The sequence below is a fragment of the Loxodonta africana genome, chromosome 3, assembly GCF_030014295.1.
Source record: "Loxodonta africana isolate mLoxAfr1 chromosome 3, mLoxAfr1.hap2, whole genome shotgun sequence".
In the NCBI taxonomy this organism is placed as follows: Eukaryota; Metazoa; Chordata; class Mammalia; order Proboscidea; family Elephantidae; genus Loxodonta; species Loxodonta africana.
In genome coordinates this window covers 62487006-62542196 of record NC_087344.1, presented here as the reverse complement: position 1 = coordinate 62542196, position 55191 = coordinate 62487006, and the positions used below count along the sequence as shown (strand labels likewise).

Genomic DNA, 55191 nt, shown 5'->3' with positions numbered 1-55191 from the left:
TTTATATCTCAAAAGAGATTGACTCACCCTACACCCTACACTCATCTTGCCTCATTAACATAACAAAGGGAACCCATTCCCCAGTGGGATTATAACCACAGGCATAGAGGTTAGGATTTACAACACATATTCTGGGGGGACACAATTTAATCTATAACAGGGTTAGTCTGTGTTTCTGTGTATACATGTGTGTGCAAGGGCATGTACATACATTTAAGTGTGCTCCTGCAATGGAAAGTGCACATGAAGTTGACACTGTGTACACATGTGCAGTGATATACTTGTGTGCACAAATGTGTGTGCAGTGTGTAGATACATTGGGGTATACATGCATGCCTGGATGAGTGTGTGTGTCTGAACAGTCAGAGGTGTGGACCTCCTCCTATGCATGTGTGTGTCCGTGTGCACATGCCCACATGCACACAGGTCTCAGCATGCAGGGAGCTGGGAGGTGCAGGCTGGTGGTCTCCAGGCTCCAGGAGAGAATCTGACAGACGAGCTTTGCCACAGCCCCCGGCCCCAGGAGCCTGTTTTCCAGCCTGTGGAAACTGTGAGCCCGTGAACTCATATTAATAGCTGCTGTCTCCTCACTTATTGCAGGGAGAGGTAGTCATGGCCCCAGAGGGGGCGGGGGTGGAGGTGGGGGCTCAGCATTCGGGGCTGCCCCCTCTCACCCACGCAGGACCTGGAGAGGGAGGGGGAGAGATGTGCCCCACCCCCATTCTAGGCTAACTCCAGCAGGAAGGCAGGGCTCTTGGCCTCCACTCAGGGAGCCCCCACTGCCCAGGTTGCCCTCCTGGGCCTCTGCAGCTGGATGGAATCAGGCATGGGGGTTGGAATACTGCTTGAGGTAGAGGTGCTGGGAGGCTTGGCTGCCATCCCCTGCCCCCCATGCACATTCACACACACACGTGCACTCACACACACGTGCACGCACACTCACATGCACAGACATGTGCACACACAGGCACTGGGTCCTGAGCAGCCCTGGACTGAACACTAAAGAGGTCTGAGGATGAAAGAGACATACGAGGCTTCAGGCTGAGTGAGAGACACAGTCTAGCCTTCGGGAACCCTCAATCTGAGGCAAAAGACATGAACGACCCTGCCCTCAGAGCCCCTCAGCCTGAGAGAGGAGACAAAGCCCAGCTCTCATGAGTTCCCAGTCTGAGAGGGGAGACGTCATCTTCTATTCAGGAGCCACTAGTTCTGAGGAAAGAGAAACAGATTTCCTTTCAGGGGCCTTCGGTTTGAGGAACGAAACATGTCCCTTTCCTCGGGGACCCTCAGTTGCGGGGGGACACACAGCCGTGCCATCAGAGGCCACCATTCTGAGGAGGGAGGCAAGACTTCTCTATAAATGTTCAGAGTGCATGCCCTGGTGGCACAACTTTTAAGTGGTCAGCTGCTAACCAAAAGGTTAGCAGTTCCAACCCACCCAGCAGCTCCATGGGAGAAAGGTCTGCTTCTGTAAAAATTACAGCCAAGAACACCAGCAGAGCAGTTCTACTCTGTCACATGGGGTCGCTATGAGTCAGAAACTGGCTCATCAGCACCTAATAATGACATTGTTGTTAAGAAGCCCCTGAGGGTACAGTTAAGCATTAAGCTACTAACTGAAAGATTGATGATTTGAACCCACCCAGATGTGCCTCAGAAGAGAGGCTTGGAGATCAGCTTCCAAAAGGTCACAGACTTAAAAATCCATGGAGTGCAGTTCTATTTCATACACATGGGGTTGCCAGCTTGTTTTTTGTTTATTATAATTAAAGGGTCCCTGGGTGTCACAAATGGTTCGTGCTAGACTACTAACCTAAAGGTTGGCGGTTTGAACCCATCCAGTGGCACCATGAAAGAAGGGCCTGGTGATCTACTTCCAAAAGTTTATAGCCACTGAAAACCCTACAGAGCGCAGCTCTACTTTGAAACACATGGGGTTGTCATGAGTTGGAATTGACAGCAACTGTGGTTTGTTTTATTATTAAAGGGAACTGACATATTGGCATGCTTTAAATGGGCATATACTATGTGAAAGCACTTTGACATATGTCATCACATCTGGATCCACAACTACAACTATTACTCCCGTTTAACATGAGGAACCTGAGTCTCAAAGAAATGCAGCGTCCTGCCAAGTTCCCAGGGTAACCAGGGCCATGCTCTGTGGGACTCCAAGGCTTGGTGCAGCCTCCACAGCAGGATGGAGTGTCAGAAGCTTTGCTTTCTTGTTCTGTCAGCTCCAAACTGGCTACTGTGGGCGAGAGATGGTCACCCTCATCCCAGGAAGGGTCCAGCACCCTGATTTCTGTTCCCAGGGGTAGTGGGACACTTGTCAGGCCGTGCTCAGGTATGAGCCCCTCAGAGTGCATGCCTCTAACATGTCAGGAATTGGCATCCTGGAGGGGTCACCCGCCAGCCACACTCCATCCCGGGCCTCCAGCCCCGGCTCTGGCCTAACCCTTCCCTTCCAGCCTCTCCCCTACCAGGCCGCATTCCACCCCTCCACAGACACATATGGAAACAAATTTATCACAAAATCATCTTTTATTGAGGGCTAGGTTGGGACAGGAATGGGGAATGCACTGGGGGCCGTGCCCCGGTGTTGGCTTGCACCCGCCTCCTCTAGGGCACCGCAGGGTGAGGCCTGGCCCCCAGGCCATGGCTATGCCAGGCTGCAGTGGAGTTGAGAGTCCTGGCTGCCTGGCCGGGCTGCAGTTTCCTCAAATGGCCACCAGAGGGCAGCCGGCCCCAGAGCAGAGGAATTCTCGGTTGCTCAGGTAATGGTTTCTTAAAAAAATAAAAAACCAGAGGCTGGTGTGTTCCCCTGCAAACCCGAGGGGGCGGGCCCGGGGAGAAGGCTCTGGTTTCTATGATCTCTTCGGTAAAAAATAAGCAAAAATAATAACAAAATACGTGGTTTCTCTTTCTCCCTTTCCCCCGTTTAGGAACTGAGGTCAGAAAATGGGGGTGTGGGAACTGGGGGTACCCTGGTATAGCCTGGCTTTCAAAGTGTGGACTCTTTTTTCCCCTTCCCACCCATAAATAAATCAATAAATAAGTCGTAAATAAATACTTTCTGTGCACATATATATACATCTTTCTCTTATCTAGACAACAAAGTGACTAACCTCTCTGACTCTCAAGCTCAGAATCTCAAAAGTAAAGTGACATGGTCAAGGTCAAGATGGGGGGGAGGATCAGGAACTTGGAATGGCACTGTAAAACACCCAGAATTCTGGATCTCCAAGCCAGCTGAGCTTTGGGGCTTCTGAGTGGAACCCTGACCACCCGAACGTTCCAGAACCATGGCACCTGCTGGGCCCCACAGGGATCCGAACAGAATCTGGAAACACCCAATGTCCTAGAACTCCAGAACCAGCTGGGTCTTGGGGGTGTGGAGTTGGGGGTTTGGAACAAAGCCCTGGAGGACCTAACATTCTGGAATCCTGTAGCAATCAGGGCTGAAGGGTCACCAGGATGCAACTACACATCACTGGGGGAGCGAGATCGGAAGGGCATCTTGGAAGAGGAACAGCAGCAGCAGATGGCCCACAGCACCTTCTGCACGTCCTGGTTGCGGAAGGCGTAGATGATGGGGTTGATCATGGAGTTGTAGGTGGCGGGGAGCAAGGTGAGATAGGTGTAGAGGGGCGGTGAGTGGGCATCACCCAGCAGGCAGTAGACAGTGAAGGGCAGCCAGCAGGCAGCAAAGGCACCAAGCACCACGGCCAGTGTGGCGATGCCCTTGCGAGTGGCCACATAGTGGGAAGCAGGCAGCAGGTGCCGCTGGAGGGCAATCTGCTGGGCGTGGCGGCAGACAATGCGGCAGATCTGGGCATAGAGCTGCAGCATGACCCCAAACACCATGAAGAAGGCTACAGCCAAGACCACCAGATGGTTCTTGGAGAGTGGACGTACCACGCCACACGTGGCTGGGGCACCCAGGCAGTTCCAGGCCAGCACGGGTAGTAGCCCCAGGCCCACTGCGCCCCCCCACACTAGGGCCAACATCACATAGGTCCGCGTCACCGTCGTCTCCGAGTAGTAGGTGAGGGCATTGTAAAGAGATAGGTAGCGGTCGACAGTGATGGCCAGTAGGCTGCCAATGCTGGCAGTGAAGGCCATTGCCAGCATGCCAACCAGCACCAGGCTCATCTCCACCGAGCCGATGCAGAAGACAGCTGCAAAGTGTAGGACAAGGCCCAGGCCTGCCAAGAGGTCTGCCACAGCCAGGCTGCCCACCAGCAGGAACATCGGGGCACGGAAAGCGGGAGTGCCCACAATGATGGCCACCACCAGCGCATTCTCGCAGGACACCAGGGTTCCCGAGATGCACAGTACCACATCCCAGGCCTTGGGTGATGGCAGAGGTGTGCCTGGGTTTGTGGGCCCCTCCGCTGAGCCCACGCTGCTCACACTCACATTGCCTGGGCCAGCTGAGAGCCAGGCCAGGGGGCTGCCTGCACCCCACATCATGGCACCTGCAGGAGAAAGGCCCTGTGAGAGGAAGGTGGGGTTGGGGGCTGGGTGCAGGGGCCTGGAGGGAATGTGGTGCCCCTCAGGATACCTGGTGGGAGTTTCTCCTCAGCATGGCAGGGTTCTCATCCCATTCATGCCCTTGGCTTCCTCCAGGACATCTTTGTCTTCTCCAATGCCCCCAGGCCTCTAAGCAGGGGTCTTGTTTCCTGAGGGGGTCCCTGTCTTGGGTCTCTTCACCCTCCCTTCTTACTTCCTGGGTCCTGCAGGCCTCTTTTGCCAGCTCTCTCTCCCACGTGTGTGAACAGAGAACCAGATGAGGCCACCTGGATCGGATAGGGGCCCACAGGTCCCGGAAAGGACCACAAATTGGGGGGGGGAGGGGAACACATCTTGAATGTGAGGGCAGCTCTGCTCCCTCCCCACCGGGGAGGATGACGCTCCGTTTCTGAGGCTCGCCAGACCCCTCACGACTGTCAGTACTGCCAGCTCCAGGCTCCGCCCCCAGGGAATGAGAGAGAAGCTCCAGCCAGCCCCAACCCCAGACTCCTGGAGTAGCTACACCTGGGAAGTCAGCCTCCCTCCCCCTTCCAGCCGGGACTTCAGTCCCCGGTCAGACCCTCTTCCTGCCTGAACCACTAGGCCCCCGGAACAGACACCCCCTGCTGGAAGCCACTTTCCCAGGTCAGATCCCTCCTTCTGCCCCGACACCTGGATCTTGGGCCTGACTCCGCCACCTGTCTGGGTGCCTGGATCCCTAAATCAGACACCGCCTCCTTCTCAGACGTCTGGGTCCCTGCTCCAGACGTCTCCTGCCGGCCCAACCTCAGATGACCATCCGTCCTTCCAAGGTCTCGGGTCCCTGCAGGAATGCTCACCCCCGGCCGGGTCACCCGACTGACATCTCTCAGCATCCGGACACTTGGGCTCCCTCCTGCTCACCCAGAACCTGGTCGCCAGCTCCAACCTCCGACCCTGGCCTGGCCCTGGGAGCCCCCCGCCTCCCAGAGCCCCAGCATCCTGCGTGCCCTCTCGGACGCCCGCATCCGCGGCAGGGCCCGCTACTCACGGCTCGGGACCGCCGGGAAGCTCCACTTGGGTGCGGACTGCGCGGGGTGTGAGCGGACCCCGAGAAGCCCCCGCGGCCGCGGGAGAAGTCGCGTGAGTCACCCCGCCCCGCCCCGCCCCCGACACCGGCTCGGTGACGCCAGCCGCCCGGCCGGCCAATGGGCGCGGCGCGCTGGGACGCAACGAGCGTCGCGCTGCATAGTAATAAGGCCTCGCACCGCCCGCTCCCCCATTCATAAAAAGCCGTCGTGGCCGCGGCCCCGCCCCCTCCCAAGTTGGCCCGCGCTGTCCTTGACTCGACGCCCTCTGTGGGCCGGGGGTCCGGGGGCGACGGTGGGAGGGCCTTGGAGAAGTCTCAGAGAGACTGCGGGGGATGTGTACGGGGAGCGGGGAGAGGACCCAGGCAGGCTATGGGGTGATGGGACACTTGGGTAACAGAGACTGGTCGATGGAACCAGGTGACCGGGACCGAGTGACAGGGCTGAATGGGGAGGTGAGGATGACGGGGCTGCCAAAAAGGTGGGGCCCTGAGGTGACAGTGACAGGATCACGAGGGAGCAGGGAGGTGGGCGGCAGTGACAGTATGAACGTGGTGACAGGATCTTCGGGGATGGCGGCGGTGGGACGCTGACGGTGAAAAGGGAGGCCCTCAGGGCAACCATAGAGGTGTCAGTGTGGTGGGGTTCATGAATCCCAAGGTGGCAGTGGAAGGGGACGATGGATTGTTTAGGTGAGGAGACTCCAGATCACCACAACCCTGTCAGAAGTGCTGAGGTCCTGAGGTGACAAAGCTAAGTGATGAGGGTGGTGGGATCCTGGAGCAGGGATAACAGGTGACTGTGGTAAGTGGGCCCCAGGGCAAGAAGGACAAGGTCAGGGGTCCAGACTGACAGTGACCAAGTATACAAGTTATAAGTCCTCGTGATTCTGGGGTTAGGATAAGGAGCTGATGACGTCACTCATGTCAGCCCGATAGCGCCCTCACAGCACGGGAAGGGTGGGATGGGCAAGATTTCAAAACCTGAATTATTTATTCAAAGATCTGGAAAGCCATTGGGGGATGGGGGGTGCACTTCCCCGAAGCACTGAGAGATGGGGAGCCGGGAAGAACTTGGAAACAGCAGACTTGGCTGCTCAGTCCTCAGGGCAGGCCCCTCTTAGCCTCCCATTTTAGGATTGGGAGGGGGAGAGAAAGTACTTCCTCTTCCTCAACCCTGCCTGTCCTTAATCCTAGGGCAACACCCCTGCAGACTTCTCCATATGTGACAGATGTGGGCAGGCCTGGGGGAAGAGGGGCTGGCTGCTCCTTCTCCCTCTGTCTCCAGCTCTGATCCTCTTTGGAGTCATCCAGGCCTGTGGGATGAGGGTGGGGAGTAAGGATTGGGTTAGGACTTAAGAAACCAGAGGGGCCCAAACCCCAGGAGTAAGAGGAACAGGGTGAGTGGCTGGGGGCGAGGGAGGGAAGGGGATACTTCACATGCACCTGGAGCAGGTACCCAGGTGTCCAAGCAGGAGGTGTCCGGCTTAGGGATTCAGGCATCCAGTGCAGGGGACTCTGCCACTGAAGGCCCAGACTGTGGATGAGGGTATTCCTGGTCCTGGGCCTTTGCACTGGCTGTTTCCTCTGCCTAGAACCCCTTCACTCCATTCAGATCCAAGGCCGTTGACTGAGGTCATCACTGCCACCCAGCTCTCTCCTCCCCCATAGGCCTGCTCTCTAGAGGAACGGGAAGTCCCTCCTTTCTGGTCCTTCTCATACCCTCTGCCCCTACAGTGTTGCTTTCTCCCCCACTGTTGACACCCTCTCCAATTCTTGCCGCCTACCAAGTGCCTCAACATAAAGAAAACCAAAATCTTCACAACTGGACCAATAAGCAGCATCATGATAAACGGAGAAAATATTGAAGTTGTCAAGGACTTCATGTTACTTGGCTCTACAGTCAAAAAAATCAAAAGACACACTGCATCGGGCAAACCTGCTGCAAGAGACCTCTTTAAAGTGTTAAAAAGCACAGATGTCACCTTGACGACTAAGGTGTGCCTGACCCAAGCCATAGTGTTTTCAGTCGCCTCAAACACGTGTGAAAACTGGGCAGTAAATAATGAAGACTGAAGAAGAATTGACACCTTTGAATTATAGTGTGGGTGAAGAGTATTGAATATACCATGGACTGCCAAAAGAACGGACAAATTTGTCTTGGAAGAAATACATCCAGAATGTTCCTTGGAAGCAAGGATGGCAAGACTTTGTCTCACATACTTTAGACATGTTGTCAGGAGGGACCAGTCCCTGGGGTAGGGCATCATGCTTGGTAAAGTAGAGGGTCAGCGAAAAAGAGGAAGATCCTCCATGAGATGAATTGCCACAGTGGCCACAACGATGGGCTCAAGCATAACAACGATTGTGAGGATGGCGCAGGACCAGTTAGTGGTTTGTTCTGTTGTGCATGGGGTCTCTATGAGTTGGAATCAATTCAACAGTACCTAATAAGAACAACCAGGTGCCAGACCAGTGTCCAGTGCTTACAACAACCCTGCAAAGGTAAGGGCAGTGTCCCTACTTCATCGCCAAGGGTCTTGATGCAACTCACACAATAAATGGAACAGCTGGATCCAGGTCTGCCCGTAGCCACATTCAGTGTACCTTCCATCCTAGCCCAGATGTCACCATCTCCTTGAAGGGGCTGGGGGTGAAGTTTGACAGCAGCTGACAATACCTGCAGTTTCAGAAGTGGCCACCAGATGGCTGCGAGCACACACTTCGGGTGAACCTTCTTTCCTTACCTCCTCCCTTCACTAGCCTGGGCAATACCTTGGGCCCAAGCTCTAAACGGAGGGTGTGTGTGTGTGTTTCTGTGTGTGTGTGTGTGTGTGTGTAACACAGATCATCTCCACACCTAAGCCCCTTGTCCAAGCCCTAAGAGTTAGTGCATGCATTCTTAGCACATTCATTCAACCAATATTCATTAAGGGTTCCTCTGGGCCTGGGTTTGGGTGGGGGCTAGGGACAGAGAATTCCTGTCCTTCACAATGCCATCCATCATTTGTTATGGTCCACACAGTGGAATGCCCTCACATAGTCAATAAAACACAGGTAAACATCTTTCTGGTATTCTCCACTTTCAACCAGTATCCATCTGACATCAGCAATGACACCCCTTGTTCCACATCCTCTTTTTAATCTGGCTTGAATTTCTGGCATTTTCCTATTAATGTACTGCTGCAGCCGCTTTTGAATGATCTTCAGCAAAATTTTACTTTCGTGCGATATTAATGATATTTTTCGATAATCTCCACATTTGGCTGGATCACCTTTCCTTGGAATAGGCACAAATATGGACCTCTTCCAGTTGGTTGGCCAGGTAGCTGTCCTCCAAATTTCCCAGCATAGATGAGTGAACACTCCCAGCACTGCATCTGCTTGTTGAAACATCTCAGTTGGTATTCCGTCAATTCCTGGAACCTTGTTCCTCACCAATGCCTTCAGTGCACCTTGAACCTCTTCCTTCAGCATCATCAGTTCCTGATCATATGCCACTGCCTGAAATGTTTGAATGACAACCAACTGCTTTTGGTGTATATTTCTTCCATCTTCTTCTCATGGTTCATGTGTCATTTAATATCTTCCCCATAGAATCTTTCCATACTGCAACTCAAGGCTTGAATTTTTTTCTTCAGTTCTTTCAGCTTGAGAAATGCCAAGTGTGTTTTTTCCTTTTGGCCCTCCAACTCCAGAACACTTAATTGTGCACATGAGGAACCTGTGCACAGATCAAGAGGCAGTCATTCAAACAGAACAAGCGAATACTGTGTGGTTTAAAGTCGGGAAAGTTGTGCATCAGGGCTGTACTCTTTCGCCATGCTTGTTCAATCTTTATGCTGAGCAGATAATCTGAAAACCTGGTCTATATGAAGAAGAACGTGGCGTGAGGATTGGAGGAAGACTCATATACAACCTGCGTTATGCAGATGACACAGCCTTGTTTGCTGAAGGTGGAGAGGACTCGAAGCACTTACTGATGAAGATCAAAGACCACAGCCCTCAGTATGGATTACACGTCAACATAAAGAAAACAAAAATCCTCACAACGAGCAACATCATGATAAATGGAGAAAAGACTGAAGTTGTCAGGGATTTCTTTTTACTTGGACCCATGGTCGGTGCCCATGGAAGCAGTGGTCAACAAATCAGAAGATTCATTGCATTGGGAAATCTGCTGCAAAAGACCTCTTTAAAGTGTTAAAAAGTAAAGATGTCAGTGTAAGGACTAAGGTGTGCCTGACCCAATCCATAGTGTTATCAATTGCCTCATGCATGAGAAAACTGAACAGTGTTTAAGGAAGACTGAAGGAGAATTGACACCTTTGAATTATCATGTTGGTGAAGGATATTGAATATACCATGAACTGCCAAAAGAATGAACAAATCTGTCTTGGAAGAAGTACAAACAGAATGCTCCCTAGAAGCAAGGATGGCAAGACTTTGTCTCACATGCTTTGGACATATTAGCAGGAGGGACCAGTTCCTGGAGAAGGACATCATGGTTGGCAAAGCAGAGGGTCAGTGAAAAAGAGGAAGACCCCCAATGAGATGGATTGACACAGTGGCTGCAACAGTGGGCTCAAGCATAACAACGATTGTGAAGATGGCACAGGACTGGTCAGTGTTTCATTCTGTTGTGCATAGGGTCGCTATCAGTTGGAACCGACTCGACAGTACCTAACAACAACAACAGGGGCAGAGACAATCTAGCCATATTCTTGCATTTTCAATATTTAATAAATATTCATTGAGCACCTACTATGTGCCAGGCATGATTCTAGGCACAGGGGATAGATACAGCAATGAACAAACTACCCTGCCTTCTTTATGGAGTTTCCATCCTAATAGGGAGAGATAGACAATCTACAGATAGATACTTCATATGTTATTCAGTAGGGAGTCCCTGAGGGTCTTACAGGCCACTGGAGTGGACAAACGTGCACAACAGTCACGACACAGGACAGTATGATTACTTAATAAACAGCTAATTTTTTTTTTTAGCCCTTACCATGTGGTGGTGGTGGTGTTAGGTGCTGTCGAGTGGGTTCCAACCCATAGCGACCTTATGCACAACAGAACAAAACATTGCCTGGTCCTGCATGATCCTCATAATTGTTGTTATACTTGAGCCTGTTGTTGCAGCCATTGTGTCAATCCATCTCCTGAGGGTCTTCCTCTTTTTCTCTGACCCTCTATTTTACCAACCGTGATGTCCTTCTCCAGAGACTGGTCCCTTCTGATAACATGTCCAAAGTATGTGAGACATAGTCTTGCCATCCTTGCTTCTAAGGAGCATTCTGGTTGTACTTTTTGCAAGACAAATCTGTTCGCTCTCTTGGCAGTTCATGGTATAGTCAGTATTCTTTACCAACGCCACAATTCAAAGGCATCAAGTCTTCACTCTTCCTTATCCGTCTTCCAGTTTTTGCATGCATCTGAGGCAATTGAAAACACCATGGCTTGGGTCAGGCGCACCTTAGTCTTCAAGGTGACATCTTTGCATTTCAACACTTTAAAGAGGTCTTTTGCAGCAGATTTGCCCAATGCAATACCTCTTTTGATTTCTTGACTACTACTCCCATGAGTGTTGATTGTGGATTCAAGTAAAATGAAATCCTTCATAACTTCAATCTTTTCTCCATTTATCATGATGTTGCTTATTGGTCCAGTTGTGAGGATTTTTGTTTTCTTTATGTTGAGGTGTAATCCATACTGAACACTATGGTCTTTGATCTTCATCAGTAAGTGCTTCGAGTCCTCTGCACCTTCAGCAAACAAGGCTGTGTCATCTGCATAACGCAGGTTGTTAATGAGTCTTCCTCAAATCTTGATACCCCATTCTTCTTCATAGAGTCTAGCTTCTTGGATTATTTGCTCAGCATAGAGATTGAATAGATATGGTGAAAGAATACAACCCTGAAGCACACCTTTCCTGACTTTAAACCATATGGTATCCCCTTGTTCTGTTTGAACAACTGCCTCTCAATCTATGCACAGGTTCCCCACGAGCACAATTAAGTGTTCTGGAATCCCCATTCTTCCCAATGTTATCCATAATTTGTTAGGATCCACATAGTTGAATGTCTTTGCATAGTCAATAAAACACAGGTAAACATCTTCCTGGTATTCTCTGCTTTCAGCCAGGGCCCATCTGACATCAGCAATGATATCCCTGGTTCCATGTCCTCCTCTGAATCTGGCTTGAATTTCTGGCAGCTGCCTGTCGATATACTGCTGCAGCAGCTTTTGAATGATCTTCTGTAAAATTTTACTTTCGTGTGATATTAATGATACTGTTCGATAATTTTCACATTCAGTTGGATCACCTTTCTTGGGAATAGGCATAAATATGTATCTCTTCCTGTCGGTTGGCCAGGTAGCTGTCTTCCAAATTTCTTGGCATAGACAAGCGAGCACTTCCAGTGTTGCATCCATTTGTGGAAACATCTCAGTTGATAGTCCGTCAATTCCTGGAGCCTTGTTTTTCACCAGTGCCTTCAGTGCAGCTTAGACTTCTTCCTTCCGTACCATCAGTTTCTGATCAATCCCACCTCCTGAAATGGTTGAATAATGGCAGAGCGACTCTGTGTATTCCTTCCATTTTCTTTTGATGCTTCCTGCATCATTCAATATTTTCCCCCATAGAATCCTTCAGTATTGCAACTCGAGACTTGAAGTTTTGTTCAGTTCCTTCAGCTTGAGAAATGCCAAGTGTGTTCTTCCCTTTTGGTTTTCTATCTCCAGCTTTTTGCACATGTCATTATAATACTTTACCATGAACAGAGTGTTAATTAGTGAGGAAGATAAACATAGCTCCTGCCTTCATGGAGCTGACAGCCTAGTGGGGGAGACAGACAAGAGATGAGAGACAAATGAATAATTAATTACACATTTGATACCTGCTCTGAAGAGGAAAGCAGGTATTGTGATGTAGAATAACAAAAAGACCTCTTTTAGGTAGTGTCTTAGGATGGGTTCTCTAGAGAAGTAAAGCATATAAATATGTACTGAGAGAAATTTATATCAAGGAAATGGCTCACCTGGTTGTAGAGGTTAGAAAGTCCCAAGTCCATGCATCAGGCTGGAGGCTTCTCCTGATTCATGTAGCTGCAAGGGCTGGTGAACCCAAGATTGGCAGGTCAGACATCAGGCTTCTGGCTAACAGGCTGTGGAGGCTGACAAATCCCAAGGTTGGCAGGTAAGCTGCTAGCTCAAGCCCCAAGAACCAGAGGTCGGATGAACAGGAGACAGCTGCAGGATCCAGAGTGAGCAAAAGCCAGCAGGCTTTGCCAGAAAGTCCACCTATATTGGATGCTGGCCACACCACCACGGAAATTCTCTTTCAACTGATTGGCTGCTCGTAACAGATCTCATCATGGAGGTGATCACATTATATCAGCTCTCATTATGGAGGTGATTACATCATTACACAGCTGCCAAACTACATCACAACTGCCAGACTACTGAGAATCATGCCCCAGCCAAGTTGACACACAACCTTATAACCATCACAGGTAGGGAGGTCATGGAACCAGTCACTTGAAGAGAGGAGAGAAGAGCTTCAAGGAGGAGCACAGCAAGTGAGAAGATCCTGAGGAGAGAATGAGTGGGGTGTCTTTGAGGAATAGAGATGTGGCTAGTGTGTCTGCAATTTAATGAGCACAGGGGAGAGGTAGGAGCTGTGCTCAGAGAGGTGGGCAAGGTGAAGATCATGTAGGGGCTTGTAGGTCATGGAAATAAGTGATGGGAGCCATTGCAGATTTGATCTGAGGAATGCCTGGGTGGTACAAATGGTGGTTCAAATCCATCCTGAGGCACCTTGGAAGAAAGGCCTGGCAATCTACTTCTGAACGATCAACCACTGAAAACCCGATGGAGCACAGTTCTACTCTGACACGCCATGAGTTGGAATTGACTCTAAAGCAACTGGAATTTTTTTTTTTATGTGATCTGACTTAATTTTTCAAATGATCACTCTGACTGCTGAGTGCAGAACAGGCTGGACAGAGATAGGGGGGCAGAAGCAGGTGCCCCAGCAGGAGGGCACTGCGGTCGCCCAGGTAAGAGATGATGAGGCTGAGGCTGGGAAGTGGAGAAGCAGATGGATTCAGATCTACCATGCTGGGACAAATGCTCAGACAAGTGCTGCAGCAGCTCAGCCTCACTGAGACAGCCACAGAAGGCTTCCTGCAGGAGGTGGCCCTTTAGTGGTGTCTTGAAGAATTAGCTAGGGGGTGCAGGAGGAACCCAGCAGAGACAGATAGGATAAATGCAAAGAGGTATGAAAGAGAGAGACAGAGTAGAGGCTAGTCTATATTTTTAGAGGGTAGGAAAATGTTTGCGAGAGCCTGAGACGGGCTAGAGAGACTTCTAGAGCCAGAAATCAAAGGGTTATAGAGGCCAAGCCACTGCTGAAAAGTTGTTAACTGGATGGGACATGGTCATATCCTTATTTTCAGGAGAGTCCTGCACTGTGAGGGCATGGTGAGGGGACTGGAGGCTGGGACTTGGAGGCAAAGAGGCCAGGAGAGGGAGGGTAAAGGATCAGGACACTCAGGTGACATGTAGAACAGAAGCTGAAGGATTTTAACCTGGGGACTGAGACAGAGAGAGAGAGTGAGAATGAGGCCATGGTTGACCTGAATGATTGGGGGCTGATGGGGCCTCTTGTGTGGGAAAGAGGGGCCGGGCAGTTTCAGAAGCCTGAGGGACACTCAGGTGGAGGTGCCCAGGAAGCAGACAGACCCACAGGAGGCCTAGCAGAGTGCAGAGTGGCCTCTGGCCTCAGTCAGTGCTGAGCTCATATCCTGGCCCACCACATTGTAACTGTGTGCCTAGACAGGTGATTTTAGCTTTCAACCCTGCAAGTTGGGGACAACAAAACTCATGCCTGGAGGGTGCTTGTGGACATCAGATGAGATGCAGCAAGTAAAAGAATGTACCTGTTGCATAGTAAGGGGTCAATAATTGTTAACTATTATTTTTTATTATTAGTTGCAGTTGTGGCGGCGGGGAGCTAGCTGGACTGAAGACAGAGATGTGGCTTTCGTGTGGAAATTAATGACAGAGAAATGGCCAATATAGCTCCAGGACAGTGTAGAATAGGACTCAGGACTGTTCTGGGCCACCAGCGATGTAGAGGGTGGTAGGAAGAGGGAGGTGGAAAGGGAGGAGTGAGGAGGAGGGAAAGGAGGGGGGAGGAGGAAGAGGAGGAAGGGTAGGAGGAGCAGAAAGAAGAGATGTCAGAGGAGGAGGAAGAGGAGAGAAGAGGAGAAAGAAGAGGAGAGGGAGGAGGCAGCGCACTCTAAGGGACATAAGAAGTGAGAGCAGCCCAGAAGAGGCATCAGGCCTGGGGACCCTTGGAAAGAAGGCCCAATTGACCCAGCAATAGTGTGACCTGTGACTTGACCAGAGGGTGTGGTGGGTGGACAGGGGACAGAGGGAGAGCTGAGGGGCAGAAGGGAGGGGACGCAAGGGGTGAAGCAAGGCAGAGCTGGACCTGAGCAGCCAAGCCAGAGAGGCTAACTGAGGCCCGCGTCAGCAGTCATGAGGCCTGGCTGGAGGATTCAACCGAGAAAGCCGCCTGCGCGGAGCCCTAGAGGCAGACTTCACTTCAAATCCAATTTTCGCCACTGACTTGCTCTGTGACCTCAGTTTCCCCACCCGTAAGGCAAGAATAATAACAATTGTTAGTTTGCAGTGTTGGCATGAAGCTGCCCTTTGAGGTAACCCAGTGTCCAAGTCGCCCTCTTCTTCCAAGCCACTCCCCAGACCACCGAACCCATCCCATCTGGCCACGCCCGCTAGCCACGCCCCTATTTAGTACCGCCTTTACCCGGCTTGATCTAGACCACCGAGCTCAGCCCGACCTGGCTGCGCCCACTGGCCACGCCCCTGGCACGACCACGCCCCTAACCGACTCCGCCCCCACCTGATCCCGCCCTTGTTGCCCGGGTCTCACTCTTGAGCTCTCAGCAGAGCGGAGTTGCGAAGGGACGCGCGGCGCCAGCTCTCAGCTGACCCCCACCCCCCCGACCCCGCGCCCATGGCTGCACCAGGACCCCGTGCCTTGCGGGCTGTGCTCTGTGGCAGCTGCTGCTGCCTCCTGCTGTGCGCCCAGCTCATTGTGGCTGGTAACGCGGGACCTGGTCTGGTTAGGCGTCTGGGCAGGGGGAGGTGGAGCAAACCCCTCATCCAGCCGCCACCCAGGAGCAGCCTGGGTTTGGGAGATGGGGAGGGGACGTGTCAGGGCTCCAGGAGTGGGCAGAAGAAGGGGCCTCTAGCTGTGTGTGGGCTGGACCCGTGTGTTACATTATAGCCTCTGGAGTGTGGAGGATTAGGAAGCTTCAGATGTATGGCCTCTAGTGTCGCTATGAGTCAGAATCGACTCGACGGTAACGGGTAGATGTATGGCAGGGAAGGGGCCCCAGGCGCATCTGGGGAGGTGGCTGCAAATGTGTCCGGGAATCCTAGGGGTGTCCAAATGGAGCAGGCTCTGGGTGGATGTGGGAGAGCCTCTAGATGTGTATAACCATGTGTTTGTGGCAGCTCTAGGTGTGTACAGGGGCTTGGGGGCTCCCGGTGATTGTATGTGGGAACCCAGATGTATGCAGAGGGATGAGAGCAGCAGTAGTCTGGGGCCCCTGCTTCTCCGATTCAAGGATTTGTTCCCTTGTCACCACCCCTACCCCACCCCCCCGGCCACCCCAGGTAAAGGAGCTCGAGGCTTTGGGCGGGGTGCCCTGCTCCGCCTGAACACCTGGCCGGCTGTCCAAGGGGGCTGCAGAGAGCTGGAGCTCTGTGAGCGTTGTGTGGAGCGGGACAGAGCACACAACCTGTCAGGCTGCCTGTGGGAGAAATGCCAGCCTGAGGAGCCAGGTACAGGGTAGGGTGGGCCCTCTCCATGTTGAGTACCCCCAGCTCTGAGCCCCAGGGCCTTAGCCCCCTCCTCAAACCTCTCTCCTGTACCTTCTCTCACCAGGACACTGTGTGGCTCAAGCTGAGGTAGTCAAGGAAGGCTGCTCTGTCTACAACCACTCAGAGGCATGTCCGGGTAAGGGGGCTTCCAGTGGCCTAAGCCAAGTTGGAGGGAGGGGGCTGAAGTGTCCCCCATCCAGAGCCTGCCCTCCAGAAAAGAACCAGCCTCTCTTGGAGAGTGGCTCATGTCCTTGAAACACCTGGGCCAGTCTCAATTCTGCCTTTAATTGACTGAGAAACCCCTTCCCCTCTCTACAGTGTTTCCTCATCTGTAAGTGGGTAGAGTTGGGGTGTCTAGGACAAATGTGTTCATGTGGGTAGCTCTTCCTTTAATTTAAGCCATGATGAGGGCTTTGGAAGTTCAAATGGAATTAGGGGGCTTCCTAGAGGAGGTGGCATTAGAGATGAGCCTTAGAGGTAAAGATGGAGAGAGGGCATGTCTGGTAAAAGGAACTGCGTCAACTAAGGCTTGAAAGTATGTTGGATTTACCTGAATCTGGGAAAGGGGCGCTAACCTGAGTCAGAAGTCAGGCTTTTGGGCTGGGCTGGGGTTTCTTTGGCAGTCAGGAGCTGGGAGGGCTGGCTTATTATGGATTCTCTGTCTCTTCAGCTGCCCACCACCACCCCACCTATAAACCGAAGACAATCACAACAGGTAGGTAACACCTGGGGGAATGAGTTGGTGGAAAGACCAGAGGTACAGGGAAAGATAAGCCTGTGCTCAGGCACTGTCATGGTCTGTCACCTCAGGCCTGTGACTTCTCCCTCTGAGCCTCAGTTTCCAGATCTAAGCAAACAACAGGTTGGATGATACCTGTTTCACAGAGTTGCTGTGAGAATTTTGAGGTGGTGGCTGTGTAGTGCCTAGTTCAGTGTCTGACACATAGAAGGCCATCAAGAAACCATGGTTCCCCTCCCTTCTACCACCACCACCAGTTCTGGAAGCTCAGGACCTGTCCTTGGTGCTGAGGGTGTGTGGTTTGGGTTGCCAATAAGATGTGGTCCTCAGTGACCACCTAGTGCAACCTCCGGGCCCAGACAGGGTCACAAAGCAAGTTCCCAGCAGAGGAGAAGCAAGAACCCCGCCCCTTGATTCCCACTGCCCCTCAGGGCCTGGAGGTCACCAGGCTTGGCAGCGGTGGTTGAAGAGGGCTCTTGGTTAATTAAAGCTGGAAACACGATCCTGGAGGCTGAATTATTGATGGCTGTGCTCCCTCCAGCTGGAGCCCCAGATCCGCCTTGTGCAGCTCACTTCTATATCTTTCCTCCTCATCCCCCAGTGCCCTTCTGTGGAGCTCCCTGAGCTGCAGCTGGGACCACCCTTTGCTCTTCATATTATCAGACCCCTTCACACCCCCGCCCCCTCACCCTCTGGAAGGTAGGCTCAACTCACAGCTGGGCCCATGTGTCCACTGTCCCAGGATGATCTCCCACCCAGCAGCCCTTTCCTGCCCTGGGCACCGAGCCTAAGGCCTGAAATCGAATCCCTGGCAGGAGTTGATGGGTAACGTGGCACAGCGGGGAGCCACCCAGGCACAGCCTGGCAATTGTGGGCCCTGATTCTACCCTCTAAAGGCCAGAGCCCCCAGTATGAATCCAGCTCTGTCCTGACTGTGGGGTGATGTTGGGCATGCTGGCCCTCAGAGCCTTGTTTCACCCTCTGACATCCACTATCTAGCCTCCATTTGCCTGCTCACAGGTGTTAGCCTGGCCCACTCAGGGACTCGCTTCTTCCTCTGCTTCTTCCCTCTCTAAGGGCTCTGACTTGTGTGACTCTGGGGTCTGCAGGCTTAGGAGTTCTGAAAGGAGGCCATGTCATCTGTGTCTGGGCTCTGAACACCAAGACCCAAGGCTGAAAGGAACTCAGGGCTGCTGGGTCTATTCTCACTCTGTTGGGCCAGTATGGGACAGGCAGGCTGGAAGGGACTCTAACCCACCCATTGGGCCTGCGTGAACAGAAGGTCCAGAGAGGATATGGGAGGCATAAAGCCACAGAGCAACTCATAAGCAGAGCCAGGCCTGGAGCCAAGGCCCCACCCTCCCTTGCCAGGGAACCGTCCCTCCTGCCAGGCACTGCCCAGCTACCCACCTAGGATCTGGGCTGACCTTCTGAGCCTGGTATTCAAGGCCCCCATCGTGAGTTCAGGCCTTGAAGTGACCTGTGCTGGTTATGGGGGTGGGGCTGGAATCCTGCTCCATGGTGGCCTGTTGTGACCTCCACCTTGTCCTGCCCCTTCAGGGAGCCCCCCAGTCCCCGAAGCCCGTATCCCTGGCTTTGATGGGGCCAGCTTCCTTGGGGGTGTCGTGCTGGTGCTGAGTCTGCAGGCGGTGGCTTTCTTTATGCTGCGCTTCCTCAAGACCAAGGACAGCACCTACCAGACACTGTGAGTAGCCGACCAGCCAGTGCAGTCCCAGCTCACTCCACACCCCCCCCACCCCCGTCTGCCCCTAATTCCCCTCAGTACCCAGGAAACTCTTCCCAGAGCAGTAGCTCCAAGGACAATGACTCCTGCCCCTTCTGTGAGCCACACCCCTTCTCCTTCTTCCACTTATGGGGCTCTCTCTGCCAGATGTTAGCTGGGACCAGGACTCTGGGCTTAGCCTGGGCCAGGTCTCTGGGAGCCCACCTGAGCCCAGCTGTGTCTCTGCCCCTCATGCTGCCAGCAGGGAGGAGAACCAGTAGGTGACCCCCCAAGCGAGCCTTCCGCCCTGCAGTCCTGTGGCCGTGGGCGGAGCTGGGGCCATGTGTGCGGTTTGATTTCCCTCTGAGAAGGGAGAGCTGCATTTGAGCCCCTGTGTGCTGTGTGTGCTATGGGTGGGCCACCACAGTCCCCATTAAAGTGTTTGATCTTCCAGCTGCTGCCTGCTCTCCTGGGGTAGGGTTCTCGGTCCAGCTGAGGCAGGGTCACCTCCCTGAGCACCCTCTCTGTCTGGCCCCCACAGAATCTGACCCTCTTTGGCCCTGGCCTCCAAACAGAGGGGAAAAAGGACACAGAGGCTGCCCTCTGGGCCCCTCGTGAGCACTGGGGGTGGGAAAAAGTTGGGCCAACAATTCCTAGCCCCTGCACCCCTGAGCAGGCTGAGTGCCTGGTGCTGGACATCCCCTCCTGTCCTGGGCTGGCTACTGCAGCTGAGAGCGTCCCCACCACCTCCTGTCTCATCCATCGCCCCTGTGGTGGCCCCCAGCCTACCCCTGGCTTCTGTGCCCGCCTCTTCCCACAGACCTGGCTTGGGCACTGCCCCCAAATAAAGGAACTCTTCCCAGCACTGTGCTTCATATCCTGTGTCCTGGGCTGCATGTGGATTGGGTGGGGTGGGGACCTGGCAGCTGTCCCCTCCTTAACAGGAATTCCACCTAGGACTGTGGCTGTCTCCTTTTAAAATATTTTCATCTGTTGTCTGTTATACATGTTCACCCCCCAGTCCTATACAGATGAGGATACAGACACTCAGAAAGGTATGTACACTTGCTCAGCATCACACAGCTGCACAGGGGCAGGGCTGGGATATGAATCCAGGTTTTTCTGACTCCAAGGTGAGTGGAACATCAGAACTCCCCTCCAGAGGCATCTTCAGGTTCTCTCAGTCCCCTAACGTTGTTTCGAGCCTCTAGTGTGGAGATAGAGACTCCCCTGCCCCTCCCTGGGCTCAGATGTCTTCTTCCCTGACTAACAACCTCTCCCATGGATTGGGCGCTTGCTGGGAGCCATCCTGTGGCTATGAGTCTCACACCTTTCTTCTAGGACGTTGGAAGGCAATAGAGAATAATGGTTGAGAGTTCAGCCTGTGAAGCCCACTGCTCTGTGTGAACTCAAGCAAGTTATTTAACAGATCTGGCCCTCAGTTTCCTCATCTGTAAAGTGGGAATAACAACAGTATCCATCTAGTGGGATGTAGGGAAGATTCAGAGTGGGCACATGTGCCCCCATCTGCTTCATTCCATGGTACCCTGTCCACCCTTCCAACTGTGCAGCCTCTGGTCAAGCCTTTTGCACCTCCTGCTTCCCCTACCCCAGCCTCCCCATGAGGTCTTCAGCTGCAGCTGGAGGGGCTCTGAAGGACTCTGCGGTTAACAGGTAGATCCGCTACTCCCTGGCCCCACAGAGGGTTTGCCAGCCTTCACATCACACCCTTATCTACAATGCCAAACCCAGCCAGTCTGGCTCCTCACGCCTCCCTCTCCTCCCACACTGATTCCACCAAAGCCTCCTCGTCCTCTCAGATGTCAGCCTCCCCTTGGAGCTCTCCTCCAGCTACTTGGATCTACTTCTTGTTACCCAGGCTGCCTTGCTCTCTCTCTTCTCCACGCCTCTGCACATGCAATTCCTCCTGCCTGGGTCAGCCTCCTCTGGCTTCTCCCCAGCAAAATGTCTTTTCCTTACCCCCTTCTTTACTGGGGAAACCCTGGTGGCATAGGGGTTAAGAGCTATGGCTGCTAACCAAAAGTTCAGCAGTTCGAATCTACCAGGCCCTCCTTGGAAACCCTATGGAGCAGTTCTACTCCTTTCTGTAGGGCCGCTATGAGTCAGAATCAACTCCACGGCAACGGGTTTCATTTGTTTTTCGGGTTTTCTTAATTGGATGTGTTATTTTCAAAAGTAGTAAATGTCTACAAGGAAAGAAAATGTTTATAAAAAGAGCGATACGGAAGTTCACATAAAGAATGAGAATTGGGCGTCCCCTGGTCCCACTCCTTAGAAATAACTACAGTTAACAGTATGTGTCGAAGTCCCTGGGTAGCGCAAATCGTTAACCCACTCGGCTGCTAACGGAAAGGTTGGAGGTTCAAGCCCACCCAAAGGTGCCTCAGAAGAAAGGCTTGGCTAGCTACTTCCAAAAAATCAGTCATTGAAAACCCTGTGCAGCGCAGTTCTACTCGACACACGTGGGATTGCCACGAGTTGGGATCGACGGCGACTGGTTTACCAGTGTGTGTCAGACCTTCTTCTGTGCATTTACAACGTATACAACATCCAGGAAGCCCGGTGGCGCAGCAGTTAAGAGCTTGCTGCTAACCAAAATGTTGGCAGTTTGAATCCACCAGTTGCTCCTTGGAAACCCTACGGGGCAGTTCTTCTCTGTCCTATAGGGTCGCACTGAGTCGGAGTCGACTTGATGGCAGTGGATTTGGGTTTTTTTTTTAATACCATACACACAGTTAAGGAGCCCCGGTGGCACAAACTGTTAAGCACTTGGCTGCTAACCAAAAGGTTGGCAGTTCAAACCCACCCAGTGTCTCCACGGGAGGAAGACCTGGTGATCTACTTCCCTAAAGATTACAGCCAAAAAACCCTATGAGGCAGTTCTACTTTGTCACATGAGGTCATTGTGAGTCAAAATCGACTCAGGGACACTCACACATTTAGCTCTTTTGAAATACAAAATGGGATCATGTTCTACACATGGCCCTGCACCTTCACCCCTTCATCAGTGATCAGATTTGCCTTATGATTGTCCAGAGGTCAGAATTTATTTGCCTGGATCCTAGTGACGCTAGTTTGGGCACACTGATGATTATGAACTGCCATGATGAACAGGCTGGTCTGTTCTGGGCATACCTGTGGGAAGACAGATTCCTAGAACTGGAACTGCAGGTTTCAGGGCATCCGCCTCCTACATTCATCCCGCCAGGCGACTCTACCTCCACCTCCTCTCATACCCCGTGCGTCTTAGTCCCTTCCCTTCCCCCCAGCACTGGGCCTGGCACAGAGGAGGCCCTCAGGATAGGTTTGATGAATGAAAGAATGAGCCCTCCTTCCCTTCCCTTATCACCTCTGCTGTCACCTCCCTTGTCACTCTGTCCCCACCCTCCCCTTCAGTTCAGACCTCAGCCCTTACATCCAGACCTTGACTGCTTCCTCCTCACTGGCCTCCCAGCCTCCTGGCTGCCTCTGCATGGGCTGCCCACCCAGGTGACCTATATTAACAGCTGTTCTTAGGTCTTATTAGGGATCCCCGAGGGACTCAAGGTCGGGCATGAAGTCACTTGCCCTAAGGGTGCTTCTCCTGTGCTGGGGAGCATGGGGCTCTGGGCATGAAAGTTGTCACAGACAACACAAGTCGTGTCTTGTCTCTGGACCTCAATTTCCCCCTCTCTATTCATTTGTTTAACAAATATTTGAGAACCTGCTTTGTACCAGGCCTATAACCCAGATCCAATCATAATGACTTTGAAGCAGGCTGTATAAGGACCAGAGGTAATGATAAACTGCACTCAGTATGTCATCTGGGGTGCACTGGGTGCCCATTAAATGGTGGCTGTGGTCATTATTGATATCATTGACAAGGATCAGGGAATGATTCCTAGAAAGGATGACATTAGGGTTGGGCCTTCATAAACGGGTGGAGCATCACAGGTAGAGATGAAGAGGACAGACTTCCAGATGGAAGGCATACCATGAGCCAAGTTTCAAATGTGGAAAAACCCATGTGGATTCAGAATCCTGAAGGGGTTGGGGAGTCCCGGAGGCCAGGATCAGGAGTTGGACTCTGTCCTGGGTAAACAGGGCAGGGACAATGCCCATTCTCTCTGGGACTGAGGAAGGAAATGCTCCTATACCCTGCTGGCTCCAGCCTGGGTGGAGTGGACCTAGGGCAGTGGGGAGGAGTCTGGCTTCACATGCTGCCACCAGTCTGGCCCTCATATAAGCTGCCATCTTCCCTCTGGTCCCACAGCAAGATGGACCGACTGTGGGCCCCACTCTCCCTGATGCTCCTGCTCCTTGGGGGACCCATCTGCTTGAGAATCCAAGAGTCACCCAGCTGCTCAGGTAGCACTTAGGACGCACTCCTCACCAACCCACCCCTCACTTCCTCCCTGGGTGTCCTTCCCCCACCCAGGCTCACCAGACCCAAAGAGCAGGGGGGAATTTGATACTTTGGGCTCTGCATGTAAATGTATGAAAATAGATGCAAATGATGTAAATGTTTTTCTGCTCTGGAGGTATGTGTCCTGACGGCTAGAATCCACAGGAGATGAGACAGAGCTGCAGAGAGGCCAGGGAGGAATGCCCACTCCCCATGACCACCCTGTGCCTACCTGACCCTGCTTCTCACTGCAGAACCCAGGGAACTGGAAGCCAGCAAAATTGTCCTCCTGCCCAGTTGTCCTGGAGCCCCAGGATGTCCTGGGGAGAAGGGGGTTCCAGATCCTCAAGGTGAGAGATACTGGGGAGCCAGCAGGAATCTTGGGGTAAATTGGGGTGGGGGGGGCTGGAGATGCAGTAATTACTGTTTGTGCTGAGAGGCTACAGCAAGAGGGCAAGGAACCTACTCCATGCCAGGCTCCTGGCTGGGCACCCTGCATCCTGAGAGCAACTCTGAGGTAGGGGATATCATCACACTTTACCAAGGAGGAAGCTGAGGCTCAGAGAGAGTAAGCTGTTGCCCATAATCAGAGCCAGTACAGGGTGAAGCTGGGATCTGAACCCTCTGGTTCCATACCGCTTGCTCCTTTTTGGCCCTGGGCACAGGGCAGGACTCAGGGCATCTCTGCCTTTTGGATTTCAGGGCAACCTGGACCACCAGGCAAGATGGGCCCCAAGGGTGACCCTGGTGAGTGTGGGACTGTGATCTCCCCTTCTTTCTTTGCTTCTGTCCCTGGACTAGAGAGGAGTGGGTGTCTCCACCTGACCACTGCTGGGAGGCAGGGGGTAGGTGGACAGGATTAGGACAAAGGGCCTGTCACTCTCCCCACTGTGCCCCTGGGCATTCCCTTGGGAATGCTTTGACCTCAGAGCCAACACTCAGTCCCTTTCTGGGACAGGAGATCCAGCAGATGTGCTCCGGTGCCAGGAGGGTGAGGCAGCCTTTGCTGGAGCCAGGAACTTGGAATTAAGTGGTGCCCAGCTGTGGCCAGGCCTTTCCCCACAACCCTCCCCAGAACCCTCCTCAGGGGCCTGAGGGGGTTGAGCAGTTTCCTGGGGTCCCACACTCAGCCTGTTCCATTGCCCAGGGGGTGGGGTCCAGGGAATAATTTTGGGAGCTCCCCTCAGTCCCATTCTCCTTCCCCAGGCCCCGGGAGCTGCCCGGAGCTGCTGAGCCAGGGGAACACATTGAGTGGCTGATACCGTCTGTGCCTACCTGAGGCCAGGGTCCTCCCAGTCTTTTGTGACATGGACTCATCAGGGGGTGGCTGGCTGGTGAGTGTGGGGGGTAGAGATGGAGAAGGAGCTAGCAGGCCAGGGACAGTGGGCGTTTCTCACCTCAGCCCTAGGGGGAGCCAGAACCCACTGGAGCCAGGTTTTTCCTTAAAGTCATTCACTGACAAATGTTCACTGAGCACCCAGGGGACCTGAAGAAGTTCGGGAAGGCTTCACAGAGGAGGTGGCATTTGAAAGAGCCTTGAACGCTGTATAGACGTTCTCCAGACAGTTGAGGCACAGAAGGGCATTGTAGGTAGAAGAAAAGACAAAGGAGGCAGGAGGATACAAGAGGGTTTGGGGGGACCGTGTGAGTGAGTTGAGAGCAGGTATGGGTAGTAAGGTGGGGTCTGCCGGTGTTGTTCAGGGGTGGACTAAGGAGCTCTGCGAAGGCCAGTTCACAGAGGGCACTGAATGACTGACTGAGGAGCCTGGAGGGCAATGGGGAGCCACAGAGGAGTTTTAAGCAGGAGAGGGACCAGGTCAGACTTGTGTTTTGGAAAAATGACTAAGCTCTACTGTGAGAGATGCATTGTCGTGGGAGTAAGAGTGGAGGCAAAGACCCCAGTTAGGAGGACTGCAGGGTCTGGGCAGGAGATGGCAGTGGACAGTGGCAGCACTGGAAATGGGTCCCCTTAAACTGAAAGATAATTAGGAGGGAAACTCTACAAGTCCTGGGGATTGCTTGCCTTGGAGGAGGAAGGGAGGTGGGGCATTGGGGTAAGGCCCAAGCATCCTCTGGGATTAGGAGAAGGATTAGGAAAAGAGACCTCTCTGCTCTAACATCTTGATTCTTATAGTCAACAAAAGAAGCTTATACGGAATCTAGGTTCCGGGGTGGTGCAAACTCAAATACTAACCTCAAGGTTAGTGGTTCAAACCCAGCCAGTGGTGCCGCAGTAGAAAGGCCTGGTGATTGACTTCCATAGAGATTACAGCCTAGAAAACCCTATGGAGCAGTTCTGCTCTGTAAAACATAGGTTCACCATGAGCTGGAATTGACAACAACAGGTTTGTGTGTGTGTGTGTGTATGTGTGTGCGTGTGATGACTCTGACTCCCAATTGGACTGACCATCTTCCGAGGGTCGGAACAGTATTTCTATCGCTTCAGTCTCCCCTAGGGCCTGGTTTGGCCTGGAGTTGAGCGTCGTAAAAGTTAATAAGGGGTTGTATAGCTCATCAGTATATTCATAGGCAGAGCTCACATGAAGGAATCGCATTTTAACAAGTCCCCAATCCAAACAGAGGAGGAAATGCCAACCAGCGCTCACAGCTCAGCCACCCTCGATCACCACTACCCCTGCTTCTCCTCCCCCCAAGGCAGCCTGGGGTAATAGCTGCTGTGCTGCCTACCCATCCTCACCCACCCCACCTCCCTAGGCATTCCAGAGGTGCCGGCATGGTTCTGTGGATTTCTTTCGCTCTTGGGCCTCCTACAAAGCAGGTTTTGGGAGCCAAGAGTCTGAATTCTGGCTGGGGAATGAGAATTTATACCAGCTTACTCTCCAGAGTAAGTTCCCAGCAGGGTCCAAAGGGCCTAGGGAGTATTCCTCTGCCATCCTGAACCCCCAACTGGGGACTGAGAATTATTGTACCCTTTCCCCTCCCCACCTCCTCAGGTACCTGGGAGCTTCGGGTGGAGCTGGAGGACTTTAATGGCACCTGTACCTTTGCTCACTGTGGGACCTTCTGCCTCCTTGGGGAGGCAGATCACTACCAGCTTGTGCTGGGTCAGTTCTCAGGGGGTAGAGCAGGTGAGTGGACCTGAGGAGGGGCCCTGGAGGAGGTGGGTTGGCTCCTCCCCCAGTGCTGCTGCTGCTTCCATGATGACCAAACCAGGCCATTCTCTTCTGTGGGCCCATTTCCTCCTCTGAGGAATGGCAGTCATGAGGCAGGATGGTTCTGAAGTGGAAAATTTGGACGCTAGTGGCAAAAGAGGCCTAATTTTGAACCCAGCTCTGCCACTTGACCAACTATGTGACCTTGGGCAAGTCCCTTCCCTATCGGAGTCCTGGTTTCCTCCCCTGTAAAATGGGCAGGGAGGCAAGGAGGGAGGGAGGCTGCAGATGCCATCTGAGGTTCTGTTGAGTGCTCACGTTCTCTGCTTCAGAAGAGGAACCAGGGAGGACTTTTTCAGAGAAACAGTGACTGTTGTGGAGAGATTTGAAAGTGGGAAGTGGTTATGAGGAGGTGCCTGGGGGCACCCCAGTTTCCTGCCCAGGCACCTAAAAGTCTCCTCCCAGCTCTCCCTGGCAGAGTTGCTCAGGTTGCTGATGACAGCTGGGAGGGAACATAAGAGCTAGAGCTGGGGATTCTGGGTGGGGACAAGGCAGAGGGAAAAGCTGGTGGTTTTGGAGCCAGACAACCCTGAGTTCGGTTCCCTGTGTCCCTGTGACTAGCTGGATGACTTTGGGCAAACGATCTGGCCCCTTGGAGTTGCTGTCTTCTCATACCGCCTGAAAACCTCCAACTCATAGGTGCCGTGAGGCTCCAATGAAGTAATATCTCCAAGGATGCCAGGCACAATGCAAAGCACCAAGACACCTCCCATCCTCTCCCTGCCAGGGGACTCCCTGAGTTTCCACAGTGGGAAGCCCTTCACCACCTGTGATGCTGGCCACGATACAAACAGGGGCAATTGTGTGATGGGCGTTCATGGTGCCTGGTGATATGGATTCTGCTATACATCCAATCTCAATGGGCGCTACGCAGCATCTGAGGCCACAGCCCACAAGTATGGCATCAACTGGGAGTCAGGCTGCGGTGTGGGCTACCCCTATCACAGGGTTTGGATGATGCTTCGCTAGGGCACCCTGGCAGCCCACACCCTTATCTGTCCTGTACAGCTTCCGGACCCTCAGCCACTTCTCCCCCTTGCCAACAGCCACTGACCCCTGTCCACATTTAAAATAAAGTCGTCTTAACCCTTTCCTGGCTTGCAAGACTCTTCTAGTTACTGGGAAAAATCTAAGAGGGCAGAGCTGGGATATAGGTTTCAGCTCCATTCAAAGAAGGCCTTCCTACCAGTCAGGAAGGTGGAAGGGACTGCCTCTTAAGGGAGTGAGGCTTCCATCTCTGAAAGTGTGCAAGTCAAGGCCAGAGGGGCACTCAGTGGAGGTCAAGGAGGAGATTCAAGCATCCACCGACAATTCCCTGGGTCCTCTAGGTCCTACAAGTGGATGGTTTTGTGGCAGAAATTGCACAGCTTTCTCACCCTTTGTTGCCTAGGTGTCTGTTCCTTCTAAGTTGTCCATTCTCCATCCCAGCCTCTGTTGTAATCTAATTTCTCATCCTCTGCTATTTCTTTTGTGTGTGTGTGCGCTTTAGATGAAGGTTTATAGAGAAAATTAGTTTCTCTTTAAACAATTAATACACATATTGTTTTGTGACATTGGTTGCCAACCCCACGCTGTGTCAACACTCTCACCTTCTCGACCTTCGTTTCCCCATTACCAGCTTCCCGGTCCCCTCCTGCCCTTTCGTCCTTGCCCCTGGGCTGGTGTGCCCATTTAGTCTCACTTTGTTTTATGGGCCTGTCTAATCTTTGGCTGAAAGGTAAACCTCAGGAGTGACTTCAGTACTGAGTTAACAGGGTGTCCAAGGGGCATACTCTTGGGGTTTCTCCAGTCTCTGTCAGACCAGTAACTCTGGTCTTTTTATGTGAGTTAGAATTTTGTTCTACATTTTTCTCCAGCTCTGTTAGGGACTCTCTATTGTGATCCCTGTCAGAGCAGTCAGTGGTGACCCTCTGCTATTTCTCCCATTAGGGGCTGGTTTGAACCTAGGGTCAAACCAAGGAAGGTACATTTTTCTTCCATGGTGGCAATGGGACAGTAAAACAGTAGCCACTGAGCTAGCACTTAGGAGGTTAGTTTGTTCAAAGCCACATTCTAGTAAGTGGCAAAAAAAGAGATGGTTAGGAGTCAGATATCTGAAGTTACAGGTAGTCCTGGGTTTGAATCTTGCTCTGTCATGTAGCTAAGCAATCTTGGACAAATTACTCAACTTCTTCGAGTCCCCAGTTCCTGACTTCAGGGTCTACTGAGATTTACACTAGGTTGCTGCCTCAGTCTCTTGCTAATTCATGCTGGAGGGTTAGGGATTCTTGGAGATTGAAAGCTGGGAAGGGCTGGAGTTTCTCGGTTCTCCTTCAGGTGGGTAGAGAAATGTTTGCAGTGGGTGTGGTGCAATAGATTGCTTTTATATGGCCTTTCTTGCCATGGTCTTGTAACTCCCACCAAATGATTGGGTGGGACTATGCAAACAAACTGCTTGGACAGCTTGCTAATGATGCCTTAAGGTGTATGGAACCCCTGTTGGGTGTGGGACCATGCAAATAAGGTGTATGGAACCCTAACAAGGGGATTGGTCAGTTTCATCATATCAGGAGGCTTAAAAGAGAGCCAATCCCAGAGCAGAAAGGAGAGCTAGGAGTGGAGTGTGGGGTCCCTGCACTGAGAACCTTCTAGACCCAGGAGACAGAGAGAGAGAGAGCTGCAACAGAGATGGTGAGATTACTAGACACGGTGAGAAGCAGTGGCAGCACAGGGAGCAGAACCAGAAGATCAGCATGAGAAGGTGCGGTGGGCTTCCCAGCCTGCGCAGCAAGGCGGCTACAGTGGGTGTGCCGACCCATGGCGTGAGAGAGCTGAGTGCCTCTCTGGGGAGGCTTACTGGCAGAGTGGGGTGCCTTTGGGCACTTATTGGCAGAGCTAAAGAGATTTGTAACACTTGACTGAGCAGGGCAGAGGTGATGCCTATCACCAGAGAGAGGCCTGTCTTTGGGCACAGCTGAGCAAAGGCTGTCCTGATCAGAGAACTGTATCCTGAGTCATTCCTGATCCTGAATTGTTACCCTACTTCCCTAATAAACTCCATAATCGTGAGTATTGTCTGTGAGTTCTGTGTGGCCATTGCAATGAATTATCGAACCCAGCAAAGAAGTAGAGAGCGCCACGGGAGGGACAGCTGGTGTCAGAATTAGTAAAAGGGTTGGACAGACGAGGTATGTCTGACCACCTTATAGGAATCAGCCTTGGGCGGTTGATCTTGATTCTCCTTGCCCCTTGTGAAGTTAGAAGTCAGACACCCTTGACCTGTCATTTTTACAGTGGGGAAGGCTTTCTCAGGTCCCATCTTCAGGTTCTGGGTGGAGGTCAGAGGTCAGGAGGGCTCCACTGTAGGTTGGCTTCTAGGGAAAGGAGTCCCCTCTGGCAAGAGGGCAAAGGCCCTAGCTCAGATGCCAAGTCCCATACCAGGGTTGAGGGTCTACTGGCAGCCCAAGGAGCAGGCTCCCCCGTCCCCAACCCCGTTTCAAGGTCCTGGAGGACACCCACTGTTCCCGGTTCTGCACACGCTGGTGTCTCCGTGGAGACACCTTTCAACAGATCCCTGCACGCAGGGCCTGCAATTCACACCTCTTCCCTATCGCTGGCCTGGGCACACATCCTATGAGCGCCAGCTGTGGTCAGTCCACAGTGGTTGGCGTGCACACCAGCACAGGCTGTTCCGGAAGCGGCCAGGCTGAGAGATTCTGGCGGGAGAAGGGGGAGGGAGAGGCCGAGTCCCAGGCTGCTAGGGAGCGGAGCTGCCTGAGGGGTGAGGGTGGAGCTTTCCCGGCCTGCCGGCCGGGAAGGGGCTGGACCGAACCTACAAGTGAAGGCAGGGGAGAGCGTCGGCGGGCGGTCCCCAGTAACATCTGGGTGCAGACGCAGCCCGACCGATTCCTGGGATCCCCCTCGTGATCCTGAGCTACAGATTACCAGATACCGCAGATTTCCGGGACACACTTCTCGATTCCAGACCCTCAGGACCTTACAAGTCCGAGCCCAGATTCCACCCCGGAGTCCAGATTCTCCGAACGAGACCTTCGACTGGACTGCGGATTCCCAGGTCCCTCGGGAAATTCCCTTATCCCGACCGGATTTCCGATCCCGAGATCCCTGGATTCGCCGTCCCCGGCTCCTGTCCCGCCCCGGGTTCCCAGAGCCTGGCGCCCCGAGCCTGAGCGCCCCCGCATGGCGGGGACGTGCTCGCGGTCTGCGGCCCTGGAGCGTGCCGGCAGCTGCTGGCAGGACCCCCTGGCCGAGGCGCTGAGCCGGGGCCGGGCGCCCGCAGCGTCCTCCGGCCGGGGCTGCGCACGGAGCCGGCCGCTCAGCGTGGTCTACGTGCTGACCCGGGAGCAGCGGCCCGCGGCCGAGACCGGAGCTGGAGCCGAGGCCGAGCCGCTGCCCCTGCGCTGCCTGCGCGACGCCTGCGCGCAGCTCCAGGGGCCACGGCCGTCGCCGCAGCTGCGCAGCCTGCCCTTCGGGACGCTGGCGCTGGGCGACACGGCCGCCCTCGACTCCTTCTACAACGCGGGTGAGCGCGCGCCGGGAGTGGGGCCGCCCCCGGGCGGGGCTTCGGGGCTTTGGGCGTGGCCAAATGGGGCTGGGCTCGGCGGCTGCAGGGAGGGGCCGAAATGAGCCCAGTTTACAAGGCTTAAAGGCAGCTAAAGCTGGGGGAGTTGGAGCCAGCGTCGTGATAAAAGTGGAATTTAGGGGGTCTGGAGCCCGGCCAGGCTCGGGGTGGGATTAAGCGGACCCAGGTCCGGATCCGGGATTCAGGGTTGGGGCTTAAAAGAGTCGGCACCGTCCCTGGGGAGTAGGGCTAGGATTGGGTCGGAGTTTAGGGGCGCTGGGCGGGACCAGGAGTGGGGCGGAACTGTGGTCCCTCGGGGGTGGGGCTGGAGAAAGCAGTCTCTGGAGGATCTCTTGCGGAGCCCTCGGGGCGGATGCTGGAAGCGGATACCGGACTAGGGAAAGGGGGCTGCTTAAAGGCTGGAGTTTAGTGGGTTGCTACCAGTCGGAATCGACTCGACAGCAACGGGTTTTAATTTTTTAGCAGAGGACTGAGGAGCCCTGGTGGCTCAGTGCTTAAAGCGCTCCGCTGCGAACCAAAAGGTGGGCAGTTCAACCCACCAACCGCTCCGCGGGAGAAAGATGTGGCAGTCTGCTTCCGGGAAGATTTACAGCTTTGGAAACCCTATGGGGCAGTTCTATTCCGCCCTATAGGGTCACTGTGAGTCAGAATCAACACCAATGGGTCTAGCATACGACTTCCTAGACAGGCAGAAAGTGAAGTGAAGGATTTCAAGTATACCAGAGTCTGGGTGGGAAAGTTTAGGTCATGAGCCCCCGGGTGTGGGCGAGGGAGTTTAGGTCATGAGGCCTCAGCAGCCCCAAGAGAGTGGGCGGGGCCGGACAGATGGCTATTCCCGCGCGGTCACCCCTCCCTCCCATTAACCATGAAGTCCCGCCCTCCGATGCTTATTTTTTTCATCCAAGCGTCTGGGAACTGTGTTTGCAGATGTCAATGAAGTCGTTGCCCAAAAATGAATCCTGCCCCGACTCCGAGGACACAAAGACACACACACACCGTCATGGATAGACTCACGAATAGCAAATATGTTCACTCACACAGGTGTCATAGACACACACAGAGATAGGGACGGACACAGTTATATACACACACAGGCACACTGTTGTCTACACGCCGCTGGTGCCCACCCCTTTCAAGAGGCTGGGTTGAGGGCCCAGGGGACGGGACTTCTGTAGTTGCACAGCTCCTGCCTCTCCAATGAACTGGGATAGGTTCCGGGGTGGTGCATCACCGGCCCAGCTGTGGGTGCCCACAGGCTCTGAATAGTGGGATAAGGGGCACGCCTGGGTCCCAGTCCTCTTCAAGTGGACAGTGGCCTGGTGAACCCAACTCCTGTCCTTCAACACCACAGGTATCAGTTGTGTGTAAGAGCCAGAGGGGCCCTAAGAGGGGGAAACTGAGGCCCAGAGAGTCTTTGCACCTTGCTAGAGTCACACTGAAAGGCAGGCTGAGCCAGCATGGATCGTAGGCTCTTTCCCACCAAGCTCCAGGGCCTCCACCTCTGTGCCTGCAGATGTGGTAGTGCTGGAGGTGAGCAGCTCTCTGGTGCAGCCCTCCCTCTTCTACCACCTCGGTGTGCGAGAGAGCTTCAGCATGACCAACAACGTACTCCTCTGCTCTCAGGCCGACCTGCCTGACCTGCAGGCCCTCCGGGTAGGTAGCCAGGTGGCTGGCTAGTGGCAGTAGTCACAGGGTTGGGGTGGGGCCTACCCAGAACCCCAGTATTTGACTTTCTGCCTCCTACAGGATGATGTTTTCCAGAAGAACTCGGTGAGCAGAACCCATCCCTCCCGCCATTGTGCCCTTTGACTTCCGTAGTGACCTATGACCTCCACTATCCTTTGTGTCCTCCTTAGTCACCTCTGACTTCCTTAAAGGCCTGGATTTCGAATGTGATCCTCTATTCCTTGTTACCTCCCTTCATGAAGTATACCCCTTCCCAGCTATTCCAATTCCTACTGATGCTGACCTCTGACCCCTCACCGCTTCTCCCTAACGCTGTGCTAACCTCTGACCTCCACTGATCCCCTCCCCCCCCCCAGGATTGTGTTGGCAGCTACACACTGATTCCTTATGTGGTGACGGCCACCGGTCGGGTGCTGTGTGGTGATGCAGGTGTCCTGAGGGGCCTGGCTGATGGGCTGGTGCAGGCAGGGGTGGGCACTGAGGCCCTGCTTACACCGCTGGTAGGCCGGCTGGTCCGCCTGCTGGAAGCCACACCCACAGACTCTTGGTAATGGGGGGCTTACAGTGCAGGGGCACCAGGAGGGGGCTGGTGAGAGAACAGTGGGCTGGGGCTGAAAGGCAGGCCAAACCATTCTCTCTTCTCCCTCCCCTGCCCTGGGCACCAGTGGCTATTTCCGGGAGACCATTCGGCAGGACATCCGGCGGGCACGGGAGCGGTTCAGTGGGCAGCAGCTCCGGCAGGAGCTGGCTCGCCTGCAGCGGGGACTGGACAGCGTGGAGCTGCTGAGCCCCGACATTGTCATGAACCTGCTGCTCTCCTACCGTGACGTGCAGGTGTGTGGGGCACAGAGAGGCAGCAGCTCAGTGGTCACAGCTGTCCAGAGTCATTGCTATGCAGGCATTTGATGTCAGACAAACCCTAGTTCAGCTCCTGGCTGTGCCATTTGCTCAGTGGTGGCTTTGAGTAAATTACCTAACCTTTCTGAGCCTCAGTTTCCTCATTTATAATAGGAGGTGATCATGGCACTGCCACACAGGGCAGGTGTGAGATTAGGGCACACGGTGGGTGCTTTATGCAATGTGTGGTGTCTGCTGTCCTGTGCTGTGCAAGAGGTTGGTGGAAAAGTGAGGGGAGGAGGCCCAAGATCAAGGTTTTGAGCTGGGGGCCAATGGAGTCCCCAGAGGCCATCATGCCTGTGCTTGCTGCCCCCCTTCAGGACTACTCAGCTATCATTGAGCTGGTGGAGACGCTGCAGGCCTTGCCCACCTGTGATGTGGCCGAGCAGCATAATGTCTGCTTCCACTACACATTTGCCCTCAACCGGTAAGTGGTAGAGTGAGGCTCAGTCATAGCCGCATGGGGGTCTCTGTGGCCTGTCTGCTGTGCTAGGTCATTGCTGCCTGGGATCACTGCTCTTCAGGGAATTTGCTGACCTGGGTCACTGATATCAAAAAGTCCCTGTTGTTCTGGGTTACTGATTCCCTATGGGGGGCAGGGGTTGGGGTGGGGGTGGCGGTGGTGAATTATTGCTCCTGGGGTGGTCGCAGTTGTCCAAGATCACTGTCATTCAGAGTAATTACAGTGAGGAATCACTTCCATCTCCTGTCACTGCCTCTTGAGAGGTCAGGGCTGACCAGGGTCACTGCCATTCTGGGGTCATTATTATAAAGTCTCTGGCAGGATCCCTGGTGTCAGGGTCTGGTAGTCCCTGGACAGGGTGGGACAGGGGCATCAGGGGGCTCCCCAGCCCATCTTCCCCTGCCTCCAGGAGGAACAGGCCTGGGGACCGTGAAAAGGCACTGGCCGTGCTGCTGCCACTGGTACAGTTTGAAGGTTCTGTGGCACCTGACCTGTACTGCATGTGTGGCCGTGTCTACAAAGACATGTTCTTCAGCTCTGGCTTCCAGGATGCTGGGCACCGGGAGCAGGCCTATCACTGGTAAGGGGCACAATCGAGTGGGCAATGGGCTAAGCTGGGGGGAGGAGGGATAGGCCTGTGGGCATCAGTCCAGCCTGTGTTCCTTCCTGTCTCCTCTCCTCCTGCCAGGTATCGAAAGGCCTTTGAGGTGGAGCCCAGCCTCCACTCAGGCATCAATGCAGCTGTGCTCCTCCTTGCTGCTGGGCAGCGCTTCGAGGACTCTGAGGAGCTCCGGCTCATAGGTGGGTCCTGATCCTGGCTGCCCTGTACCCCTACCAGCCAGGGCTCAGAGGCTTGGGAAAAGGGTAGGGAGGGAGAACATGATTGGGACTGAGCTCATCCCCTTCTCTACCCACATCTGGGTCCTCACACCTGTCCTGCATTCTCACATGCCCTTAAGCCCATACCTGTCCCCAAGTTCACACCTGTATTCATTACAGACTGAATTCCATATGTAGTTATGCCCAAACCCTCAACTGTGCCTGAACTCAGACTTCTTCCTGAGATCTTGCCCACCCCTAAGTTTTTACCCATCTCTATGTTCATGCCCACATGAATGGTGCGGCCCACACCTGGGCCTTGCCTACACCTGCACCTATACTCACTGGGGCTCATGCCCCTCTCCCCCAGGCATGAAGCTGGGTTGCCTGCTGGCCCGCAAAGGCTGTGTGGAGAAGATGCAGTATTACTGGGATGTAGGCTTCTACCTGGGAGCCCAGATCCTCGCCAATGACGCCACCCAGGTGGTGCTGGCTGCAGAGCAGCTATACAAGCTCAATGCCCCCATCTGGTAAGTTTTGGCCTGTCCTGGGCTCTTGACATGTCCTACACTCATGTCCACTAGCACTCTAGCCTGAGACCTGAGCTAATGACCTGGTCCCTTCAAGGCCAGCGCCCCGGGAACCCAGTTACCACATTCTGGCTACATCCAAGCCAGTCTCCTCTCCCTGGCAGTCTAGCTGCTGTTTGGGCTGAGCTGAGGACAAGGCTGTGCCTGCAGGTATCTGGTGTCAGTGATGGAAACATTCCTGCTCTACCAGCACTTCAGACCCACCCCGGAGCCCCTCGGAGGGCCCCCGCGCCGTGCCCACTTCTGGCTCCACTTCTTGCTACAGTCCTGCAAGCCATTCAAGCCTGCCTCTCCTCAAGAGGATCAGTGCTTGGTGAGGTCCGTTGGGGTTGGGGACCTGGGAGAGGGGTGGCCCGTTCTCATCCTTCTCCCTCGCCATCCGCAGGTGCTGGTCTTGGAGCTAAACAAGGTGCTGCTCCCTGCGAGGCTCGAGGTTCAGGGTGCGGACCCAGTGAGCGCTGTGACTCTCAGCCTGTTGGAGCCGGAGACCCAGGTGAAGTCACTGCCGAGTACCCTCACTCACCGATACGCACCTTTCTGTCGAGCCTTTCTCCCATCCCCAGGTCGCTCTTCCAGTCCCCAGCACCTCCTCAGATTCCCTTGCTTCCCGCAGAACAAGCCCTCCAGCTGGACCTTCCCAGTCGCCTCTGTCTGCGGCGTCAGGTGAGAGGTGGGGCCTGTGGGCGGTCTGGGTGGGGCGGGGCCGGAGCTGCCGACCGCCTGGTGCTGACTGCGGTTCTTCGTTCCTTCGCAGCACCTCCAAGCGGGACGAGCGCTGCTGCTTCCTCTACGTGCTTCCCCCGGCTCAGGACGTCCAGCTGTGCTTCCCCAGCGTAGGGCACTGCCAGTGGTGCGCGCAGCCTCTTGGGGCGGGTACACTGAGGGCCAGGGATGCTCCGGGAGTGCGGGAAAGGAAGGGCGATGTCCCCTAGGTGCTCCTGGCACGACAGGGGACGGTTCCTGCCCCAGGTGCCCTTCCCGCCGGCCTGACGTCCCCCACCCACAGGTTCTGCGGCCTGATCCAGACCTCGGTGACGAATCCGGATTCCACGGCGCCCGCGGAAGGGGCGGAGGGCGTGGGGGAGGTGCTGGAGGTAAGGAAGTGAGACGGGAGCTCAAGGAGGCGGAAGGGCGGAGGGCCCTGCTGACCCCGTCTCACTCCGCTCCCCGCAGTTTGACTATGAGTACTCAGAGACCGGCGAACGTCTGGTTCTGGGCAAGGGCACGTATGGGGTGGTGTACGCAGGCCGCGAACGACACACGAAAGTGCGCATCGCCATCAAAGAGATCCCAGAGCGGGACAGCAGGTGCGACACACTGGGCCCGCGGGCGGCGCTGTGGACAGGCGAGGATCTAAGTGGTCGGGTCAAGTGGACAGGACCACGAATTTAGTGTCCTGTGGGCAGGGCTACAGGCGGGGGCAACAGGGATGCCTGGGGTCCGGGCAGAGTGGACAGGTAATCATTTGAAGCGGCCTGTGGGCGGGGCGATATGGGTAGAAAAGGCATTGTGGGCGGGGCAGGCTCTGGGTGGTGCTGGAATAGAGTTAGCATTGCTGCCCAAACCTGTCCCAATTTTCTCTCCCCTACCTCCTCCAGGTTCTCTCAGCCCCTGCATAAAGAGATCGCTTTGCACAAACGCCTGCGACACAAGAACATCGTGCGCTATCTGGGATCAGCCAGCCAGGGTGGCTACCTCAAGATCTTCATGGAGGAAGTGCCTGGAGGTACCTGTCCTGTATGGGCTGGGAATGGAAAACTGGGTGTGGGGCTTGGGGGTGGAGCCAGGCAGGGTGGAAACCCTAGGGAGAAAAGAATCCCGGCCTAGAATTAACTGGAGTGGGGTTGGGTAACTAAGTCTGGGCCAGGGCGTTGGTGTGCCTGGTCATGAGCAGAGAGCTGTGGGCTAGAGCAAGTGGGTACCAAGGATGAACTTGGACTGTATCTGCCCAGGCAGCCTCTCTTCCTTGCTGCGGTCAGTGTGGGGACCCCTGAAGGACAATGAGAGCACCATCAGTTTCTATACCCGCCAGATACTTCAGGGACTCAGCTATCTGCATGACAACCACATCGTGCACCGGGATATCAAGGTAAATCCTGTGGCTGGCCCCTCCTGGCCTGCTGGTGGTGGGGGATGGGGTAGGGGTGGGAGGAGACATAGCCCTAGATGGAGGCTGGGCAGAGCCTTTGCAAAAGGTGGGGAATTTGTCGGGAGGTTACTTAGAGAAGAAGAGGAGACGTTCATATCTGAAGCCAGGCCAGGTATTGGCCAGCTCTCAGAGGTGAATGTAGGTGGAATGGCAGGGAAGGAAGATGATAGAGGCAGGGCCAGGCTGGGAACTCCAGGAGATAGTATCCTAGGGTGGGGTCCAGTTCTGGTGTCAGGGGCTCATCCCAGTGTTCACTGAGGCAGCCAGTGTTCACTGAGGCTGAGTGGGTGCTGAGAGGGTGCCTGAGGGCACGGGAATGTCTGGGACTGGGTGGTAAAGTCAGCTGAGGGAGTGGGGCTGGCTGAAAGGATGTCTCTGCTCAGGGGGACAATGTGCTGATCAACACCTTCAGTGGGCTGCTCAAGATTTCTGACTTTGGCACCTCCAAGCGGCTGGCAGGCATCACACCCTGCACTGAGACCTTTACAGGTAACAACGTGTGGGGGTGGTGGTGGCAATGCTGACTGGGGCAAAAGAACTCTTTGGGTCTTCCAAGGAATGAGGTTTTTCCTGGGCATTGAGTTAGAGTCCTAATGGGGGGATCGAACCCAGGGCAGGTGACTGAGCCAGGAGTGGGGTGAAAGAATCTAGGCTTGCAGCATGGATAGGTGATAAAGTTGAGTTCAGCACCTGAAATGGAGCCCAGGGGTGCTGATTCAGGCCAAGGTGAGTGTTGGAGGCCAATATAGGTGATAGCTGTTGTTATTGTTGTCAGGTGCCATCGAGTCGGTTCTGACGCATAGCGACCCTATGCACAACAGAACAAAAAACACTGTCCGGTCCTGCGCCATCCTTACAATTGTTGTTATGCTTGAGCTCATTGTTGCAGCCACTGTGTCAATTCACCTTGTTGAGGGTCTTCCTCTTTTCTGCTGACCCTGTACTCTGTCAAGCATGATGTCCTTCTCCAGGGACTGATCCCTCCTGACATGTCCAAAGTATGTAAGACGCAGTCTTGCCATCCTTGCCTCTAAGGAGCATTCTGGCTGTGCTTCTTCTAAGACAGATTTGTTCATTCTTTTGGCAGTCCATGGTATATTTGATATTCTTCACCAACACCACAATTCAAAGGCCGCAATTCTTCTTCCGTCTTCCTTATTCATTGTCCAGCTTTCACATGCATATGATGCGATTGAAAATGCCATGACTTGGGTCAGACGCACCTTAGTCTTCAGGGTGACATCTTTGCTCTTCAACACATTGAAGAGGTCCTTTGCAGCAGATTTACCCAATGCAATGCATCTTTTGATTTCTTGACTGCTGCTTCCATGGCTGTTGATTGTGGATCCAAGTAAAATGAAATCCTTAACAACTTCAATCTTTTCTCTTTTTATCATGATGTTGCTCATTGGTCCAGTTGTGAGGATTTTTGTTTTCTTTATGTTGAGGTGTAATCCGTACTGAAGGCTATGGTCTTTGATCTTCCTTAGTGCTTCAAGTCCTCTTCACATTCAGCAAGCAAGGTTGTGTCGTCTGCATAATGCAGGTTGTTAATGAGTCTTCCTCCAATCCTGATGCCCCGTTCTTCTTCATATAGTCCAGCTTCTCGTATTATTTGCTCAGCAAGCAGGTTAAATAGGTACGGTGAAAGAAATAGAGCTCAGGATATATGATGGGACCCTACTGTGGGTGACAGAAACTATGAATGAGATGGAACCTAGGATGAGTAATGGAAGCCTTGGCAGGTGATGGAGCCTAGGGTGGGTGATGACACTCAGGATAGATGTTTGGTGGCCAGGGTAGGTGACGGAATCTATTTTGGATGATGAAGTTCAGAGTGGGTGCCCTGGAGACCTCTTCAGTGATAAAGCTTAGATGACCATTGTTGCTTCTGGTCCTATCCTAGGAACCCTGCAGTATATGGCCCCAGAAATCATTGACCAAGGCCCACGAGGGTATGGGAAGGCGGCTGACATCTGGTCATTGGGCTGCACTGTAATTGAGATGGCCACAGGTCGCCCGCCCTTCTATGAACTAGGGAGCCCACAGGCTGCCATGTTTCAGGTGAGACCTAGCCCTCAAAGGTGGGGTGAGGTGAGACTGAGCCCTGAACTTCTCTAAGCTTTATCTTGTTTGTCTTTTCTGATTTCCCCCAGGTGGGCATGTACAAGGTGCATCCGCCAATGCCCAAATCTCTGTCTGCTGAGGCCCAAGCCTTCCTCCTCCAAACTTTTGAGCCAGACCCCCGCCTCCGAGCCAGTGCCCAAGCTCTGTTGGGAGACCCTTTCCTGCAGCCTGGGAAGAAGAGCCGCAGCCCCAGCTCCCCTCGCCATGCTCCACTGCCCTCAGGTGCTGCATACAAGGGAGCAAGCACACTGGAGTGAGGGCAGGGGAGCTATGGAGGTGACAGGGATGAGGGGTGGCTTAGGCTGACAGCCTTGTTCTCCCTCAGATGTCCCTTCAGCCAGCCTCACTCCCTCAGCTGACTCAACCACCCAGTCCCAGACATTCCCGTGCTCTCAGGCACCCTCACAGCACCCGCCCAGCCCTCCGAAGCGCTGCCTCAGTTACGGGGGCACCAGCAGGCTCCGGTAAGAGCATAGGGTCCTGGTGGGTTCCCTTAGCCTGGTTTTGTTCTTGTTCCCCCTCCAGAAAAATCTCTTCTTGGGAATCTGGGCACCTTGACCACTTGCGGGGGTGGCATTTGGTGCCCACCTGTACCCTCCCTGAGATGCTCTTGTATTTATTATGCCCCGTCAGTGCCTAGTTTAGCTCTTTTATCCCTGTGAGGTAGGCGTTACAGTAAAAGAGCCAGGATTCAAACCCTGTGGCGGAGGTGGTGGAACGATGTTGCTGCCCCGCTCTCTATCGGTCACTCTCCAATGCACCCAGGGTGCCCGAGAAGCCCGGGGCCGAGGAACCCCCTTCCCCTGAGGAGAGTTCGGGGCTGAGTCTGCTGCACCAAGAGAGCAAGCGCCGGGCCATGCTGGCGGGGGTGCTGGAGCAGGAGCTGTCTGTGCTGGCGGACAGTCTGCGCCTGGAGCAGGAACAGGTGCGACGGCCCGCCCCAGCGCCCCCTGGTGGTCGAGCGGGGGCAGGCCTCCCGCTGACGCCTTCCCCTCAAGAGTCTCTTGGCTCTCGGGTGGGGACGGGTGGAGACTCTCGCCGATGACCCTTCTCTTCGTTCTCAGGGTCCTCAGCTTGGCAGGAATCAGGTGGAACAGCTACTGCGCTGCCTCCGGGCACATATCCACACTCCCAACCGCCGGCAGCTGGCCCAGGACCTGCGGGCCCTACAAAGGCAGCTGCGGGCCCAGGGCCTTGGGCCTGGGCTTCTTCAAGGACCACTCTTTGCCTTCCCGGATGCGGTGAGGAGAGCTTTCACACAGCTTGTTAGGTTGTTGTCAGGTGCCATCGAATTGGTTCCAACTCATAGCGACCCCATGTACAACAGAATGAAACATTGCCCAGTCCCGGGCCATCCTCAAAACAGTTGCTATGTTTGAGCCCATTGTGGCAGCCTCTGTGTCAATCCATCTCCTTGAGGGGCTTCCCCTTTTTCGCTGACAGTTTTTCACACGGTTATAGGGCAGTTCAATAAGAGGTAGTGAGCTCCCTGTGCCTAAGAATGTGCAAGGACTTAGGTTCCAAGACTCCACGTCTCCTCCGTGAAGATGGAAAGGAACATCTACTACTCACTCCTAGCGCCCCAGCTGCTCCCTTAACCCTGAGTCCGCCCACCCCATTCCTCTCAGACAGGACATCTCCTAGCCCTTTCCAACTCAAGCCCCACTCCTCTTTGAGGCCCAGCCCACTCAGCTGCGCCCTTCTTTCCTCTCCAGGTGAAGCAGGTCCTCCGCAGGCGCCAGATCCGCCCACACTGGATGTTCGTGCTGGACTCGCTGCTTAGCCGCGCTGTCCGGGCAGCCTTGGCTGTGCTAGGCCCGGGTAGGAAGGGGACTGGCGCCTACCTGCCCGCCGGCGGGGGAGTGACCTTTGGGGGCGTGGCAAACACGGAGTGGGGCCGGTAGAGGGCGTGGCCGGTGGGGGCCAGCCACAGAAAGGGCGCCGCCAACCAGCAGAAGCCGGTGGGGGCGTGGCCAAAGGCCTGCTCCCAGACCCGCACCACGCAGAGCGGCCCTCCACCAGCAGTCCCTCATCCCACCCAAAATGGGTGTTCTTGCCCTGTCTGAGCTCACCCCACTCGGTTTGGCAGAGGTGGAGAAGGAGGTAGACTCCCAGCTGTCAGAGGAGCCGACTAAAGACAAGGGGTCCCAGACGAAGCAACAGGAGACCCTCGTTCAGTGTAACCCGCTCCCGAAGGAGCCTGAGTATGGACCCCCGCCTCTGATGGTGCAGCTGGGCCTCTTGCGAGCAGAGACTAATAGGTAAAGCGCCTCGGAATCGCCCTTAGCCTCTGTGCTGGCTTCACCCCCACTGCACTCTACTCGCCTCCTGCCCTCCACCAGGCTTCGAGCTGTCCTGGCCGAGAAGGAACGAGAGTGCCAGGCCCTGATGCAACGGGCTCTACAGCGGGTGGATGGGGAGGCCCTGGCCTCTGAGCCCCCAGGTGAGTAGGACCTGGCTGGAGAACAGGAATGGTGGGTGTGAGGCAGCTTCTGGCAGGTGAGCCATAGCCTCACCACCTGACTTCCCCTTGACAGCTGCTTTCCCAGCAGACCAAGGCCTGGTACAGTGGCTGCAGGAACTGAGTGTGGATGCTGTCACCATCCAGACGGTGAGCAGGAGGGTGCTGGCTATCTCTGACAACCCCACCAACCAAGGCCCCCTATCTCTGTCCATCTTTCTTCTCATTTTCTCCCTTGTAAGCAGGGAATGCCAATACTGGATGAGCATTTCGTATAACCCTCTCATTGTACAGATGAGAAAACAGGCCCAGAAAGGGGTGTGAACTGCCCTCTGCCCCAAGGGTAGAAGGGAGCTAGTACCTAGGTCTCTGCACATCTTTCTCTGGGTTTATTTCTCTGTGTCTCTTCGGGTCTTTGTCCACAACCAGCTGCTGAACCACAGCTTCAGCCTCCATGCCCTGCTCACCTGTGTCACTCGAGATGACCTCAGTTACACCCACATCAGGTATGTCCTGGGCCCTCCATGGCTGACTCAGGCATATGGCCTCATGCTGGCCAGATCCTCACCCCCAGCTTCAGGTCTGTCCAGGTTCCTCCCTGGGAACCACAGGGTCCCCTGGGGCACAAGGGGCATCGGGCAGACAGTGGGTACCAGAGAGAGCCCAGGGCTTTCTTCTGGCCGAGCCACATTGAGCCTGCTACCCCCAGGGGAGGGATGGTGTGCCGAATCTGGAGAGCCATCTTGGAGCAGCGAGCAGGAGCCTTACCAGGCACCCAGGAGGCTGAATGAGGGCATCAGAGGCAGGAGGCCAGATGCAAGGATGGAAGAATGGACACAACACAAGCAGCTTCTGACATACCCACTCCAGGACCTAGGGGCAAGTGGAGGAAGCCTGGTGGGGCCCAGGCCCAGCTCCAATGGAGGCAACCAACCACAGAGGCACGCTGAGCACACTGAGCACTGCCAGGCAAAGACTATTAAACAAAATGTTTTTATACGCTTGTCTTGCTGATGTCTGAGGTGTATGTGTATGGGCACGCTGGGACTAGCCCCCTGGGGTGTTTGTGTTTGAGCCTGAAGTTCCTTCATCTGTCCCAAGCCCCCTTCACTTCCCTGTCTCCTGCCGTCACCCTCTCCCCCAGCAGACATCAGCTCCTTGTTGCCCTGAGAATAGACTTTATTGACTTTAGCCAAGGGCAGGCCCTGAGATGGGGGTCCAGAGAGAGAGGTGTGATGCGACATGTGGTGCGGCTATGACCTGGGAGCCAGGTTCGTCCTGAGGGGCAGAAGGCCATCCACCCACTCACATGGCCGCTCCAGAAGCATCTGCCATAGCCGTTTCTCCTCAGGTGTGGAATCCATCCAGGGCACCTGGAGCCCGTAGCTGCTGCCTGGATGTGGGCGGGCCGGGGTGGAAGGCACATCACATTAGATACCCCAGGTCCCACAGAAACACCTGCTTGGTCTCGGGTTATGTGCTGTGCCCAGTCACTCCCAGTTCCCAGTGGACACCAAACTGGAAAGGGCAGAAAAGTGTCCAAGGCCACACATTGAGCTCCTGCCTCCCAGCACTGATTCCTCCCAGGGCCTTGCCCCACTCACCGGTGCCTAGGCTGAGGCGTGTGCCCCCCAGTTGGCGGCTGGCCAGGGCCCCATGGTCCCAGAGGGAGAGCTCAGCACAGGCCTGGCGCAGGTCAGCAGGCCCGAAGCCATCGTAAACCATGGTGTGGTTGAACACAGGGCTGAGGCTGCGGCGCACTACCCTTGTCCGCTGGCGGCTGGCCCGGCTGTCATCAGGCAGCACTGAGCTGTTGGGGAGAGAAGTGGCATCAGGTGGCCACTCCCTCACACTCCCCCGAGCCACCCAGTTACTGAGTCCTACCCATTCTCCCTCACATATGTTCACGTCGCCTGGCTCCTGCTGAGATCTGGCCTTGAATTGTCACTGACCGGGGGACCTTTGCACCAGACTCCTTTTGGGTGTCTTGCCTTTAGTCTCAACTCTTATTCATGGGACACCAGAGTAGTGTTTCTGAAATGTGAATCAGCCACTCCCTGGCTCAGTGACCTTTACTGGCTCCCTGTTGCCCCCCAGAAGTTGTTTGAAGCCTTGGGTTCCCTTCCGTAAAATAAAATATTGTTCATAAGCAGAATGTTTCTGGTTGAATCAGGGATGGGAACCCGGAACCTGATCGGCCTACCTCAATTTCATTTTCTGAGAGTAGGGTAGCACCTGGAGTCACCTTTAGAATTCTCGCGAGCTTATTCTGAAAACCACTGAACTGTAAGTTCAGGACCAAGCCCCACAGCCTAGCTTTCCAGGTTCTCCATGGAGGTACCCCTGCAACCCTCCCCCAGTCTCAATCTCAGCCCTCTGACCAGTCCTACAGCTGCCAAGCACACAGGAACACAGCTCCTCAAAGGTGTCCTAAACTTTCCTGACTCCAGGCCCTTGCTCAAGCCGTTCCCTTCACCCCTGCTCGGTGGTTAAAGCCCAGACTGGGGAATGGGATGATTAGAAGGGGTTAGTTGGAGGCTGGGAGCTCCACTGCAGGTGAAGGAAGGGAAAGGCAGCGGCGAGGTCCCCGTACCCCTCACCATTGTACATAAGTATCCAGGGATCCTGAGCGAAGAGGCACGAGGTCCTGAGCATCCTTCACCCAGAAGTGCAGCTCCCCGCTCAGGGGCAGTCCTGCGCCTGCGGAGATGCTCCGCTGAGGCCCCGCCTCACTGTCGGGCCGCCCTCCTCCACGTGATAGGAGCCCTCCGCCTCCCGGGGTCCGTCCAGCTAGGCGTCTCGCGGGGCGGTCACTCACCCTCGGAGCCCGCGGGGACGTACTTGAGGGACAGAGACAGCAGCCCGCGGCTGGGAAGCTCGTCGGGGGAGGGCGGAACCTGCGGGAGGCGGGTTCGTCAGGGGGCGGGGTCTCCAGGAGCCCTTTTGACCAGTCTGCGGTTCGGGAAGGACCTGAGCGCCCCCAAGGAAGGGGCCGTCTGGGGTCAGGCTTTCGGATGGGCCATAGTGTTGTGAGGCCAGGGAGGGGAGCTCTGTCGAAGGCAGAGTTTAAGAGGGGCTAGGAGAAAGCCGGTGGGGTAAGACTTGTGCCGCAGGTCCCCTCGCGCGAGCCGGGCTGCCTCACCCGGGGCTGCAGGGGGAGCCAGGTGGGCTCAGAGTCCCAGTCCCACGTGTCCAGGGGCACTTCGACTTCTCCCAGAAAGATGTTGCGACCTAGGCTTTCTCGGTGCCACACGGACAGGCTCAGCACGCGGCCCCGGAGCTCGGCTTGAGGGATGGAGTACTGGGAACAGGAGGTGCGCGTTAATGGAGCACTGGTGACTGCCCCGGCTTCCGTGCTGCGGGAGTGTTGACGGGGGCTTGTCCTACCAAGCTCCTTGCAGGATGGAGCCCTGGGGAGCCCCGAAGGGCGTTAAAGGGGGTCGGGACTATCACCTCGCCTACCAGAAGACTGACATACTGGAACACGCTAATGGGAGGGCCTCCTTGCCATTGCAGAATGGAGCATTGGAACGACGGACAATGACGTTATGTGGCCGTCCCTGCCACCCAGCCCCATGCAGGAAGAGTTATCCTGTTCGTTAATGGAGGGCCGCCCGTCGCCGCAGCCTCACCCGGAGAGTCTCGTTGAAGACGGGATTCAGATTCCGTTTCTTCACCGTCGTTTTGCGCTTGCTCTGCTTATCCGGGAGGAGATAGCTTTTGACGTACCTGGGGCAGGAGACATGAGGTTCGGACGTTAGGTTCGGAGACTAGAAGGGGCCCTTCCAGCTTCTACTCCCCTGCCCCAGGGGCCTCCCCAGCCACCGCCAGAACACAGCTGCCTGTGTGCCAGACGAAGCGACAAGCGCTTCACTTGAGTTCTCAATCCCTACGCCTCCCAACAACGTGAGGGGCATTTTGAAGGTGAGATAACGGAGGCCAGGGAAGGTTAAGTGGCGGGGTCAGCTGTGAACGCGGCTCCCTCGCCCCCTCCCCCGGGCCGGGACTCACGGGTCCGAGCGGCGGCGCCGGGCGGGCGCCAGGCCCTGGCACTGGATCACGTGCACGCGCAGCTCCGAGGCGCCGGGCTCATAGCGCAGCGCGAAGTGCACAGAGCCACGCACCTGCAGAGCGCCCGCCTCTCCCTCCGCCGACAGGCTCATCTGGCTGCCGCTCAGCTGTAGACAGGGTGGTGGGGGTCAGGGTGAAGGGCGGGGCTCACGTCGGGCCCGAGGGGGGCGCGGAGGACTCAGACCAGGGCGGTGGCGGGGGTAAAGCGAGATGAAGAGGTGAAGGACACCGCGAGGTGACATGCGTAGGGGCTGAAGCGTCAGGTCTGAGGGGCGAGGGAAGAGTCAGGCAGGGGCTACCTGTCGGGATGTGGGGAGAAGGCGCCCACCTCCCTCCCGGACTGCCGCCTCACCCCCTCACCGTGGAGGAGTTGAGGCTGGACACCGACGAACTGCTGCTGAGCATGCGGTCGAGTGAAGGCCCGGGTCCCAGGGCCTCCTCCCCGTTCTCCAGGGTCTCGGACGCCGCCTCTGCCTGGAGAGGAGGGAAGGTGACAAGGGCGCCCCCTCTTTCCGCCCCTCCTGGTACCGCGCTCGGGCCGGACGGCTCAGGGCCCGGGGCAGGGACACTCCCGGGCCGGATATCCGCTCCGGGTCTTGAGAGCAGCCGCGGGCCGCTCCCGCCTACCTGGGCTGGCTGGGGCCGCGGCTCCTTCTCTCCCCGCGAAGGCAGGTCCCAATCCGCCTCCTCCGAGGAGACCTGCACGCCCCCTGAGCAGGGGGCTGGGGCGGAGCACAGGCTGCTGAGCTGGCACCAGACCTGCCCGCCCCTGAACACATTTGGAGAGACTGGTTTATAACCCTAGTAACCTGCAGATTCAGGCCCCAGTGCTGCCCTGAGGTCGCCCATCGAGACCACACGGGGCTTCCCCAACGGGAGAGAAAGGTGAACACAGGCGGTTGAGATCACACAGAACTGCCTCTGATCCCCGGCAACCTCCTTATGCCCCCCTCCCACGCCCTCCCACTCACCTTCCTGGGCCTTAAGCTCCTCCTCATAATCAGAAGCCTTTGGGGGCACAGATGGTGAGGGGAAATCAGGCCCCTGCAGGAAGCAAGGGGTAGAGGTTACCACTGGGGGCTGGTGAGGAAGAAATCAAGGGTCACTATGAGGTCAGGGGTCAGAGGTTCTATCTTTGGATTTAGCTCAGCCCTCTGGGTATGGCTGGAAGCCAGCTGTGGGACCGGCTGAGCCTGTACTCACACCCCTTCACATTTTAGGGCTTGCCTTGCCTGACTTTCAAAGTTCCATTGAGGGGGCAGTAATATCTGAGTCCTGGACCATGCCCAGCTCTGTCTTGATCTCACCCCCAATAGCTAGATTCCTAGGTTCCCTTAGAGGCCAGGTCCACACCACTTTTTCACAAAAGGGGGATACAGAGACCCAGAACCCTGAAGGGATGAGTCCAAAGTGTCCCAATTCCTACCAAAAAAAAAAAAAAAAAACCAAATTCCTAGGTTGGAGCTATTTCCCCAGCACATCCCAGCTCCACTCCAACGGCACTGTATTCATTCATTAACTCGTTCAGTCATTCACTGCTCACCTCAGCCTCGCTGAGGCTGTGTTGAGGGACCTCATCTATGAGGAGCCTAGAAGTGGGAGGAGATAGTTGTCAGGGAAAGGAACCCAGGTGACTGGTAGGTACCTTCCACACGCTCCCCACAATGCCTCCTCACCCGGGCTCCAGCTCCTCTTTCTCTTTCCCAGAAGTCTCATTTTCTCCATCGCTGCCCAGAGCCTGGTCACCTGGACCAAGGTGAGAAGTTCTGTGAATCCCCGTTCTCAGGTAGTTTGGCTGTGACTCTCGGGAGAGGTCCTCGGAGGTGCCCACCTACCTACCGCAGCCCATGGAGGGACAATGCCCCCTCAAAAACACACAGTACCAGGGGGAAGCCACAGCCAAAACCTAGGGGCCCTCTCTCCCTGTCCACATGCATGAAAGGAGGCCTGCTGTGCCTTACCCTGCTCTGGGGGCCTCCTCTCACCCCTAGAGCTCTTCTTCCAGCGGATAGAGGCTCGGACAAGGTCAGAGCCGAAGTGGGCATGGTGGTGCCGTTGGGACCGTGCTTCCTGGAACCAGTCACCTGTCAGGACCTTCAGCTGCCCAGGGTCTGCCACTGAGGCCCGGAGCTTGCTGGAGTATGAGGGAAGAAGGTAGGGCATGGTTGTCATTATTCACTTGCCAACATTTCTGCCACCCACTCTGCACCAGTCCCTATACCAGGCATACGATAGCAATTAGACTTGATCTCTGCTTTGGAGGTGCTCAGGCTTGTGGGAAGACTGAGTCCAGAATAGACAAGTACACTATTGTGTGGCAGGTGCTGTGATATGGACGTGAAAGGGGCCAGCTCTGCCTGTGGGAATTCAGGAGGGCTTCCCAGAAGAGGCAATGTTTTAATTGCTTCTTGGAGGACAAATTGGAGTTCTTCAAGTAGAGAAGGATAGTAATTATTGTTCATTAAGTGAGTACTGTGGGCCACACTTGCATAATCCCTCTTAATTCTATGAGGTAGGACTCCTTAGCCACACTTTACAGATGAAGAGATTGTGCTTGTGGAGGTCAGATAAAATCCCTAAACCCTACTTGTAACTCCCATGCTCCTTTGCCACTGTGTTCTTCTGGGAGGAACAGCAAAAGCTGGAAAGTTCAGGGACTGTGGAGCACAGAGCAGCTATCATGTGTGCTTTATATACACACAAATGTATGTGTATTGGGAGTAGAGGGTTACTGGTGAAAGACAAGGTGGGGGAGGCTGGCAGGGACCAAATAGGGAAGCAACATGGACACGCTGAGAAGCTTGCCCTTGACGCTGGAGAAGGCGAGGTTTCAGCAGGTGATGTCAAGGGCAGTGTGCAAGTGGGCCAGAAGGTGCAAGCCTGGAGGCAGGCAGGTGAGGGAGCTGCTGTAGCCACTCTGGGGGGACACCATGAGCTCTGAGCTGACCAAAGGCAGGGGGATCAAAGGGCAAAGGTGAGAAGTCCTCTGCCGTCTGACAGGCAGTATGTTGGTAGAGGGCAGGAAGGGCCACCCAGGCCTCCCAGTGCTTGAAGCCCCTTCTGGCTGGGCTCCCCTCTTTCACCTGATCCGCCCCTCCTCCAGCTGGCGCAGGTGGACATCTCGCTTCAGGACTTCAGCAATGGCCTCCTGCTCCTCGTCTGTCAGGAAGCTGAGGTCCAGCAGCCCGTCGATGTCAGGTTCTGACCCATGCGCCATGGGTAGGGAGGGCAGGGCCCAGAGCAGAGCCCCTCTTGAGATGGGTGGCCCCTCTGGGGCATCAGCTGGGGGCCATGCCCCAGCTGGGCACACGTGGCTCCCTGGGGTAGACCAGGAGTCAGGTCAATACTGAGCCCAGGTGGTGGGTAGGGCACCACCCCAGGAAGGCTGAGGTCAGATGGAAGGGAAAGGCACATGCACCCGCTGGCTCATGAACACACAGAGACACACATCCACACACCCTGAGGTGGGGACACTCAGAGAGCCTCGGAGGTGGAGCACACAGCCACACACAGGCTGATACTTGTTGGCACAAATAGCAACCGTGAAATGGATGCACACACAGGTCCATTCCTCATGGAGGGAGCTATGCAGACACAGGCACATGCTCAAATCAGGAGATGTGCACACACGTTCTTAGCCCTGCACACAGACACGTGCATGCAGAGGGAGACAAGAACCCAAGATGTGTTCACATACACAAGAATAAGTCCCAGAACAAATATGTGCCCCCAGATGTACACAAATCACACAGACTATTACATGCACATGCCACACACACACACCCACCTTGGGTTGTGAGCTCCTTGAAGGTAGGGACAGGGTATCACCCCCAAAGCCAGTACTTTGCACAAAACAGGTGGTTGGTAAAAGTTTGATTAATTAAATGCAAAATCCACCCAGAGAATCTTGTACACGCGTGGGGAATGCACACACACCAACACCCATGTAGACACACTTGCTCACCTCTCTGCACAGGGAACCTCCAGCCTGGGTCCCGTCCCTCCACGCTTCACCTCCACCCTGCCCTGGCCCATCTGGCCTTCCTGTCTGAGGCAACCTCCTCCCCAGCAAACACCCCCAACTTCCTCCCCCTCTCCCCGCCCCTCGAGGTAACCGCTACACCCACTCCCACTCCCACTGAGGCTTCCAGCTCAGGGATTCCCCTACTGCCTGCCCTGCCCGGAGCCCCTGGGCCCCTCTGCTCTGGTTGAATGGGTCCCCCCACTCCCGGCCCAAGACTTGGCTGGGGTCCCAGCAGTGGAGGCCCAGGGCTGGCAGAGCAGCTCTGGCTGCTCAGGTGCCATGGTGACTCCGGAAGGAAAACATCTGCCCAGCCCCGAGGGGCGTGTGGACGTGGCAAGGGGCCCATGGCTTGGCCATGAGCGGAGCAGAGCTGTAGCCTGAGCCCATGGGGCAGTCTCTCCACTGCTCCCCATTCCTCTCATGCCCTCCTATGCCAGGACACCAGGCATGGCTGAGATGAGGAGTGGCTCAGCAGGCAGGTCCTGGCTTGTGACGGCTGCCACCGCGTCCTGAGCGCTGTACCCTCCCAGTCTGAGTCAGTGTCCCACCAAGCCCTTGGCCCAGCCGCCCCACCCTCATTGGGGCACATCTATATTGTGTGTCTCTGCCTGTGTTGAACATGCCCAGTATTTTCTGAACAGCTACTATGTTCAAGGCACAGTGCTGGTGTTACAAATATGCCCATTGGGGCTCCCTCTGTGGCATGGTGTGTGAGTCCGTGTTCATATTTGTGCCATGTTGTGCTTTTGTGTGAGTCTGGGTATTGTAGGCATGTCTGTGTACTATGGGCTCTGTATATTTTGTGTGTCTGTGAATACTGTATCACTGGGTGTGTGTCCGTGTGTCCATGTGTCATGTCACAGGGCAATGCTGCATGGGTGATTACACTGTCTGTGTGGTGTGTCTGTGGCGCTCTGGGTGACACTACCGTGTGGGTATGTGCACTCTGTGTATTTCTTCCTGTGCTGTATGAGACTTTGCTGTGTGTTGTGTTCCCTGGTGCTCCTGGGCCCACTGGGGCTATCAGGTGTGTGCGTGTATGAGTGTGGAGCTGACGGGGGAGGGGGTATTCTTGTCCTGCCAGAGTCTGCTTGGGCTGGGCTGTGGGCATCTGAGGTCAGAGGCCCCAGCAGCACCCCTTCCCCACAGTTCCCTTTCCCTCCAGGTACAGAATCAAGTGTCCCATCCTCTCTCCTCTGGTTCAACCCTACAGGACAGACCCATTGGTCAATATAAGGGTCTGTCCATCTGGCTGTGCCAGTCCCAGACACTCCTGCCTCCCTCACCCCAAAGTCCTAAGGTCCCAGAGGGTGCTCAGGACACCAGGCAGCAGTACCCACCCCTTGGGACACTGGCAGGGGACCCCATCCCTGAGGTCTTTTACCTGTAGGGGTCCAATATGGAGGGACACCTTCGTAGGGTGACCCCGGCTCCCCTGGCAGCCGAGTTTCAGGGACTGGGAGAAGAGCCTTGAGGGACTAAGGCTGACTCAACAGGCCGCCCAGCAGAGTGGAGCAGCTGCCCCACAGAGGAGGAGGAAACACCTTCTCAGCAGGGCCCGATGCAAAACCGGGCCTGGACTCGTGGCTCCATGGGGGCATGCACCACCCCAGGCTTTCAGAGAATTCAGAGAGGATTCAGTGAGCAACAGAGGCCTCGGGTTTGGCCCTAGCTCCACTGTGGACTCACTTTGCAGTTCCGATCCCTCAGAGTCTTGACTACCCCATCTGTAGAATAGGTAGCAGCCCTCCCCTGCCCACTGAGTTGCTGATAGGTACTTGCTTCGAAAGCAAAGTTAGAAACACTTTCTAAGAGCCAGGGTAATGGCAGCATTTCAGATTTTGCAGTCAGACCACCCTGAGTAAAGTCCCTGCTCATCTTCTATGTGCCCTGGAGCAGGTCTCTTAACCTCTCTGCGCTGCAATTTCCTCCTATGCAAATTGAGGGTAGCAGAGTGCGGAAGAACCTATCAGGGAAACGAAAGTGCTGGCACAAGCTGGCATACAGCAGGTGCCAGGTGAACCCTCTCCAACACAGTCCAGTGCCCACGGCCATTTCAACAACCACGGCCCCTCCATGTCCACACACCTGTCCCAGGAAGCACTGGTAACAGCTGAGCAGCTCTCTCTGTTCAGCCGCCCTGCACCCCACTGGTTTGGGCAGGCCTGGACTCTCCTGGTGCCATGCCTGGAACTCCTACACGCTCTTCCTCTGTCTGCAGAAAGTCCCCCTCAACTCCCCATTCTGCTCCCAGATTCTACCCCCCGCTGAAAAAAGCAGGTATGGGTTCTAGAATACATTTGCTTCTGTACCATGAACTGGGGGGCTGTCTTCATCCTGGTCTTGAGCACAAAGGTCACGCCAAACCATCCTGATCCCAAGTCTACTTCATTCTACGCTGCCTGTCCTGCCCAGGGCCCTACATCTGGGACTCGGATTAAAGATGAGAGGGTACCTCACAGACCCCTGGGAAAAAGTGGGTGGGGCAAGGGGTGGGCTCTAAAGGAAACTGCATGGCTCCTTCCCCCTCACCGGAGCCTACACCTCGCCAACGGTGCCACCACCTGAACATCTGAGGAGTCTGTCCCCCAGCCCTGGCCCAAGGTCCAGCCTTCTCCATTTATTTTCTCCGAGTCAATCTTTTTTCCTGAGCCTCTTTTTGCCTCATTGGTTAAATGGGGGCAATAATCCCTCCTCAGAGGGTTTTCACTGTAATTCAATGAGTTCCCTTCAGGCTCTTAATAACTATATGTGTGCATTTACATACGCAGTACACACTGAGTGCCAACTGTGGGAGCAATGAGGCCCACCACCGCCTCCCCCACGAGCCTCCTGGAATAGAAGAGTGGCTTCCAAAATCCTCACCCCTTCCCCCCTCCTGGGCTGGTCCCTCCCTGGCTGTTTTCTCTAGGTCCTCTCACCTCTTAGCAGCCCTCACCCCTGGAAGGCATCACACTTTGTGGTCTGTTCTTCAGGTTTCTCAATTTCCCAGCTCTCTGTTCTCTCAATAGCTGTGACTATCCCCACTCTGATCTTCCATCCTGCTGTCCTCTCCACCTGAGCTCATTGGCCCTTCCTCACCTGAAACCTCTCATTTTCTGAGTTCCCACTTCTGTGAACAGTCCCCTTTGTCCTGCCCCCAGACCTCCTGCTTTTTCCTGCCAGTCACCAAATGCTGCCCATCTGCCCCATGTCTCCTGTCTCCCACTGCCCAGGTTATCAGTCCCTGCTCAGCCACCTCATCCCTAGTAGCAGCCCCACTCAACCTTTCCAGAGGGCTGCCAGAGGGCCTTGTCAAACACGTTTGTCGTTCTTCAGCTTTGGCAGATGCCAGTAGACAATCAGGGTAACACTCTGGCTCACTTCCAAATCTGCTCCACACCAATCCAGCCTCCCGTACACATCATCTCTGGCAGAAGTCTCACCACCTCCCCTGGCAGTCCACCCCCCGCCTGACCACCAGGATGACCTGGTTCTGCCCATCCTTCACCTCCTACATCCCTGAAGCCTCAGCTACAGACTCTACTTCTGGTCCCTTCCACACTCCTGGTCCATTTGTGCCTCCCTTCTTCCAGCTTCTGGAACCTTCTCCCCATGCCCCTCCACCCCCTTCCAGCACCTGCTCAGAGTCCTCCTCCCATGATTCTCTGCCTCTGCACGTCTCTAGGCAACTCCCCAATGATCCAGGGCCCTGGAGGTCAGCAGATGCGAGTTAAAATGCTGGCTCCCCTGTGTGGTCCTCAGGCGGCCTTGAACCAGTGACAAACTGTGAGCCTCTCTTCTTCTATCAACAGGGACAATAGCTGCCATCTTAGAGGGCTGTTGTAAGGAGTGGTTCTTGATTGTCTCCAGCGCCCTCTCTCCCTTCTCTTGGGTAGCAGCACCCCTCTTCTATGGGAAACAACCCCCCTCTTCACTCCTTGTGCTGCAGCAAGGATGGAAGCTCGGGGGGTGGGGCTCTGGAGCCACGCTGCTGCGTCTGAACCATGGTTCCACTATTCCTAACTGTAACCTTGAGCGAATTACTCTGCCTGTTTATTTCTTTACTTTTGAGGATAATGATAACACCTACCTCACAGGGCTCTGGTGAGGATAAATGATACTTTAAAACAAGGCCCAGCACATAGTAAGTACTCAGTAACTGCTGGTGGGTTTCTGGCACCTGTTTATGTCCTGTCGTCCCAAGGTTAATTTTAACTCCTGCTGGGCTGGGACAGGCCTTAGAACTGTTCTCTCTCACCCTGCTGTGGGCTGCCCTCAGGAGTGAAACTCTTTTCTTTCCCCCAACCACTTCTCAGATGGACCCTGACATGCAAAACAGATTTTTGAAAATGGGATCCTTTGGCAGTGGGGAGGAGACACCTCAGCCTTGTCCAGGGAAGAACCCCAGCTTGGAAACCGCAGCAGTGCAGGGTCTGGGAGGGGCTGATGGCACTTGGTCCAGCAACTAGTCTGTCCTCAAGATGGTGAGGACATCCTCAGGATGAGCACGAAGGGCCCTCCAGGAAGTCACAGACTAAAGTGACACATGGCACTAGGACAGGGCTGGGAAAGACTTCAAGATGACGTTTAAGCTGGGCCTTTGGAAGGTCAAGATTTCAACAGGCGGAAGCCAAGGACCACAGAAGCAGATGGGTGCTGGAGAACAGGTGCCCGGGGCAATGAGGCTGGAGGTGCAGGCTGACCACACTTGAGGGCTGCAGTGATGTGGTGGTGTGTGAAGCAGGGCAGTGATACAATCACTGGGGTTCAGCATGATGAACCTGGCAATGTGGGAC

At 55.0% G+C, this 55191-nt stretch overlaps 5 protein-coding genes across 7 annotated transcripts; 3 read left to right on the top strand and 2 right to left on the bottom strand.

Moving 5' to 3' along the window:
* Positions 1–1045: 1045 nt before the first annotated feature.
* Positions 1046–5538, bottom strand: GPR3 (G protein-coupled receptor 3). The gene has a single exon (XM_023554402.2). The coding sequence runs from the start codon at positions 4474–4476 to the stop codon at positions 3484–3486; it is 993 nt and encodes a 330-aa protein (XP_023410170.1). The 5' UTR covers positions 4477–5538; the 3' UTR covers positions 1046–3483.
* A 10094-nt stretch (positions 5539–15632) lies between these two features.
* CD164L2 (CD164 molecule like 2) lies at positions 15633–18991 on the top strand. The gene is made up of 5 exons (XM_003415423.3): positions 15633–15720; positions 16298–16465; positions 16569–16640; positions 17175–17219; positions 18804–18991. Exons 1-5 carry the CDS (start codon positions 15633–15635, stop codon positions 18950–18952), a joined length of 522 nt encoding a protein of 173 aa, XP_003415471.1. The 3' UTR covers positions 18953–18991.
* Positions 18992–22088: 3097 nt separating this feature from the next.
* On the top strand, positions 22089–27551 carry FCN3 (ficolin 3). The gene is given in 8 exon segments (XM_003415422.3): positions 22089–23334; positions 23626–23721; positions 24074–24118; positions 24330–24362; positions 24578–24705; positions 26087–26216; positions 26326–26460; positions 27272–27551. Coding segments are annotated over 8 exon segments (1032 nt in total). The 5' UTR covers positions 22089–23111; the 3' UTR covers positions 27514–27551.
* A 113-nt stretch (positions 27552–27664) lies between these two features.
* MAP3K6 (mitogen-activated protein kinase kinase kinase 6) lies at positions 27665–43317 on the top strand. Of its 3 annotated transcripts, XM_003415263.4 has the most exons (29): positions 27665–31066; positions 32640–32779; positions 32873–32896; positions 33169–33359; positions 33478–33646; positions 34030–34136; positions 34582–34752; positions 34861–34973; positions 35362–35521; positions 35732–35894; positions 35967–36074; positions 36195–36244; positions 36336–36431; positions 36588–36675; positions 36755–36888; positions 37180–37307; positions 37534–37670; positions 38114–38219; positions 39637–39794; positions 39887–40079; positions 40183–40321; positions 40623–40782; positions 40922–41098; positions 41573–41678; positions 41947–42118; positions 42200–42300; positions 42395–42468; positions 42748–42824; positions 43028–43317. In XM_003415263.4, exons 1-29 carry the CDS (start codon positions 30724–30726, stop codon positions 43107–43109), a joined length of 3867 nt encoding a protein of 1288 aa, XP_003415311.2. In that variant the 5' UTR covers positions 27665–30723; the 3' UTR covers positions 43110–43317. The 3 variants fall into 3 exon arrangements, with proteins under 3 accessions (XP_003415311.2, XP_064137618.1, XP_064137619.1); XM_064281548.1 differs by having other exon boundaries at positions 35967–36244; XM_064281549.1 differs by lacking the exons at positions 27665–31066; positions 33169–33359 and having other exon boundaries at positions 31081–32779; positions 35967–36244.
* SYTL1 (synaptotagmin like 1) lies at positions 43302–51799 on the bottom strand. The gene is given in 17 exon segments (XM_064281550.1): positions 43302–43711; positions 43923–44128; positions 44919–45018; positions 45137–45215; positions 45461–45619; positions 45951–46047; positions 46330–46496; positions 46750–46863; positions 47017–47111; positions 47361–47433; positions 47933–47978; positions 48066–48135; positions 48351–48523; positions 49473–49633; positions 49636–49707; positions 50177–50231; positions 50354–51799. Coding segments are annotated over 17 exon segments (1878 nt in total). The 5' UTR covers positions 50425–51799; the 3' UTR covers positions 43302–43571.
* Between the last annotated feature and the right edge of the window lie 3392 nt (positions 51800–55191).

Coding starts and splice junctions, on each gene's coding strand:
- GPR3 (XM_023554402.2), bottom strand. CDS start 4,476: ATGATGTGGGGTGCAGGCAGCCCCCTGGCCTGGCTCTCAGCTGGCCCA.
- CD164L2 (XM_003415423.3), top strand. CDS start 15,633: ATGGCTGCACCAGGACCCCGTGCCTTGCGGGCTGTGCTCTGTGGCAGC. Junction 15,721..16,297: donor CGCCCAGCTCATTGTGGCTG/GTAACGCGGGAC, acceptor CGGCCACCCCAG/GTAAAGGAGCTCGAGGCTTT. Junction 17,220..18,803: donor ACCGAAGACAATCACAACAG/GTAGGTAACACC, acceptor CTGCCCCTTCAG/GGAGCCCCCCAGTCCCCGAA.
- MAP3K6 (XM_064281548.1), top strand. CDS start 30,724: ATGGCGGGGACGTGCTCGCGGTCTGCGGCCCTGGAGCGTGCCGGCAGC. Junction 38,220..39,636: donor CTGCACTGAGACCTTTACAG/GTAACAACGTGT, acceptor GTCCTATCCTAG/GAACCCTGCAGTATATGGCC. Junction 39,795..39,886: donor CACAGGCTGCCATGTTTCAG/GTGAGACCTAGC, acceptor GATTTCCCCCAG/GTGGGCATGTACAAGGTGCA.